Below are 59,495 nucleotides of genomic sequence, written 5' to 3'. Positions count from 1 at the left end.
ATTTGCTGTTTGACAGCCTCCTCTTCCTCCTCCTCCTCCTCCTTCTCCTCTTCCTCTTCCTCCTCCTCTTCCTCCTCCCCCTCCTCCCCCTCCTCCCCCTCCTCCTCCTCCTCCTCCTCCTCCTCCTCCTCCTCTTCCTCCTCTCCTCCTCTTCCTCCTCCTCCTCCTCCTTCTCCTCTTCCTCTTCCTCCTCCTCTTCCTCCTCCTCCTCCTCTTCCTCCTCCTCCTCTTCCGGGGATGTTTCTCTCGTTTGCGTTCCTCTGCGGTCGTTCTGCAGGTCACTCGTCTTTCCTGTAGTTGTTGTGAGTTTGGTGTTTGGATCCTTCGGCTGGTCCCTGAGCTCCGGGACAGCGGTTTCCGTGGCAACGGGTCCGTTGCCGTGGAGACGGAGACACCCGGAAGACGAGGCCGCGTAATGTTTCACTGACGTGAGATCGCAGCAGGAGGCCGGCGGTGAGTCCGGCTCAGCGGCTGATCGATTACCGAAGACCTCCGATCTGAACGGGAGGAGCTGCAGTCCTTCACGAGATTAAAACTAAACATTGATGATCATCCCCAGCAGTTACACACACACACACACACACACACACACACACACAATTTATTCTATTGTCAAATCAATAAATTAACTCCACAGTCTGTCTGGCAGATTCTCACTGTTTTTTTTGTTTTTTGGTTTCACAAACACAAACTTTTTAATGACTTTATTCACGGTTTTCTTCTTATGGACAGTTTACTCCAGTGGTGTTAAAAATAAGGCTTGTGGGCCAAAACTAGTCCACATAAGGCTCCAATGGGGCCAAAACACTCGAGGAAGCTCCACTGAAGAAAACAGTTTTGCTTTCAAACAATCGAGGAGACAACAGAACTGAAATTACCCATAATGCAACAGCTGTACGACAGGTTCTCTGGAGATTTCAGTGTTTTCTGCACCCGAAGGTTTTATTGAATTTGGTTTCATTTTGACAGTGTGTGTGATTTTCATTTTCGGTGGGACTGTTTGTTTTGGAATGAAAATACATGTGTTTTGGTCATGGATACTCCGCACCGCAAGAAGGAAAAACTGTTTCCTGAACAACCAGTCCTCTAAACCGGCGTTTCCTGATCCCGGTCCTCAGTCCAGCACGCCTCATTCAAATGATCTGCCCCTCCATTGAGCTCTGGACCAGACCGGTGGGATTCAAACTACCAGCCCTGCAACATGTTTTCAACTACTGCCAGGCCTTTAACTTTTTAAAACTATTCCTTTAACCTTTTCAGAACTAGCCGTCCTTCAACTTTTAAAACCTGCTAGTTCTTTAACTTTTTAAAACTACCAGTCCATGAACATTACATTTTTTTTTTAAATAAAACATTTAATAAAATGAAAAGTGCTATACAAATAAAGTCTGATTTGATTTGATTCAAAACGACTATTCTTTGACGTTTGTGTCCTCACACTTTATTTTACTGGAGATATTCGCTGTAATAAGGTATTTTGAATGTGTCGATCTGGAATAAATCACCCGTTACTGCTTGATTTCAGAACGTCTTGCTCTAAATACTTTCAGGTATTGTAGGTAAGTGACGTCAGGACGTAAACTCCAGGTGTTTCAGGTGACTGTGACGTCAGGACGTATTTTTCCACCTTCGTCCCAGGACGTCTCCCACTTCTCCCAACGGCTGCGGACGCGGAAGTCCCGCCCCCTCCCGTCCGCTGATTGGCCCGGCCGCCTCCGGCCCGCGGCCTGCTGCGCTCTGATTGGTCCGCCGGGCTGCCGGTCACCGCGCGGGCAGTTTGCGGCGAGGCGTCAGGTGGAACTCGCTCCGTGAGGAAAGAAGAAAAGATAAAAAAAACTTTTTTCACTTCGAGCTTCCTGGAGCGGATAAAACTTTTCCCTCTTCGTCTGAAGACTCTGGGAAGTTTCCGGACCCGCTGTGGAGGAACTCCGCTCCCGGAGGAGAACTTTGAAGATGAAGAGTCTGAAGTATCGCCTGAAGAAGCACGAGCTGACAATCACGGTGAGTCCGGCCGTGCGCGGGTGTGCGCGCGCGCTGTGTGTGTGTGTGTGTGTGTGTGTGTGTGTGTGTGTGTGTGTGTGTGTGTGTGTGTGTGTGTGTGTGTGTGTGTGTCCCCTGTTCCCACGGTGTGAGGAAAACACACCGCCCGCTGCTCCAGGCACCTGCAGCGGGGGCCGAGGGACCCGGACCGGGTTCAGAGCCAGTTCCTCACGTGAAAGATCAGAGCCTCAGATCGTTCTAGGACAGAACCAGGAGCTGATCCAGGTTTAGAACTTCAGATCCAGATTCAGAGTTTCAGGTCCAGGCTCAGAGCCTCATATCCAGGTTTAAGTCTAGCATTCCCCCAGCATTCATGTTTACAGTGTGTGTGTGTGTGTGTGTGGGTGTGTGTGTGTCTGTGTGTGTGTGTGTGTGTGGGGGGGGGGGGGGGGGGGGGGGGGGGTTTAGTACGGAAACAAACCGCAGCGCCAGTTAGTGGACCAACAGCTTCTCTGCTGTTTCTGTGGAAACGAACATAATTTTCAAAATACTTTCCTGAAATGAAAATGTTGAGTTTTCACTGGAAACGTCGTCGTGTGAACAGAGCCTGGATGGAAACCTGGAGAATCAGCGTCACACTGGTAACACGTCAGAGTCACATGACTCCACATGATGGCCTGGAACCTGGTCCAGGAGGTCTGCTGAGCCTGGTCCAGGAGGTCTGCTGAACCTGGTCCAGGAGGTCTGCTGAGCCTGGTCCAGGAGGTCTGCTGAGCCTGGTCCAGGAGGTCTGCTGAACCTGGTCCAGGAGGTCTGCTGAACCTGGTCCAGGAGGTCTGCTGAACCTGGTCCAGGAGTTCTGCTGAGCCGTGGTGACCTCTGGACTGTTTTCTGGACAGACTCCGTGGAAACTCCTGCGTTCGGTCCAGGAATGTGCTTCGGTCCTCTGAATGTCTCTGTGAGCGTCCAGCAGCTCTGAGCACGTAAACAGCCTGAGCTGCTGATCCAGAACCAGTCCCTTCAGGTTCCCCGAGGTTCCCTCGGCGGAGCGCCATCAGGATTCTGCAGAGTTCAGCACCAAGCGGGTGTTTTTTGGCGTGTTTTCAGCTCCCAGCCATTAGCATAAGAAAGGCCGAGAGCCGAGGCGCCGGGCGGGGAACCGTCCTCCCGGTTCCCCCGGAGAGCGGCGGCCTCTCGGAGAGAACACTCCCCTCAAGAACAGAAAACTCTTCCTGCTCGTCGTTTCCTCGTTATCACAGCAGGAGGAGGAAAATGTCAAGTTGACCTGATGGAGGCCGACGAGGTGACATTTAATCTCCAGATAGTCACAATGTTTTTTTTTATTTCTTTCCTCTGAATGTGAGGAAAAACTTCAATACGGTCGACCTGGTAGCTTATTATGGTTTATCTGGACTGATGCTGGCCAGATTGTCAAAGTTTAGTTTGAGTCTAAAAGAGATGGAGGACGTCAGTGAGTGCTCTGACTCCAGACTGTAAATGTGCGCTGGCTGAGAGCTGACCTGTAGGAAGACGGAGCGTTTGGTGAAGCAGGTCGGCGCGGGATTGGTATGACCTGGGGGGCTCTGGTAATATGACCCCCCCATGTGGCTGTGGGTGTGTGTGACGTTGGGGGGGGGGGGGGCTTATGACACCTCATGTTGCTTATTGCACCTTTAAAAGGATCACGTGGTCGTCATGGCAACAACAAACACATCAGAGCAGCCGGGTGACTTGAGAAGAGAGCAGTGGCGTCTGTCTTCATGTTTCTGCAACTGGTCCTCGGGTTCTGGTTCTGGTTAGGGATAGGGATGGGGTTTGGGTTTGGGTTCTGGTTCGGGTCCAGGTTAGGACCTGTTGCGTGTCGCCGTCCTCCTGCATGCTGAGGCCGGAGTCGTCCCGTCCCAATAAGCCTTCCTAACTCCTGCAGACGTCCCAGCACAAGTGAAGGAAGTGATTATTTTTACCTACGAATCCAAAATGACTTTGGGCAGAAGAAGGGCGATGGAGTGAATTAAATACATTTTGGCAGTATGTTCATTTTGACTTTGATTTTTTTCCCACTAATGAGAGCAGGAAAATCAGAGGTCTCTAAAATCCTGCTGGCAGCAGGGATAGAAGCAGTAGAATCAGCAATGAATCATCAGCATATAGCCATCATTTCTATTCTATATCCTTCTGAACCAAAACCCCGAAATAAACAGGGAGTCTCAGAAACTGACAGACTCAGTGGGAAAGAGGATGAAAATCACATTCAAGAGCAAAATATTCAGAATGAGCCCTGGAGAGCAATCCGGGACTGCAGACAGACTGAAACCATTTCAGGACGTTCAGCGGAATATTCTCTAGTAATTAGATTTTTAAATGAAAGAAAGTGTTCCTTGATGAAGCCAGTTTGCTCTTGTGAACCGATACGAGGAAGCACCTCGACGTCGGAAGAAGAGAGAATGACAAAGAAGAAGAACAGAAGAAGAAGATGGATCCTGATCCTCCTGAAGGGCAGTCTGAGGCCCGGCAGGCTGGTATCGAACCAGGCTCCGAAGACTCATCGGACACGGACAAAAGTCGTGTTGCCAGTTGAAGTGGAAGCCGTCTGAGCCCAGAGCTTTATCGGATTACACAGCTTTAATCGAATTTCTTATTTCTTCACGAGCGAGTGGCGAGTCTGGCTGCTGAGCGGCATCAGGATCAATAACGGGAACAGCAAGGCCTCCAAGGAACTGCTGGGTTCCAGTGCAATCTGGGAGAAATCCACCGTGAGGGAGCCGGCATTCACCTCCACGGTCCCGGTGGCGGTTATCTGATGGACACCCTCCGCTGGCAGGACGTCCCGGTGGATGCCGTGGCTGCAGGGCGGAGGACTCCCAGGTGGCGCCCGGGAAGACGGAGATGGTCAGAAGTGGCTTCAGCAGGGTGGCTACAACAAGCAGTGGTTCTAGTTCCTATGAGCCAGGCATCGTAGCGCGGTGTTCTGCGAACCAACAGCCTGTCGACACGCCTTGCCCCATCAGAAGCTCTACATCGCCGCCCTGTTGTCTGTAGGGATGCAGCGGTACGCGGCAAAATATTGAACCGTTGGGTCCGCTCGGCACGGGACAGTACGCCCCGATGGACCGCGGTTTTCCGGTTTTGTGATTCATTTCACACAGCTGCTTTTCAGCCCGTGGTTTGTGTGTATGCGCCTGTCCGGACGGATAAAAAACGCTCTCTCTCCGCGGGCTGATGTCCAGCCGCTGCCATGTTGCTGCTCACGCTGCTGCTGCTGCTGCTGTTGTTCTTCTTCTACTAATTTCCGGCGGACCAGGTGCCTCCCGGCACACTGCTGCCTCTCTCGCTGAAGTCCAATATCAGCAACAAATACGCTGTTCAACTGTAGCCGGGTCGAAGTGCAGCGATAGTTGCCAGGTCCGCTTATTATCAGCTTTTTATTTTGAAAAGTCACCTGTCAATGTTGGTAGTGGTAAGTTGAGGGATTTTTTTTTTTTTTTTTTTTTTTTTTTTGCTTGTTCCAAAGTGCCATTTGGGCTTTTTCTGCTCCCAAACCCAGCTGAGACTTGAAGCATGCCCCTATCGGTGGCTCCACACACATCCACTTTATTGCGTATTTTACTGAAAAAATCTGGCAACACTGAGTGCGCCGACAGACGGCATGTCCAGCAGAGCAGCAGAGTCCCGAGACAGAACTTTGAAGAGGCTCCAGCTTGGTTTGAATCTCCTCTGTGGGTAGACTTCGGTTTATACTGTCAGGCAATAAGAGGATATTTATTATTTAAAAACACTCTGTTCAGTATCTGTTATCATGAGAGAAGCACATGATATTATACAGGACACCAGTGATAATGTTATTTGTTAATGTTTACTATGAAATGCAGTTTCTGCTGACAAGCAAAATAAAGGGATATTTTTGGGAGAAAAAAATTGTTCTCTTTATGTACAAAATGTGTACCGAACCGAAACCGAGGTCCGGACCGCAGGGTGATCTGTACCGCTGCACCCCCGGTTGTCTGTCATTGGCACACAGTCTCGTTGGTCTTTTATGACGATGGCAATAAAGATCCTGATTGTAATTGATGAGTCTCACCTCATGGACTTTGACTTCAGGGCTTTTAACCTTGGACAGAGTTCACCGGAAGCCCGTCGTCGTTTTGAGCCTCTGGAAGTTTCCGACAGAGCCGGGAAATCTTCCCGTGGTGGAGAACCTGAAGCGCCTGCTGGTCTGACTCCTCCCGGCTCTCCAGATGGGCCATCAGGACTCCACCAGACTCCATCCATCTGTTTCCACGCCGCCCGCTGTTGTCGTGGCAGACATGAAAGCTAAATTGCTTTCGTTTCTGGAGTTTTGAGCTCCGGATTCACGCTCGGAGAGTAAATCAATATCAATGCAGAAGACATATTGACCGTCTGTAATCGTCCTGCTGTCCTTTACTCTGAAACGGGGAGTGAAAGAGCTCTGTTTGCTTTATTGTGAAAAGGTTCAAGGAGACTGAAAAGGAGATGAGGCCGGGACCAGAAAGGTGATCATGATCATCATTAGCTCTTATTGGCTGTTGATCACACGTGAGTCAAAACACAAAGGGTCAAATCCAACATGGCGTGTTCATCAGTGTGGACCCACAAAGCGTCTCCTGCCTCTCAGAACCGGGGCTGTCGCAGTTCATCGCATTAATTGTGATTAATCGATGTAGCACTGTCAGAAAATGATTTATTTTTATTTTTTTGTGATTGGTCACTCGGGGTGTAACAGTACATGTATTTGTATTGAACTGTTTCGGTACGGGACGTTCGGTTCGATGCAGGACTGTGCACGGCTGAGTGCACGGCTGGAAGTTTTTTTTTTGCTCACGGCCGGACGTTGCGTGTTTACGAGGGTGGACCCAAAAGTTCCCGGACTGTAGTTATAACTTTTTATTTTTTAATCTTCGCAATTATTTGAAACTGTCACATTCAAAATCCTCTCCTTTGGCTTGAATACAACGCTGCACCCGAGATTTTCACTGTTCAGAAGAGTCGCCATGACCGTGCGTAACTGTGCCGGAAAGATAGAACTTCGATTTTCCCTCCCCCGCCTGTATGCCTGTCTTACCTTTCCGCTGCCGCTCCAGTTTCACCTTTGACAACAAAAAGCAGTCGTCTGGGGCCAGATCAGGTGAATATGGCGGTGGGGAGGCTGGCTGGTCGCGGTTTTAGTCCAAAAATATGCTTTACGCACAACACTTGGTGCTATTTCTGTGCGTAACGGGGCGTCCTGTGGTCTGCTGTCTGCTATGATGCGGCCATTTCCGGGTGCCTTCGTCTCCCTGCTTCTAATAACCGCCTGAGGATCATCTGTCTGGATCTCTACAACACTCCCATCAGATCTGCAATGCCATCAAAAGTCCTGCGTGGATCTACCAGGACGTCTTCTTCAGCTTTTGTGACGTTTTCCTCTGTTCTGGAAGTGGATCGTTGTCCTCTGCGTGCCTGGTCTTCGTGATGTAATCTGATCGCTCTTAAAGGGCCCAAACCACTCAGACACCCTAAGAATCCTTCTTAAAGAATGTCTGCAACATGGTGAGTGTTTCTGCCGCTGTTTTCCCAATAAAAAACAAAATGTTTTGACAGAGCGCAAATCAGTGGATATCCGCCATCTTGAAAAATCGAAGAGCGGGGTGTCACTCTGTCAACATAAACAGTGACTGTCAGCTGACCGCATCACGGGGGAAGACCAAACCTGGCACAGTTATGCATGAGGCTATCCTGTAGCGACATCTAGTGGCCAAAGTCGGAAATTCATTGTATTTTTTTATTAATAGAATCAGTCCGGAAACTTTTGGGTCCCCCCTCGTACGTTCTGCCGCTAACATGCAGCTGCTCCTGCAGCCCGTGCATGACGGCTACTGCTAGCAGCCTCGTCCATGCTTCACATGTCCCTGTGACGTAAAAATCATCATGAATGCCCGGACGTCTGCGCGCAGTGTCGTGAGCGCGTTGTGCGTGCGTGCAGGTCGCGCCGGTAAACGCATGCACCAGAGCGCCACGGCAAACAAAACAGGACGAACGATAACTTCATTCCATTTTAAAAACTGTATTTGGCCGATAGATTGTATGAAGTTGATGTATTTGGCAATTTGTTTTCAAAGAAAATCCAAAAAGGATATTCCTTCTTTGTGTTCCATTGATTACATATCAAGACACTCTGCTCAGAACAGAAGTCAGTCCCTCCAGGAAGCTGCCATTAATTTCCAAATATTCATTGTTGAAACTGCAGCATCGCAGCTTCCTGTTTGGACTGATGGACTCTTCACCTTAAGGACTGAAAACTGCCTCGAAATGTCAAACAGCTGGATTTTTAACTTGCCATTCAAAATGTGAGGAACTGAGATTAACTATAGAAATTCTGTGATTAATTGCGATTAAGAAAATTCATCCTTTTACCAAAACATCTGGGAGAAAATCCTAATATCTGTGATGTTTTCCCACCGCGCTCGCTGCCTCTCAGTGTCTGGGTTGTCCAGGACCCGGCCCTGGCTGGTCCTGGTTGGTCCTGGTTGGCCCTGGTTGGCCCTGGCTGGTCCTGGCTGGTCCTGGCTGGTCCTGGCTGGTCCTGGCTGGTCCTGGTTGGCCCTGGTTGGTCCTGGTTGGCCCTGGCTGGTCCTGGCTGGTCCTGGTTGGTCCTGGTTGGTCCTGGTTGGTCCTGGTTGGCCCTGGCTGGTCCTGGTTGGTCCTGGTTGGTCCTGGTTGGTCCTGGCTGGTCCTGGTTGGCCCTGGCTGGTCCTGGTTGGCCCTGGTTGGTCCTGGCTGGTCCTGGGTTCTGGTGAAGATGGAACCGGTACCTGAACTTTGCTTTGTCTCTTTTGTTCCTGATCACGCCCAAAGTGCCGGAACGTCCCGGGCCCTCGGGGCGCAGCGGTGCGAGCCTGCCTCCACACCCAGGCCGTGTTTTCTGACTAAGCAGAGCGCGTGTGTGTGTGTGTGTGTGTGTGTGTGTGTGTGTGTGTCAGCAGGGAGCAGCCAGCTGGAATGTGTTGTTCTGAAGCTCTGATTTCAAAGTGGTTTCCAACAAAGGGAAGGGTGGCGCTGACGAGGGCCGTGACTCCGGACCCGGGACCGCTGTCTGATCCTTCAGGGCCACTGAAAACACAACTTTTTGAAGAAGAAAAAAAAACCTTTGTTTCAGCCTTAGTGAATCGTTTGCAAGTCGATGTACCAAAAAAAATTATGGTTTACTCCAGAGTGCCATGACTCCCGGTCCAGGTGGTCCTGGTCCCAGCCCATGCTCTCCTGGACCTGGTTCCGCTCCAGATTCTCCTGGACTGTGGGTTGCTGTCCGTCTCTCCGGGTGTTCCACCATGATTTTCCTTTAGATCTCTTCACAGTAACAGATTCTCTATTTTTGTTTTCATAGAATTAGAGCTCAGGAGCTGAGTTTATGTATTTGGACGATTAACTGGTGTTTATTTTGATTTACATTCATGATTCCGTGGACAGTCCCCTTCATAGATTCAGGGGCAGCTTTAGCCTTCATGGCTAATTTCCAGCCGAGGAACCCCAGAGGGAAGCGGAGACGAGTGACGTGAATGATTTAATTCAATGAACTGAGTGGCCAAAGAACCGAGAGACGAATCCGAGTCTTAGAGGATGATGGAGGAGGTGGACTTGCACCAGAACCTGGTTGAAGAGAAGTCCAGATCCACCATTTGGATTAGACACAAGTTGTTATTGAGCAGATGAGAATTAAAAGAAATGTGTTTTTGCCATCCTGCTGCCGGTGCAGAGGACGGCCTCTCACGCCAGAACGCAGAATAAAGCCCCTGATTCTAAACTGTGTGTTGAAACGTCGGTCAGGACGAGGACGGAGCGTGTGGACGGAAAGGAACACGGCGAACGGCGACGTTACGGGCAGCTGATTGGTTTTTGTTCTCGTCTGACTGCAGCCGTCGCTCCTTGACAGGAAGACGGTCGGTGATTAAATGTAGTCTGACAGGAGGCGTTAGCAGGCGGGATCGGCCGTGCGGTCGGATCGAGGACCGACTCAGCGGAGACGGTCAGTCGATACAGCAACGCCGAGTGAGCGCCGGTCGATGGCGGGCTGGGCTCCTGCGTCGATTAGCAGTTAGCAAGCCGTCGCTCTGTTCTCAAAGCCGGCTGTTGACGTCTCAGGATGGTACTTCTCTAATCAAGAGCAAATAGATTCCAGCTCAGCCGGATGTGTCGCCGCTCTGACGGTGTAGCGACGGGGTTCTGCAGCCTTTCTGACCACAAGAACCGTTTCACTGACTTTCCTCTAGTCCAGCATCTCTGGAGCCATGAAGAACTTTGACCCTTTAAAATGAGGCGAATGCGGCTCAGGAAGATTCACAAACAGAAACTATCTTCTGATGCTTTCATGAAGGTTTAACTCCAGTTCAGAACAGAGAACATTTTATTAATTCAAACATTCAGCCTGTTTTTCTACCTGGTTTTAACAGTTCAGTTCTTTTCTTGTTGACAGTTTTGAAATTTTAGCTGTTTTAACCATTTAACCCTTTATAAACAGTTTTCTGTACTTTTTTCCTTCCGTGTTTCATTTTCGTATCTTAGAAATTGCAGACTTTTCTTGTTTTTTAAGCTGTTCTATCATTTTTTTCCTTATTTCTTGTGGTTTTTGCGATTTTCCACAATTTTACTTGAACCTTTTTTGAATACCTTTTGAATCAAGAGTGGCGAATCATATAATAATTTAAAAATAAGTTAAATGTTTATTCACATATCATGTGGTGAAGGCTTCATGGAGCCGCCACAGAGGGACTGAAGAGCCACATGTGGCTCCAGAGCCGCAGTTTGAACACCCCTGGTGTAGAGTGGCCCCCCTCCATTCTCGTTAATGGCTGTTCTTCCACTGGACGCCGTACGGCTGCGTTTTACTCGCAACACAACGCAGTGCAGATCGCACGTAGAGAGTCTTCCGCTGGCGAGGCGCTCAGAAGTGGAGCAAGATGCTAAAAACATCTACTTTTACCGTGAAAACACAACCTGGGGTCCCTGATCCACGCCGTGAACACCCGGACTACGGTCTAGACGTCTTCTACACACCGTGAAGCACAACTGATGAAAAGGCAGACAGAAATATTCAGCTGGTCGCCTTCTGACCCAGGACTGAAGAGCAGAGGTCGCCGAATACCGCAACTACAAATAAAGACTAAACAACGCCTGCAGCGACAGTGAGCTGCTCTCTGACTGTTGACGTCTGTATCCACGGTAACAATGGAATTGTCACCGTGGCGGGGCTCAGGAAGTTTCTGTGGGAAGTTTGCATGTTCTCCCTGTGTGTGTGTGTGTGTGTGTGTGTGTGTGTGTGTGTGTGTGTGTGTGTGTGTGTGTGTGTGTGTGTGTGTGTGGGGGTGTGTGTGGGGGTGTGTGTGGGGGTGTGTGTGGGGGTGTGTGTGGGGGTGTGTGTGGGGGTGTGTGTGGGTGTGTGTGTGTGGGTGTGTGTGTGTGGGTGTGTGTGTGTGGGTGTGTGTGTGTGTGGGTGTGTGTGTGGGTGTGTGTGTGGGTGTGTGTGTGGGTGTGTGTGTGTGTGTGTGTGTGTGGGTGTGGGTGTGGGTGTGTGGGTTTCTTCCGGGTTCAGCTAAATTGCTCCTAGTTGTTTTGCTTATTTCTGTTTTGGAAGAAAAATCAAACTCAATAATTTCATTGTTTATAATGTTACATGTTTGTAATTAAAAGTTAAAGGTGCTGTAGGCAGGATTCCGCATCTTTGCCAGATTTGACCCATCTAAGATGGCGATTTGAAACCCAGCACAGCCAATCCTGTCCTGTTTTCTCTGACATCACGCCCTTACGCAAGTTAAGCCCCTCCCACAAGAACGTGCGACGAACGCCCCTCGACCAATCACGGTTAGAGCCTCAGGGGCTCTTCTGATTGGTCAAAGATACCTGGAGCTGTCGAGATTCCTTTTCAGCTCAGAACAGAGACAGATGGAAACGCTGCGCCCTCGCGGTAGTGCAGTTATGCTACACTCCTAAAGGATTATCAATGGATACTCTGACATTTAATCCAAAGAAAACACTGAAAAATTAGCATTGACTAGCAAAATCCTGCCTACAGCACCTTTAAATTAAGGAAAAATCTTGTTAAAATTACAACTACAAACTGTATTTTACTTATGGAAAGAAACTGTATTTTTATGAGAAAGTAGTTTTCTATTATTTCACGGTATTTTTTTGGCGCCCCATCTGCTGGAAAATGACCGTTTTGTTAAGTTTTTTTTTGTGTACAGTGTAAACCACGGAGCGAACGCTGTGGGAGACTCCGCTCCGTTTCGCCAGGAGGTGATGGTGGCGACAGTCCTCCACCTCACAATGAGAAATATGCTGCTGAACACGGACAGCGACACTGAAGCCACGCGCAGCTCATCACTGCAGAAATTCCACTGCTTTGATCCAGACCCGTACGTTTAAGGCGTGAGCTGGCTGCAACACCTCTTCTTGATTATGTTTTCTTTGGATATGTAATGGTTATTTCATTATTTTTTTATTTTTTTATTTTTTTTACATAACACCAACTTGCAGTGAGGGCAGGGCACATGTGAAGATGGAACTTCTGCTTCATCTGTGGTTGTAGGTGGAGAAGAACGTGAATAGGAACGGTCAGGCAAGTTTGATGATGATGACAGAATCGGCTGCTGATGGAGGAGTAGCTGCAGGTGATGGAGGAGTAGCTGCTGCTGATGGAGGAATAGCTGCAGGTGATGGAGGAGTAGCTGCTGCTGATGGAGGAATAGCTGCAGGTGATGGAGGAGTAGCTGCAGGTGATGGAGGAGCAGCTGCAGGTGATGGAGGAGTAGCTGCAGGTGATGGAGGAGGAATCGGTGCTGAAGCATTCCCTGGTGATGGAGGATGAGTTGGTGCCACTACAACACATTTCTTAAAGCGTCCATTGACATGCGGTGTTAGGCTGTCTTTCCGGACGATGTTTTATCCACAGACAGGACAGCGATGAAGTCCTCTCTCTCCACAGGCCGTGTTGCGCCGGCAGATTGTTTCTTAAACATACGATCAAACACTGTAAACATAAAAGATGTGGTCCATGTTGTTCCTTCATTGAAGAGAATAGCTCATCAGCAGACCTCAAATGAGAGCAACTCGATTCTGGCGCTGCCTAAATTGTACATATCTTATATACTAAAAACACAAATTTGACTGAAAGTTGCTATTACAAATATAATATCAGTAAATTCCTTGTGAGCAACATACTGTTGAAATGAACTCCACATTCCATGTGCTGCTGAGTGCGCCTCTGGATCGCCACCTCGCTTTTAGTTCGAAGTTTGGGACAGAGAGGACATCCGAAACCTCCAGGTAGGAGGACCGAGTGACAGAGGCGGCCGTCTTTGTCAACAGCGGACGGGTGCGTCTGTTAAAGGAGAGGTCAAACACTGGTATGTGAATATTGTTTACATTGGTGGATGGTCTTTAGGTATGCTAATGCTAGCGCTAGGCTAATCGATTATACCTAGGTTTTTTGGTGAAGTTGCATCATATGACATTTAAAATAAAAACCGCTAACAGCCTTATCGTTTCGTTACCGCATCGCCACTCACGTTAGTGCAGGGAGAAACGTTTACTTTGGTTCACTCATGAGAGAAGCCAGCGGGTACGGCTTCCACAGGGCCGATCCGGGGCGGCGGTGAGCATCTCCCGGTATGGTTTGGAAACGGCGGCCACCGTCTCGTCTGCTGCTGGGCGCCTCGCTCCGCTTCGCTCACTTCTCTCTGATATTTGATCCAGGGAACACACAAAACTATCATAAAGGTCACATGTAGGTTATAGGTCACGCAGGTGGCTTCGCACGCCGCGAGTCAGAAACCAAAACAAATCCTGCGCCCCTGAGCTGCCGGTTCTGCCGACGACTGTGGCTGTTCATGGCTCCTGTATTCAGAAGACGCAGAGAACATCCCGTATGGGAGCACTGGCGTCATGATCTGACCCCCTGGCTGGACTTTAACGGACCCCCCACCGTGGACTTCATCTGGTCCCTCTGTACGATGGAATCTTTAAAACCTGCAGCAGACTGAAAAAAAAACAAACCCCAAAAACAGTCCAGCTCGCAGTTATGTCCTGGAGACGATGGAGAAATCACCAGACTGTCCCGAGCCCCGAACTGGAAGGACTTGGTGGACGTGAGTGGAAATCTGCTGACTTGAACAAAATGGTGAACGTCACACTCTGGACCCGTTTCCACGGCAACGACTTCAAGTGAAGATGCAAAGCTTGTGTTTGATTTTGTACGGGCGTCTGTTTACGTGACAGAACAACTCTGAAGGTGAAACTTCCTGGGAGCATCCAGTCTTCACCTGGACTAGATGACTGAATCTCTGGTCCTGGTCCTGGTCCTGGTCCTGGTCCTGGTCCTGCACTCCACAGCTGGAGTAAACAGTTGTTCTGCACACGCTCAGTAGATGGACAATCAGAACATTTTCCTCCAGGGTGTCAGGACTTCTAGTCCTGGTCCATATTCTCCTGGTCCTGGTCCTGGTCTATATTCTCCTGGTCTTGGTAGTTTTGGAGCAGTCACCATGGTAACAGTCCTGGTGGTCTGTCCTTGTTCTCCCTTGTTCCTGAGCGGATGGTTGTTTTCTGAAACACAGTCGTATAAGCGGCTCCTCTGATTCCTCCCGGCTCTGAGTGAATTTTACAGATGGTTTTAAAGAAGCTGGGGGTTTTTGAAGACCGGGTTCAGGTTCTGGGGCAGTCTGACCCTCCATGTTCGGCTTTTTGAACATAAAGAACAGCAGAGACGTCCACCGTTTGTTCAGGTTGTCCTTTCATGTGAGTCCGGTTCCCATGGAGCCACGAGGGCCGGCTGTCCAGCGGGATGAGCTCCAGGCGGCGGTCTGTGTTTTTAGGATTAGCGTCTGGCTCCAGGGGGGGGCGTCCCTGAGGTCAGGCCGGCCCGGTTCCCAGGCTGAGACCGTCCTCATGCTGCGGGTCACCTCAGGACCAAAACACACCTCCACGCCGTGTGTGAACGTTCTGGTAGACCAGCTCCAACACGGACGAGGTCTCTGGAGAGGGAGTTCAGTGACGGGGAAACACCAGACATGTTCAGTTCAGGAAGTGTGTGAGAAATGGCCGTTTTGGTGCTTCGGCTCTCAGAGTGGCACCCGCTTCAAGAAATGCAACATTCTTATCCAGAAGGTTAAAAATGAAGGTATTTCTATGAAAGTGACGTTTAAACTGCCTTCTGAAAGTGGCTGAGACACATTCCATCATTTTGACAGAGTTCACTAAAGCCCCGTTTCCATGGTGACGGCGCCCGCAGCTGCCGAAAACACAACTTTTTACTCCGTCTCCATGGAAACGGGGGAAATGCAACTGTTCTGAAATGCTGCCACCCCCCAGTGTGTAGAGTGTGTGGTTCTCCGTGTTCCCCTTGGTTCATGTTGTGTGTGTGTGTGTGTGTGTGTGTGTGTGTGTGTGTGTGTCTGTGTGTCTGTGTGTCTGTGTGTCTGTGTGTGTGTGTGTGTGTGTCTGTGTGTCTGTGTGTCTGTGTGTCTGTGTGTCTGTGTGTCTGTGTGTCTGTGTGTCTGTGTGTCTGTGTGTGTGTGTGTGTGTGTGTGTGTGTGGTTTCGGTACCTAAACAAGCTGCACCCACACTGTCCTGGAGTCGCGGTGTGAACGTTGCCTTGATGTGATCGACCAGCCGTCCCGTGTGTCACATGCAGTGGTTTTCTGCGTGCAGTTCTGACGTTTTCAAAAAGTTTTCTGAACGAGCCGCTTCATGGCAGCTGGAGCTTCGGACGTTGTTCTACGACTGCTGCCACTGAAACCAGCTATCGGCAGTTGCCTCCTTTCCCACTTTCCCACCGCCTGCTGGCGAGCTGCGTGGCTGCGTTTCCCCGCGCCGATGGTGTCCCACGTTGATGACATCATCAGAGCACAGCGAGGTGAACAATGGAGAGTGGTTGATGAATCTCCTCTTCGCCACGGATCAAGAGAAGCTCTCTGATCTCGCCGTCTTGCCAACGCTGGGTCATCTTGATGAAGGTGAGCTCGCGCTGCGTCCAAAAACAGCTAGCGTGCTAACGTAGCCCCGCTGCGGCGACGCTCTCACCAGTCTGGCTCTCTGCAGAGCCTCACCGTGGGTCATTCATTGCAGCTCTGCGGCCCTTGAGGAAACAGGAACGTCCACCCCTACTTCAGGAGAACCTCTGACCCCCAGAGAAGCTCGTGCACTGCTGCTTCACCGTCGACCTCCACAAGATGGCGACATGGAGGCACCATAGATACGTAGAATATAGACTGGGCAGACGTGTTCGCCCACCATCTGTGTGCCGTATTTCCATGCTCGTCATTGCCATGCTGTTATACAGGTTCCGGGGTAATGTGAAGCACGGTTGGTGTTGAAAACACGTCGTATAGAATTACTAATATCTCTGAAAAGTGCTCCGTAGAGCGAGGGTGCTGAAACATCTGGCTGCCTTGGAAAAGCGTGATGCAGCTCCTTTAAAGATGCGTGCACCAATCAGACACCAGAACGAACATGAGGCGTTTCACTAACGAGAGCAAACACTGCTGGTTTAAAATAAGTAAAATAAAAAATACAAAAATAACTGATCTCAAAAACCATTCACCCTATATTCTGTAATTTATTATCAGCTAATGAGAAAACAAGTCAGGATCAGAAACCTGAAGACGGGTTTAAAGATAAAGTTTGACGTGTGTGTGTGTGTGTGTGTGTGTGTGTGTGTGTGTGGTGTGTGTGTGTGTGTGTGTGTGTGTGTGTGTGTGTGTGTGTGTGTGTGTGTGTGTGTGTGTGTGTGTGTGTGTGTGTGTGTGTGTGTGTGTGTGTGTGTGTGTGTGTGTGTGTGTGTGTGTGTGTGTGTGTGTGTGTGTGTGTGTGTGTGTGTTCTCGTATTTCTATCCTTGTTGGGGCCAAATGTCCCCACAAGGATAGCAAAACGTGGAACGACGTGCCTTGTGGGGACCTTTTTCTGGTCCTAAGTAGGAGAAACAGTGTTTTCTTGACCATGTTGTTGTTACTGAAAAAAGTAAAAGTGCAAAAACATTTCTTTAGGGTTAGGCTTTGTTGTGGTGTGGGTTAGGGTTAGGGTAAGGGTCAGGGTTAGGGGCTAGACATGAATGGGAGTCAATGGAAGGTCCCCACAAGGATAGAAATACGAGACTGTGTGTGTGTGTGTGTGTGTGTGTGTGTGTGTGTGAGAGATGTAGAGATTACAGTGTTGAGGTTAGTGTGAGATCGGCCTCAGTTTATTGACTGACTTTGGGTGGCCTGCAGTGGACATTCCCCCTCCTCTTCCTCCTCTTCCCCCTTCTATTCGCCCTCCTCCTCCTCCTCCTCCATTAAGAACAAAGAGCTGATCTGAGCTCAGACTTTAAGCCTCCTCCACTGCAGCTCTGTGTTTGGGTGTTTCTGTCTCCCTGCAGATTAGACCAGTCCTCTGCTCTGTTGAAGTGGACACACACACACACACACACACACACACACACACACACACACACACACACACACACACACACACACACACACACACACGTGAAGGGAACAAGACGGAGTTCGTTATTTGTTTCGTCTTCATTGCAGAATCCCAAACATTATGAACACCGGGCTAAATCAGCTGTTTCCATGACGACGAGTTCAGTTCCAGTGAAAACCCAGTACCGCTCTCTGGGTCCGATTTCAGTCGCTGAAAAGGCAACTTTTTGAAAACACTTCGACTCGGTTGCCGTGGAGACCAGGACCGGCTCCGTGCATGAGTGTAGCAAGATCTCGTGGTCCCTGGACGGCCGGCTGTGTTTCCACCTGAGGAGGCTGTTGTGGAAATGGGATTTTATTTGACCTCCGGCAGGAACGTACAGCCGCCGCCACAGCCGCCGCCACAGCCGCCGCCACAGCCGCCGCCGCGCTCCACCTCAGAGACATGACGCTGCGTTTCCACCAGAAGCGGCAAACGCGAACAAATGAAATCGCGCCGCGCTAGACTCTCGAGTTTTATCCCTGGTACAAATATGCAAAACACCCTCGCCGCTCGCCGCGGCATCACGTCACTCCAACCCGTGACGTGCGTGAACACCTCCACGCCGATAGGCTGTCGTGGAGCGTCAACAAGCGAATTCGCTCAAAAAGTTCAATTATTTCAACTCGAGCAGCGAGTGAGTTTTCGCTGGAAACGCTCGCCGCTCAAGATTGAGCAACAATTGCGTAAGACTATAAGGTAAAACAAAAACAGCTTTTTATTGTATAATTACTCTAAACTCAAAAACTCATAACAGAGAAAACATTTCACGTGATTTAAGATCCCAAAAATATTACTGCAGTATTTAAGAAAAATGTATTCTCTTTCTCAAAATAAGCGACAAATACGAAGCCTCAAAGCTTCAATAACTGCATTAAAGATGTGAATAACTTTACAACCATCAATTTCAAATTCAATTCAACTTCATGAGCAGTAATAATTCAGTCTAATAGATGTTGGCCGCTTGGCAGTTGTTTGCTGACTCTGCTGTGTTGAACCATCAGTTCAAACTTCGCCTCTGTTGCTCACTCGTCACACGTGACGCTCCATTGGCTTCCTGGTCTCCGGTGCTTTAGCTCCATCTAGCGGCGTGGATGTGTAACGACAATCTAGTCCTCGATTATAGTACGACCCCATTTTTCAGAATACAATCTCTGGAGAAAAACATCGTCCTGTATTCGGGCCAATACGGTACATGGACTTTGTGTGTGATCTCATCGTGCGAAACATTGGCGTGGCGTCCGGTGGAAACGCGGCGGGACGGAGCCGTTCTCCGTCCGATGCAGCGGACCTCTGGGATTCAGAGAACCGGAGCATCGCGTCTGTTCTGTCGGTCGTTCTCAACCGGATCGGACCAGATCCTGCATTCCTTCCAGCTCCCGGCACCCTGAACCCTCTTCTCTGTGGAGCGGTTCTGTCAGCGGTTCCAGGAGAACCTGCTCGGTGAGGATCTGGGTGCTTTCAGAGAACGACAAGTGCCAGCTTGTTGAGCCGCTCGTTCTCCAGAACAGAAGCGTTTCCGCTGAACGCTCGGCAGCCGGCGCGCTCTCCACGCTCCCCGCCATGCCGTGTGTTAAATCTGCCGCTGGACCGGCCGATCGAAGTGTGTTTCCTGTGAAATTAGTAGGATTCAGCAGCATTCCTCTCCCCGCCCACCCGCCAGGGTGTGTGTCTGTGTGTGTGTCTGTGTGTGTCTGTGTGTGTTTCTCCCCAGGCGGGATGGAAACAATGCGCCGCCGCCTCTCGCGCTCCTGAAAACCCCGTCTTTAGTCGTGGCTTTAAAGGTGCTGTAGGCAGGATTTTGCTAGTCATTGCTAATTTTTCTGTGTTTTCTTTGGATTAAAAAAGCGTTTCCATCTGTCTCTGTTCTGAGCTGAAAAGGAATCTCAACAGCTCCAGGTATCTTTGACCAATCAGAAGAGCCCATGAGGCTCTAACCGTGATTGGTCGAGGGGCGTTCGTCGCGCGTTCTTGTGGGAGGGGCTTAACTTGCATAAGAGCGTAATGTCAGAGATAACAGGACAGGATTGGCTGCGCTGGGTTTCAAATCGCCATCTCAGATGGGTCAAATCGCCATCTTGCTTAGGTAAACCTAAGCAAGATGGCGGAGATGCGGAATCCTGCCTACAGCACCTTTAAAGGCTCGTGAAGCAAGTGGTTCCTCTCTCTCGCTCACTCCACTTTATAGTGAACATGTGCTCAAACCGGCCAATCAGACGTTCAGACGTCTTCCCTCCATGATGTCATGAGGGGAAATGGCCCCACCCTCTGGAGGCGGAGCTCTGGCTGACCGCTCTCCTGAATGAATACGGGCCATTGGTCAGGATGTTGATGTTGCTGCATCTCGCAGTTTTTGGAACGCCGCTGCAGTTTTCCTTTGTTAGCAGGAGCTAGCGTTAGCCACTCGGTAGTCGGGATGGGTTCCGAATGCGGTACTATTGTGAGCCGTTTCCCGTCGGTCCCACTGAGTACCAAAATCATGTGAAATCAAACGGTACCAACTTTCGGTTCTTGAACGCATCGTTGTGACTGTGAGGGAGTGGAGGAGGAGCGGATTTTCCAAGCCGGATCCGAACGCAGCATTGCATCATGACGTCAGACGAGCGCCAGTCGGTGTTAGTTTTGACATGAATTTTTCATTTCATTTTCATCTTAGTCACCCACTAAAGACTTGATTTAGTTAAAGTCACGTTTTAGTTCTTTAGTTTTGTTTTAGTTAAAATGTAGTTTGTGGAAATTAGTTTTATTTTTAGTCTTATTTCAGTCTTGATGAAATTTGACAGTTTTGTTGTACTGTAGTATTTTCTGCAAAAGGATATTTGTCATGGTTGTAAAAACTTCATTGTAGGCGTATCTTTAATTATGTTTAGATATTTAAATTTAGAATGCATCATATCACTCTTGAATCATAAATATGAATATCTAAGGCTTGTTAGAAAAAGTGAAATACTTGTACTTCAAGATTCTTGTTTAATTTCCGTAAATTCTTAGAAGAAATGACAACCTGCAAGAAAAAAGCTCCAATCCTCTGAAGACATCAAAAGAACATCATATATAAACAACGACAATCATAATGACCAGCAGGTGGCGATAATGCAACAAAGGGGTGCAAACTGCCGTAAAACATCACAGAAGAACAAGGAGAAGAAGAACAACAACAGTCACGGCACTGAGGATGGTTGTAACCCAGACTGTCAGGCGGCCAGCATCAGCTTTTTCGTCACATTTCTACTCGTCAGTTCATAATGTCCGGAGATTTTGTTTTAGCTGTTGTTGTCATTACTTATTAAATGTACGTTCTCGTCACAGAGTGAAGGGTCATCAGCGAATAGTTGTGGTTTAAGTTTTAGTTGACAAAATTAACACTGGCACCAGTGAACGGAGCAGCATGGCGGAGAGAGATCACTGTTATCCACTTTTCAAAACACGGTGCAGGTCAGTCCCACGAGGCAGGAAAGCCTCTAATGTGAGGAAGATCCTGGTTAAGAACCAGATGTTTCTCAGAGCTGAAAAGAGCAGCGTTTTCAACAACTTCAGGTCTACGACTACTGCATTCGGCACTGTTGGCATGCTAGCATCTGTTAGCGAGTCCTCTGCAGCCAGCGGCAACAAATTAACACGTATTACTGCACAAACACGCAAAACTAACAAAAATTGGTACCGTTGAGAAGCGGTACTGGGAATCGGTACCGTATACGTTGAAATGTGAACAGTAGCCGTTCCTAGCTGGTAGAAACTGTAACGACACCTGCGACCAAACTTCTGGGTCCAATTCCGGTTCAAGCTGGTTGAACGACGGGACAAATCCAGCCGAACCACGAGCACATGGTACCAGTGTTGCGATTGAACTGGTTTTCCTGTTGACGGCGTATTTTATAGTGACATATAGCGACAGTAGCTCAGTTGGTAGAGCAGGTCGTCCGGAAGGTTGGCGGTTCGATCCCCGCTCCCACAGGCGTAAAACTGTTGTTGTGTCCTTGGGCAAGACACTTCACCCACCTTGCCTAGTATGAAAGTTGTGAGAGTGAATGGTTGGTGGTGGTCGGAGGGGCCGATGGCGCAGATTGGCAGCCGTCAGTCTGCCCCAGGGCAGCTGTGGCTACAGCAGTAGCTTACCACCACCCAGTAAGGTGTGAATGAATAATGCAATGTAAAGCGTCTTTGAGTGTCCTGAAAAGCGCTATATAAAACCAATGCATTATTATTATTATTAAGACGAAGACACGGCTTTGTAAATGCTGTTGGACGGCGTTCGCCAGGACACCAGCAGGGGGCGCTGCAGTGAGTCGGCCACCAGTTAACAGGGTGACCATTTAATGTGAAACACCAGAAAGCTCCCGAGGCGTCCTGGACGGACACAGAGACGGAGTGTCCTCAGGCTGAGACTCAGGACCAAGGCTGGATTTGAATTGGTGTTTCTGGACGCCGACGTCAATCTGAGGTGTGACGGTAAAACCTTTGAAGGAACCGAGCAGGAGAACAGAATGCTGCGTCTGCGTCCGACTGACCTCAGTCCTTCTGTGACAGAGGAATAAAAATGATTTCTGAGGCTTCACGTCATTCCTCAGGCTACAATAACAGTCGAAACACCCAAACCCCGGGTGCTGGACCGCTGCCGCCGCCGGAGCACATTGTTCTCTTATAATGGCTGTGAAAAAGACGTGCTGACGTCCTCCAGGAAATGAGCGGCTCGACCTCATTTAAAAAGCTAAAAAATCTCAGGAATGTTTTCTCTCAATTCGTCTGGAATTTGTTTTGAAACGGCTTCAGGGGCTTTTTTTTGTTCAGACTGTTCAGAAAGAGGAAATGAAGCGACGGCCTGCATTCACAGCAGCCGTCTGATGAAGAAAACATTCAGAATTCAGCACCATGCCTCACACCAGGGGTGTCAAACATGAGGCCCGTGGGCCAAAACCGGTCCACAAGAGGCTCTAACCCGGCCCACCAAATTGAAACAATTTTTAAAGAAAACATTCAAGTTTTTTCAGCAAAATTCTTATGAGTGGCAAATCCAACACAACACTAAGAGCCGAGCTGGTTCCCAGCTGTTAGCATCGTAGTTAGCTTAGCTCAATTGCTGGAAGCCAATAGGGAAGAGAGCCGGACTGACGAAAGTGTACAAAATCCTCCTTCCAGTGGTCCAGGGGATGCCGTATTAGCACGTGAAGTAAATCTGAATGGTTATAAAATATTTCAAAAGACGTATTTTCTTTTCAATCCGTTAAAATAAGGTTTTGATACACACAGATCTGCGCATGCGCAGCGCTCCACGGAAAGTTATACCGGAGCACAGCAGTAGAAGCATAGACTCAGCCGCTGTGCTCCGGTATATCCTTCCGCGGAGCTCTGCGCATGCGCAGATCTGTGTGTATAACAAAAAAAGTGGATTGTTATTAGGGTGCCTGTGAAGTCTAAAACTACCAGGACCAGGAAAATCTGGACCAGGACCAGGACCTGGAGAACCTGGTCTGGGAGTCCTGACACTCTGGAGGAACACATTATTCTGATAGTCTATCTGCCGATCTTGTGAACAATTAATAGTTGTTCTGCTACTGGTTGATGCTATGACCGCAGGGGGCGCGATAACGAGCAGAGATTTAGAAAAGGTTCTCTATTTCAGTGGAGACAGAATGTTTTCTAAAAGTTTTGTTTTCCCTGTTTTTATTGAGTTGCAGCATTTGCACAAAGTTGTGTTTTCTCCGTTTCCACAGAATTGGAGCGTTTTCAAAAAGTGACATCTGCCATGTATCCACAGAGAAAAAGCATTTTCAAAAAGTTGCACCCTGGAAGCTGTTTTCAAAAAGTTGCGTTTACAGTGACTCTCGAGTACTGGTGTCATGTCAGTCCAGAGGCATAATTTACGTAGGGTTGGTGGGTTATGAAAACCCACGGACCCTCTTGTGGTGAAATCCACTGCCGAGGATTTTTGTTTGTTTGTTAAAATCCGAGGCGGAATGAGCGCAGCAGCTGCTTTCTCTCCGGCCAGAGGCGCCGCTATAGGGCCCCGAGCTGAAGGGGACCCCGAGGGACGGCTGACATCAGTCAATTTCAATGACAAATTAAAGGCGCTACACTAGACGCTGCAACGACAGCGTGTGGAAAATCCCCCGCATGGGGCCCTTTCCGAGTGCTCACCAGTTAGTTGTTTGTTGGGGTCCCCGACAGACGGCAGATATCAGCAACACAACTTGAAATCCCCCGGATAATTTACACTGACACGTCGGGAACCTACTTAATGGGGCCCCACTACTACCCGGCTTCAATGATGTGAACCGATGCACCGTTTTTTTCAGTAAAAGAGAAGAACTGAATGATCGTTTCCGCACATTTTATTTACTCAGTAGCAGTTAAACTGTACCACAAGTAGTTCCCGTACTCAAAAGACCAAGATTCCTTGCGGATAGAACATGCGCAATGTTATGATTATTTACTGCACTTTTTTGGCTTTTTTTCTGTCCTCTATTATTGTGCGCAATGCGGCATGCCAAACATGCGGGCCCCTTTGACACATATGAAGACCCATGTGGAATACATCCCAGCTACGCCACTGTGTCAGTGTATGTACTCAAAATATCACGAAACCTTCAGGCGAAAACCCATGTAAACGGGGCCTCTTTCAGAATCTCTCTGGTGTCCCTCAGGGCTCCGTCCTTGGTCCCATTTACTTCTTTGTCTTAATAGTAATAATAATAATGCATTGCTTTTATATAGCACTTTTCTGGACACTCAAAGACGCTTTACATTGTATTATTCATTGTCTCCATACTGGGTGGTGGTAAGCTGCTGTAGCCACAGCTGCCCTGGGGCAGACTGATGGAAGCGAGGCTGCCAGTCTGCGCCATCGGCCCCTCCGACCACCACCAACCATTCACTCTCACAACTTTCATACTTAGGCAAGGTGGGTGAAGTGTCTTGCCCAAGGACACAACGACAGTTTTACGCCTGCAGGAGCGGGGATCGAACCGCCAACCTTCAGGTTATAAGACGACCCGCTCTACCATCTTAGCTACTTTCGCCCCTGTCTTGCTTTATTTTCCATAAATATTACCTTGTTCTTATTGTCCGTCAGCTTAACATGCAGAAGAAAGACTTGCTGTGACCGCGATGCACATGACCAGTAGCAGCGTTTCAGAAAAGTTCAGTTTCACCTCCTTTACACGACAACAGAGTCTGATTATGAGGACCGTCTCTCAGGGTTTCCACCACAGTCTTGGATCTGGTGAAGAATGTCCGGGCCGAGCCTTCCCCGGGGCCAGAGGTCCCTGGATCTGGGCAGCTGGGGGGAGACTGATCTCCTGCCCTGGCAGCAGGTCTGGGAAGTGAGCCGGAGTAGTTTGGGGTCAGAGGTCATTCAGAGAGGCGGGAGCCGGCAGCTGGACGGAGTCCAGCAGGAAGACGCCAGAACTCGCCTACATTTTCATTTATTTCCATCTCCAGAATGTTCCCCGCTGATCAGATCCTCTGTCAGACCAGATCAGCTGATCTGTAACCAGGGGGGCGTGTCCGGTTCAAACGGTGCTTGATGACACAACACCAGGGGCTACCTTCACTTTTCCTGAACGGAGTCAGAGGAGGAGAACCTTCAGAACCAGACTCAGAGGAGTCTTCCTCCTGTTCCGGTCTGGGCTGCTCTCTTCAGTCCAGCAGACAGATCCTCATGGTTTGGACTCTATCTGGTTCTTCTGTTCATTCTCTACTCTGTGCTCAGATGTCATTCCTCCAGACACCAGCAGAGGGGGGTCTCTGTCTCTTCCTGGGGACCTGCCGTCCCCCACCCCCTCCCGGGGGGGTGGGGGTTTGAGTTACCCTCCACATGCCCAGACAGTTGCACACTTCACACTGGTCTGTGGCCACTGAGCGGATTGGTGTAAACCTGCGGCCACAAACGCAGGAATTCGTGCTCATCGCCGGCCTGCGGCGGCTGATTGGCGCTCCAGGACTCCGCCCCCTCCAGCCCGAGGAGAGAAGGGGGAGAGTTAGCTTTTACCTACCGGTGAATCAAGTTGTCACTGAGGTATTCGCCGTACAGCGGTCCCCATGTCGCCAACAGGTATCTCTGGCCTCCAAGGCCTGAAAATAGACGCCGGCGGCTCGGCGTTCTGGACGAGGGGTTAGCGTTTGGCACGAGCAGCGAGTGCTCCTCACCGCCGAGGCAGCCGAGGTTTGCCCCGGCTCGTTTTGGTAACTGGTTCATCCAGAATGTGAATGGAAGGGTGAGGAGAAGACGGCACATCATAGTAAATCTGAGATCTGAAAGGATCAGGGACACGGAAGTGTCTCATTTAGGAGAAGAGAAGAGAAGAGCGGGACTGAAACTGTCTCAGGTTGACTCCAAGAAACAATGGTTCACAAGTGATCGTGTTCTTGAGTAGTGATGCTCCGGTGTCGCTTTTTTAAAGGAAAATTTCTCACTTTTATCTGCTTGTGGGACCAAGTTGAATTCACACTCAATACTAAATGATGTGGGAACGCTCTGTGTTTTCGTGAACGACCTGAAAGTCTTTAGCATGTAGCATCTCTGGTGTGAGAGCTCTGAAGTCTTTAGCATGTAGAGTTCGGTGGTTTCCACATTTTCATATTTCGCATTCGTATTTCAAACTCACGTGGCTGCTGGCTGAGCTCTCATCATCAGAGAACGTCTGCTTCAGTGTTTGAGGCTCCAGTGTTTCTACATGTGCAGCACATTTTTGTTTTACGCTCATGAAACTGACCCACTGCTATTTTTAGATCATCTCCGGACCCCGGTGCCACCGCCACCCTCTTCTCCAGTGTTGTGATACAGATTTGATTTGAATGGAAACTCTTGTGGATGATGGTGGCGTCTTGGTGCCAGTGAACAGTGCTCTTTCTCTTGGTCCTCCCTGGTTGTTTTGGCCATTATCTGCACGAAAGACTTCTTGAAGTCAGACATGGAGCAGAACTCCTCCTCTCTCTTTTGTCAGTTTGGGGCTCGGGGGTGAGACGTGCCGGTGTGTTCCGCCTGCTCTCAGCACGGTGTGTTTACGTTGTGTAACAACTCGCCTTGAAGGTCAGCGAACAGCAGCAATAAAACTTCTTTTATTGACGTGAATAAAAATTCCCCAGAGAACAATCATGGGCTCGTCTGTTGTTCCGCCTCCTGAATGAGAGAGAGTCTCTCTCTTTGATTGGTTCCTGGATGCAGTTTTCAGCTTTGGTTCTGAGCGATTGTCTGGACACGAGGTGTTCTCCGAGTCACCGAAAACTCCATCGTCATGGAAACGGCGGAAACGCTGCCACTGCTCATGCTCTCGCCGGCTGTAGTAACTCCTCCTCCCGCGCGTGCGAGACGATGGACGGGAAGTTCGGCGTTGGAAGGTGCAGTTGGCGTGTTCCGACGTGGCGACGGAGTCGGAGCGTTTTCACGCCGTTGTCGTGTGAACGAACCCCCGAAATGAAACGGAATGTCCTGGTTTTCAGTGGAAGCTGTTGCCTAAATGGGACCTGAGACATCTGAAAAAGCAGTTAGTGGCGTTTAAAAACGATTTTTTCTTTCATGATTTTCTCTCTAATCAGGACTATTTTTTAAACGGATTATTTTTAATACTGTATTTTGAGTCATTTTTCAAGTCATTGAATCAGCGCTCTTCCACTGTGTGACAGTGTAGCATGCAGGCGAGATCAGGCTGTCAGGGGTTTAGAAGTGGAACGTTCCACGAAGTCGCGACTCTCCTCGGAGAACTTTCCTCGATACAGAACGCAGACACCGACCGTCGTACTTACTGAACGTCAGCCCGTTGGCGTGGCGACCTGAGCTCCCGGCTCTCTGAGTCACGTCTGTAGCCGGTGAGTTATAATCGTTCCGCCGTGTTTGTGTCGGGATCGTCTCGTAATGACGGTGTTCTCGCAGACACCCGTACAGCCGGTTCTCACCCGAACAGGTGATTCTGAGCAGGTCGCTCAGTTATGAGTAGAGTCGTCGGCCTCGCTTTAATGGTGTTGTGGTTCGACTGTGGTCTCGATCCTGCTCAGACGTGGTTTTTCACTAGAGTCCTCCTCGTTTGTCTGCTCCAACGCGCCTCACTCCTCTGAGTGAGTCTCCATTCACTTCTTTTCCTTTCATCGTTGGTTTGATTGGATTAATTCCCTCAGAACTGAAAATGCAGACAAGATTAGACGCAGAACCTTTGTCTATGTAGGTTCCTGTTACCTGGAGCTAAAGGTTTCAGGGACCTGGAGCTGAAGGTTTTGGGGACCTGGAGCTGAAGGTTTTGGGGTCCTGGAGCTGAAGGTTTTGGGGACCTGGAGCTGAAGGTTTTGGGGACCTGGAGCTGAAGGTTTTGGGTTCTTCCCTCACCCCTTTGAGTGATTCATAAAACCTTTCATGCAGAGAAACTAAAACATGCTGTAAAATCACTACATGTCTGGTTACGTCTCAGCTTTTCCCATGAAATGTCAGAGGTGGACATTTCCTGACTCGCTGCCCGTCCACCCGTCCCTCCGTCCCCCCCATCCCCTCGTCCCCCTCCATCTTGACGATCACCATCAAGTGAAACCACATCGCTAACACAGCTATCAGCTAACACGGCTGGCGTGGAGCTTTATGTTGTGCTCTTTGCTCTGGAATGTTATTGGATGATCGCATGAATATTTCCTGCCGGTGATTTCATCCCTGCCGAGTCTGGGACCCTGCCGAGTCTGGGACCCTGCCGAGTCTGGGACGAGGCGTTGGACCTGGTTCCAGTCTGTGAGGACGGACGGAACAGCTGAGTGAGCAGTGGGACGGGTCGAGGGACCAGGACGAACCCGTCACATCTGGACCAGCAGAACTAAGTGTCCTCTACACCACAGACGACTGTTTTCAACTCTTCATGATGCATTTTTTATTTTGTAAACTCTGGTACAACTTATATTCTTCGAAATATACCCGCTGTTTTTGAGCACCGCCAAAAGAATTTCATTCATTTTACACTTAAATGAAACATTTATTTTTTGAAAACATCCTCAAAGTAACCAAGTTTTTACTTTGTGTTACGAAGCTTTACATCGAAGGGGACTCTTCAAAAACTACTTAAAGTCGTTAAATTGTGTTGTCATTGACCCCGTTAGCTGCGCTGTGCCTGGATCAGCATTGTTCAAACTATAAAGTGTATAAAAAGTTCCTGATTCGATGTAAGTGTTTTTAGTCATCAACTTCAGGTTTCATCACTCGCCGATGTGACATTCAGATTTCCAGTTATTTTAAAACTCCTGCGCTTGTCGTGAACATGGCGACGTCTGTAATCCTAGCTTTAGCTTTAGCATTAGCTGCACGTCACATTTTTTTTTTGTCTTCTGTCAGATTGTTCTGACATTGGTTGAATTTATGTAACCCTCTGAGCGTTAGCATTAGCATTAGCATCCATCTCCCGTCGCTGCAGAAGTGACTTTTTGTTGCTGTGCCGCTGCTCTGTGTCGCATTGTGATGACATCACTCCTGTTTCTTTGTGATACTCTTCACGCTTGCTTTAGCATAAGCTTTAGCTTTAGCATGTTTCTCTGGGTCGGCCTTGCTCTGGCGCACCGCGCACGCCAGGTTATTCTTTGTTTTTTCCACTGATTTTTTGTTCAGAGGGTTCTGATCATCAGGGAGACGACGTTCATCTGGTCACATGATGGGTTCAACAGTCTGAATAAACTGCAGATCGTTCTACCTGCTGCTTTTTTGCCTCTTTGTCAGATTTTTTTTTCTCAGACTTCTGAATGGCTATCGCTCCAGTGGAGGACGGTAAATGAGTGACACGCCGGGACGCCGTCACTTGTGCCGACGTGCCGCCGTGTCTGTCCTGGCGTAACGGATGCTGAGCGATCAGGGTTCAGATCGTCCAAACCCACTGAGTGAAGCGGCTCCTGCATGCTAACAGCCCTATTCTTAACTGGTGCATAAACAGATTCCCCGACAAATACACACACAACACACACGCCGCGGCAGCAGCTCGTGCCCGGGAGATATTTCCGTGACCCGTGGGTTTAATGGCGAGCTGCCATTTTGGCACCTTTGTCTCCATGCTGCGGGAGCAGCTTTGGTAAGTGGACACCCGCTCGTCCGGGTGACGTGACGGACGGGCCGTGAGCAGAAGGTCCTCCTGCGTCTTTCTGGATATCGGTGTTGCTCTGTTAACGCCAGTCTGGCAGCAGGCGGTAACAGGAGCCCCGCAGGAGCCGAGGCGGCGAGGAAGGCTCAGCCGCCGCTTCTGGCTTCTTAACCGGCGGCGTTTCCACTGGTTTCAACTGGTTAACGTGAAAACACAGTTTTTCTCTACAGAAACCTGTCGCGTTTTGGGGTCTGTTTACACAACAAGGCTCAGAGCCACTGACAAGGAAAGTTTTTGATGGTGATTCCAAAAGGGGAACTTTAAGAAAATGCTTTAAGTCTATGCAAACAGAAAAACACAACTAGTGTGTGTGTGTGTGTGTGTGTGTGTGTGTGTGTGTGTGTGTGTGTGTGTGTGTGTGTGTGTGTGTGTGTGTGCGTGTGTGTGTGTGTGTGTCACATTCTTTTTTATTTTGATGAATTCATCAGAATTTTTATTTTTTTTATTTTTTTGGTCAAAATAGTTTTTTCCAAAATTCTTTTAATTTTTTTCATTTATTTTTCAAAATACAGTTGTAAATTTGTAAAAAAAAAAAAAAAACCACACACAAAAAGTCTTGTGTTTATTTTTCTCTAATTTTTTTCAGTCATATCAAGTTAGTTCTTTTTTTAAAAAAAAAAAGTTACGTTGTGAATTTCCAAAGAAAAATTAAAACAAATTGGGAAAAACTGTAGCTGACAAAATTCTACTTTTGACTCCAGTCATGCTTCAGGAGTCTTCTGATGACTTTCACTTTCACTGTTCTTCTTTCTCGGGTCCACATCAGTCCGATCACACTGAGGTGTACTGCACCACCCTCTTCAGAGGGGCGGGTGGTGTTACCCCTGGCCTCAGCGCTGACCTGTGGAGGGGTGGGGGTCAGCGCCAAGACCACCTCAAATGTGCAGACCATAATCCCCCTCTGACATTAATATTATCAGAGGAAGGCAGGCTTGGAGCATGGTGGGGGTGGAGGGTGGGGGTGGGTGGGGGGTCAGGCAATGTAAGCAAGGTCTTTTTGGCTGGCCTTGTTTCACGCTGGCAGCGCTGATAGACATTAAAGCCATGACTCACCGTGCAGGCATGTGCAGAATGTATTCTTAGCCCCCGTCTTCCTATCAGTCACTGCAGAAAGGTTGGAGGGTCAAAAAATAAAGAGGTAACCAGTCTGTGGGGCTGTCTGCACCACCGCTGCTTACCGGGGAGGGGGGGGGGTATTTTAAACCCGGGGGGGAGCTCACATATTTACCCCACTGAGCCTGCCTGACCTTGCCATTTGTTGGGGTGAAGAAGCCGGAGAGCAGGGATAGAGGAGCCGAGCCCAGCTCTGCAGTTTGCACCGGCGGCGAGCCGGCGGAGGGGAGAACACAGCAGACGAGGGGAGGATCGCACCGTCAAGGGCCCGGGCGGAGCAGGCGGCCCGGCGGGACGAGAGGGAGACGCCCCCGGGGGAGGCGGCGGCCGGCCGAGCTGAGCTGACTCGCCCCGGAGGAGGAGTGGCAGTTTGCCGGCCAGGGCAGGTCCCCGAGCCGGCGGGGCTGGCCCGACTGCTCCTCCACCTCCGATCCCCTCTCCTCCTCATCTCCAGACACCACCAGAGCCGGCGGGGCTGGCCCCGCTGCTCCTCCACCTCCTCCTCCCTCCAGACTCCACCCGAGCCGCTGAGGGCCGAGGCTGAGCCTCGCCGACAGGACCTCCCCGGACTCCCGCCCTCCGCCTCTCCTCCTCGTTGATTCCATCTCCCTGCGCTCACTGGCTGGGTGCACCGGGAGGCCGAGGAGCTCCTTTTTTATACCTTTTTCTTTTTCTTTTTGTGTTTTTGTAAAACCGGAACGCTGGCGTCGTTTTCAGTAGCTCGGTGCAAGGACCAGCTGCACTCCCCCAAGATGAGCCGCTGGCTGAAATGCACCTCCATGCACTTTGTAGGTATCCAGTGTGGGTGACTTCATGTTCCCACGCATCCCGGACAGCATCACGCTCGCCGCTCGGCCGCTTCCTCCTCCACTTTCCGAATGTCTCGCTGCGTCCTTTGATTTGGCCCAGTTGTTGCTGTGAGTCGGTAGCTGGCTGGCCGTGCGCGAATGTCAGCCGGAGCTCTGCACACTGACATGTTCCCATCACTCACAGGGGGGGTTTAGTGGAACTGCACTTCAGCACATTCTTGGCAAGTTCAGCATCGACTTCTTTTCTTGTCTATTTTTATCGTGGAGGAGGCAAAACAAGCCCCCCCCCCGTGTGGAGGCCGCTCTGTGTTGTAAACTGAACTGATCCTGAATGCGTTTCTGCTGCTAGTCTGATGTTTGAAGTGGTTTGTGTGAGGCGTAAAGCCACTAGACGGCGGTGTCGAGTCACTTCGGGCTCAGCTTCGTCTGGTTTTCAGTGTTCTGTCTGGTTGGTCGATGCAGAGACTCAGATCGGGAAGTCCTGCAAGCTTTTGCCGACGCCGGGAGTCGAACCTGTGTCCGCAGAGGGACACTAGTGTGTTGGTTTAAAGATGTGTGTCCCACCTTGAGCAGATCATTGGTTCGAACCCTGCTGTTGCATAAATGAGCTGCTAGCGTCTTGCCGTCATCCCGTTAGCCGTTCTGAGCGACTCGGTACACCGCCGAGTGGTGTATGCTGGTACTGCAGGGCGAGACAGAGCGCCGGGCGTGAGGACTCCACCTCTGGGTTCGGGTTAGAGCGCCGTGTGCGGTGCGAGTCTGACCGCTCTCTCTCTCTCCTACCGTTCAGAACACGGACTGGAACAAGTATGACGACCGGCTGATGAAGGCGGTGGAGCGCGGCGAGGTGGACAAGGTGGCCGCCGTTCTCGGCAAGAAAGGAATCATCCCCACCAAGCTGGACGTGGAGGGACGCTCTGCGTGAGTACACACACACACACACACACACACACACACACACACACACACACACACACACACACACACACACACACGCTCAGTCTCGTATTTCTATCCTCGTGGGGACCGTCCATTGACTCCCATTCATGTCTAGCCCCTAACCCTGACCCTTACCCTAACCCTAACCCACACCACAACAAAGCCTAACCCTAAAGAAATGTTTTTGCACTTTTACTTTTTTCAGTAACAACAACATGGTCAAGAAAACACTGTTTCTCCTACTTAGGACCGGAAAAAGGTCCCCACAAGGCACGTCGTTCCATGTTTTGCTATCCTTGTGGGGACATTTGGCCCCGACAAGGATAGAAATACGAGAACGCGCACACACACGCGCACACGCCAAGCATTGTTTTTCTGTTTCATTTCAGAAAAGTCACACATTTAGGTGGTAACTTTTTAAAAACGATGCCAGAGGTGCTGTACTCGGTCACCGGCCCTGACTCGGGATTTCCCGGTGGTTCCCTGAGCGCCGAAGGGCCACACATGGTCCCCGGACCTCATGATTCCCAGCTTTCTTCCAGACGTTGGCGTAGTGCATCTGAGACAGCACACACCGAGTCCCTCTCACACTCCGGCTGTCTCCCTCGTCTCCATAGCGACAGACTCCTGGCGTTTTCAGGAAGTTGTGTTTTCAGTTGCTCTGAGCGTCGTCGTCGTGGAGACGGACCCCCAAAACGCAAAAGGCAGAATTTGAACCGTTGCCTCCCGTCAGAATCGCCCAGAAGACTCCGGTTCAGAGGAGACCTCCTCCATCGTCGCCCGCCTCTTCTAGAACCGCAGAACCCTGACCCGGCTCATCCGGTCTGTTTGGGAGTGCGGGTCAGCGTGGGGGTCGGGATGAAGAATGTCCGAGGATCCGGCGCAGAGTCCGGAGGCTGTTTTCGTAGCCCCGGCAGGAAACGACTCCCTGAAAGCTGCGGCGCGTCGGCAGCTCGGCGCCGAGAGGCGTCCAGCGGGTCGCTGACAAACGGAGATCCGACGGCGGTGGATGCTTCACTCGCCTCGCGCAGGTCTCCGCCCAACCGCCGCTTGAGCCCCGCTCCGGCTTCATTTCCACAAAGCCTTTGTTAAACCGTGAAGCTGTGGTGCGAGGGATCCCAGGAGATCAGGTGCAGAGCGTTCTCACTGGAACGGGGAAGAGCGTCGGGCCGGACAAATCAGGCTTTTAATGTGAAATATAGAAACACGTCCAGAGGGAAAGAAAACCTGAGATGTCAAACCTTCCACCGCTTTTCAGGTTAAACTCCTGTCAGCTGTCATGCTAATGCCGTCATGAGTTCAGTGAGATGCATCAGCAGCAGCATCCACTGCCCCCCCATATTCTGTAATCCAAAAAGCTATGTATTGTAGGTAATTTTGCACAGAAAATAACAATAACAATCATAACATGAATTAGTAACAAATGAAAGTATCTTAAATGTAGGTTTTGTTTACATCTAATTTTGGAAACAGTCATTGAGGAAGCTGGAAACATCTTTCAAAGAGAAAAAAATGCAATTTATTTATTTTTTAATTTTACACATTGAAAAGTCTGATTGAAGCCTCTTGGGGCTAACTTTAGCTGTTAGCCATTAGCTTTCAGCTGTCAACCATTAGCTTTCAGCCGTTAGCCATGAACTTTCTGCCATTAGCCTTTAGCTTTGGGCCAATAGCCATTAGCTTTCAAGCCATTGGCCCTTAGCTTTCTGCCGTTAGTTTTTAACTGTCTTCCATTAACCTTTAACTTTCAAATGTTAGCCTTTAGCTTTCCGCTATTAGCCTTTAACTTTCAGCCATTAGTCTTTAGCTTTCAGCTATTAACTATTAACTTTCAGCTTTTAGCTCTAAGCTTTCAGTCGTTAGCCTTTAACTTTCAGCTGTTAGCCTTTAGCTTCAGCTGTTAGTGTTTAGCTTTTGGCTGTTAGCCTTTAGCTTTCAGCTGTTAGCCTTTAGCTTTCAACTGTTAGTGTTTAGCTTTTGGCTGTTAGCCTTTAGCTTTCAGCTGTTAGCCTTTAGCTTCAGCTGTTAGTGTTTAGCTTTTGGCTGTTGGCCTTTAGCTTTCGGCTGTTAGTTTTTAACTTTCAACTGTTACCCTTTAGCTTTCTGCCATTAGCCTTTACCTTTCCACTGTTAGCCTTTAGCTTTCAGCTGTTAGCTTTATGTTTTACTACTTAAATGAAAGGTATCATGGACGATGTTTTAGCCAATGAACGGCATGATGCGAGCGTCAACTATTGGTCCTCCGACATGTCAAACACGCTGGAGAAATGCTTGCGTCACGCCGTCAGCGCGCTCGCAGGAGCAGCAGAGCAGGTAGGACGGTCTGGCACATGCGCGTTTTTCAAAAAGCGAGTAACAGACGTTTAGCTTCAACTTTTTCAAGAAAATCGTCCATTATACCTTTATGTCCTGGTCTGGACTCTGTCACGGCAACTGAAAGTCTCGGTCTTGGTCTTGGTTAGGGTGGCCATTTCTTCATATGTTCTTAGGATTTTTTCCTAATATTTGCATTTATTCAAAACATTTCAAAATGCAGTGCAAAAAATATATAGAACTTTATGTAAACAACAAATGTGAAAACTTGTAAACTCATAAACACCTGTATTTGAACTGATTTTAGGCCTGCATGATAGACTTCACAAAGTTCTGCAGCAGATATCTTGCCATCTTCAGGTGACGTTGCTTCCCGAAAAAATAACCGGAGGGAGGAGGCACCTGCAGCCCGTCTGTTGCATTGGTGCTTCTCTGTGCCGCCTGCCTTTCAGTGGCCGCCTTTCCTCGGGTGCTAATGTCAACATCACATCGACAAAGTGTGCAGTCAGCATGTAAATCACCTTTGCTGCTCTTACTAATATATGCGTGCTCTTTTGACCACTCTGACTTGAATGAAATCCGTCTTTTCGGCATGTTGATATTCAAGGAAACGCAGCTAGCACATGGGAACAGGGGCGGCTTGTTTACATTTTTTCAACCAATGAGAAACGAGAGAATTGAGTGACACTGCTATTAGCCAATCCTTTTTAACCCCGTTTCTTTTTTTTAACCAAAAGTCTTACACCATTGGACGATATGCAGTGTTGCCTTCAGGTGCAACTTTAAAAAGGAGGACAAATGAGCGTCCGGCTTGAGGCTGTGCTGGACGCCGGACAAGGCGTTTAAAATCCGGACTGTCCGGCCTAAATCCAGACGTATGGCCACCCTAGTTTTGGGATTCTCCGATCTTGGTCTTGAGTTACGTGGTCTTGACTTCAGCACTACGTCAGCCTAGCTTCTGGCCTTTAGCGTTTAGCTTTTAGCTTGCAGAATGCATGTGATTAAAAGCCCTGAGACAAAGCGGCGTCCTGCTGCCGATCGCCGTAAACAACCCAGAAACAGCCATGAAGTCAGCAGGTCCCCTTATAGCGCTGCAGCCGCGCACGGCCCTCGTGGCTCCGGGGTATTCTGGCCTCACAGGAATGTCCAGTGGTGACTTCATGTAATCTCGGACAACTGCGGGGAAACTCATTACAAACTGTGACCCCCGCCCCCCCCCCCTTGATAAATCATTTGTTGCGGCCTGGATTAGCCCGACTGTGTTCTGCTAATGAATTCAGCTTCAACTGTCCGATGGCGGCTTCCAGCTGAGTAAACAGATTATGGGGTGAGCCGGTATCAATGAAGAGGGGCCGGGGGAGGGGGGGGGGGGGGGGGGGGTTCATACTGCTCAGTGTCAGGTCCAGCTTCACTGCAAGCTCCTGCAGGTAGGCTGTCATATTGCTCGACAACAGCAAAGTGGGTGGAGGAATATTTGATGTTGTGAGTTCAGTCCTGACACTCAAAGACTTCGACAGCGCTAAAGAAGAAATAAGTCAAATGTCCTCATAACAGGCTCCATTTGCTTGTTCAGACACACTGAAGACAACTTTTAGAAATGGCTCCGTCTCCATGGAAACGAGGGGAAACGGCACTTTTCTAAAACGCTGCACGATCGTAGTAAGCGGCTGTTCTGCACACGCTCAGTGGATGGCAACGGACGGCGTTTTCAAGACCTCGCCGCGTTAAACGCAGAAACTCTTCTGAAACAAAGACGATGCATTTTCACCCGACACGTGGTCGTGTAAACGGAGCCTTCGGGCTTCACCACTCTGGAAGTCCGTCCAGGAAATGAGGCTCATGTTAGACCAGTTTCGGATGAGTTCAGTACTCTAAAGTAGTTTCGGACGGCTTTCAGGCACTTTTGAGAATAGTGTGATTCTACTTTGGGTCTTGAGGTTTAGGGCCAGCTTCAGGTCTGGTTTAGACTCATTCATAACCGATTCCTCTCTCACTGCAGATCAGCTCCAGTCTAGTTTCAGACTAGTTTCAGAAGTGATCTGGACCCGTTCCACTACTGTTGAAGACCCTTTTGATCCACTTTTTACTGGCTTTGCGCTGCATTCACACATGATCTGTTGTGAAATGAAAATGCTTTTTTGCTTGATTCGTTGTCATGGAAACGGGGGGAAAGCACGATCACTAACGTCAGCGCTGCTTTTTCAGACATGAGCTGGGATCTTAAAGCCGTCATTAAAGCGGTGCGGTTGATTAATTCTCTCAAAAACAGCAGCTCCTTGGCGTTATCGCGCTGCGGTCCAGAGCGGACCCCCTGCTGGGAAACGTGTCTCCACGACCGGCGCTGTGGTACGCTTCCAGAACTCGATGACAGACATGATAGTGAAGCACGTCCCCAGCGACCCGCTGAGTTCACTGCGCTGAGGACGGGCTCGCTCACTGGGAGCACGGCTGCCGAGTGGGTGATAAGCCACCGGGGCTTCATCGAGTGCGCCCGCTTTCATAGCACACATACCCGTGATTTCACGTCCGTTTATTGTGAATCAAACAGCTGTGGACGTGCGCCTGTCCGTGAGAGAAGCCTGAAAACCAGCGGAGTTTCTGCTGCACGGCCTCGTCCACCCTTTGAAAATAGCGGCGGCGCTCTGTAAACTGTCGACCTGGATGCCGCCGGGAAGCAGGTGTGAAGACAGACAGGCAGAGCTCGATGTGTCGGTTTAATCTGTGAAATCGTCCAGCTGTCATCGCATGTGAGGATGTCTTTTCCATTTTCTCAGGCCGAAAGAAGGCCAGCTTCATGCTCAGGCTCCAACTCGCTGTCAGTTTAAACTACAGCATTTTACTGACATCAGATCCTCCATATAGACCTCCCGTATACCAGAGTCAACAGACAGAAGCTACCATCATGACCGGTCGTCATGGAAACATGGTGCTCCCCCATCGGCATGGAAACGTTTAGTTCTCGTCCTCGTACACAGTCGTCATGGAAACACGTTGCTTCACACGTCGTCTTGTTGGGTAGTCACGGAAACGTGAAGCTTTGCATGTTGTCTTGGAAACGTGGCACCTCCTATTTGGTGGCCCTCAGTAGTCATGGAAACATGTCCTCTCGTCTTCATGCATGGTAGTCATGGAAACGTGACTCTTGTCTCGTGGTAGCCATTGAAATGCTGCTCATGTCATCATGAACACGTTGTTTCTCAGCTTCATGCACCGAAACAACAAGACGCTCAGCATGTTGTCAAAAAGTACCTCCTCCCGCATGTTTTCAGCTCTGAGCATGAAGCGTTCAATGTCGTCATGTTCCGTAGTCATGGAAACCCATGTGGTCATTTACTGCAGCCATGGAAACGTGACGCCTCCAGTGTTGTCGTGGAAACATGAGGCTGTAGTTGTTGGTTTAGTGCAGGGGTGCTCAAACTGCGGCTCTGGAGCCACATGTGGCTCTTCTGTCCCTCTGTCGCGGCTCCATGAAGCCTTCACCACAGGATCCATGAATAAACATTTAACTTATTTTTAAATTATGATTCGTCACTCTTGGTTCAAAACTGTCAACAAAAAAAGCTTGAAAAGAACAAAACTGTTAAAATCTGGTAGAAAAACAGGTTAATGTAATAAAAAGTTCTCTGTTCTGAACTGGAGGTAAACTTCATGAAAGCATCAGAAGATCTGGTTTCTGTTTGTGAAACTTCCTGAGCTGCTTTCACCTCATTTCAAAGGTTCAAAGTTCTTCATGGCTCCAGAACTGCTGGACTAGAGGAAAGTCACTGAAACGGTTCTTCTGGTCGTAAAGGTTGTTGAACCCTGGTGTCGTGTTTGGATCCGACCTGTGACCCCTCTCCGCCTCCTTGACTCGAACCCTTCCTTGGATTGCTCAGGCCTGCTTCCTGCTTCCTGCTTCACCCCCCAGAGGTCGCGACCCCCCAGTGCCCCTCCCCCGACCAGAACCTCCCAGCCATCAACACGGCTTTTAATACCCAGGGCGGTGTTGAGGCGACAGCCTCGCTGTCTCCTTGGCAGATACTTGGGGTTGGTGTATAAACAGGTCCGCCGCGCTGGGATTAGTTTACACACAAAGCGCCTCGCAGACTTCCCCGGCTACCGGCCGCCGCGCCGCGTCCAACCAGAGAGCAGCGGCGGGAATGTCTCCAGTCACAGGTGTTGATTAATGACATGTTGGCGAACACATGCAGCCAGAAACTGCTTAACCAGAAGCCGACGGAGCGGAACCTCATCCTCCATTCAGAGAGAGAGAGAGAAACCCAGTTTCTCCTCATCCAGCGTCTGCTGGGATTCAGTCACATGACACACTGGCCCCGTTTACACAGGGGTTTTTTTAAATCCGATCGAAAACAATTGTGTTAAACGCATGTGTGTACATGAACAGCAAACAAAGCGATCCACTTTGAATCCTGGTTCTCCAGGGTTCTGGTGAAGCGGATTATAAAGCGTTCTGTGACGTGAGGACAGAGTCTCTCACGGAACTTTCAGGTCTTTAGCTCTGCAGCAGCAGTTTTTATCTTCCTGATATCTGCTCAAATAATGTTCCAACATCTCCATGAGGCGCTGCTCAAGAACTGAGCGCTCGGCTCATCTCCGCCTGCCGATGTTTCGAATGAACTGGTGTCCGTGTTAACTTGTGACCCACAGACGTTGAAACGCCGACTGAAACTTGTAGTTGCTCTAGTGAATGTCGTTTTTCTACGTTTAGAGTCTTTTGTGAGTCTTATTTTAATATCTGCTGTTACCAGCATGTGTTTACTGAAATCCGTCACTCGTTAACATGGGAACCAGTTAATCCATAACACCGGCTGTTCATCCGCTAGTAGTCTGCTACGAAGCTCTTTGAACAACTCGCTGTTGTGCGATTTGCCTCCATCTCTCCTCCCCAGTGTTTTGTTCTCTCTGGGTTTTTATTCAAAAAGTCTTTCTCAACCACCGCCAAGTTCTTCTGCTTGTTTTTGGACATCATGCTAACAGTGGGAGGCAGAAACATGACCGTCTCAGGTTTAATCAGAGTCCCTGAAAACACAGCTTCTCCGAAAACGCTCGGGCCCCGTCTCCCGGTTCGTAGCCTGACACGCTAACGGCATCGTGTTCAGTATTTCAGCTGTTTCTGTGGAACCAGACAATGTGCAGAAACGGTGTTTGTTGTGATGTGAGCGAGGACGTCAGAGGACCCAGCAGCAGAACGTCGGGGTTCTGCGGTCGCTCCCTGCCGGCCGCTGAGCTTCTGGCTGTCAGTGTGAGAACAGCTGGCGCCGCTGACGGCGAGGAGCCGGCGCCGAGTTTCACCGTCTGCCGGCCTCTTCACACCACGTCACCTTTCACTCTCCCGTCTCCGCTGCACACTGCCGCTTACCCCGTCTCACGCCCAGCTCCTCTTCCCGTCTCGTCTCTCAGGTTCCACTTGGCGGCGACTCGAGGACACCTGGACTGTCTCAACCTCATCCTGGGACACAATGTGGACATCACGGCCAGCGATGCCACCGGTGAGCTTCCTTCATGTTTCAGTAAAAGCTGCTAACGCAGCCAAATAGATTGATAAAACAGCTAAAGCTAAAGCTAGCTGTTAGAGCTAACAAAAACCATGAAGCTTTGATGACTAACAGTGGATTTTAGTTTCCTTCATAAATGCTACGTAGTCTACAGTTTATGAAATTATACATTGTAAACTTATTTTCATGTCGAGGTTTAAATGTGTATTTTTGGCTCATTCTGGGAGAATAGTTGGCGTCAGACGGTGTCTTGGCGGTGAAAATCTCTGAGGCTTGTTCATTTTAATCAAAGTCATCATGTTAGAACCTGAACCTGGGAGTTAGACAGTTAACTTTGGAGTTGGATGGTTAACCTTAGGGTTGGAGGCTTAACCTGAGGGTCATACGGTTAACCTGGGAGTTAGACAGATAACCTGACGGTCAGACGGTTAGACTGACGTTAGACTGTTAGTCTGATGTTAGATGGTTAGCTGGGGGTGAAACGGTTAAATATGATGGTTACCTAAGTCTTAGATGTTTAGGTGGTTGACCAGGTGTTAGATGTTGAACCAGGTCTTAGATGGTTGGATGGTTGACTGGACGTAAGCCGGTTAGCCGGGGTTAAACAGTGTCGGTGGATGTCCCTGCAGGATGGAAGCTGTTTCTGAGCTGCTGGTTTCACTGAATATTTGATTATGACTTTAATGAGGAGTTCTGGACTTTGAAGCTTAAAAAATCTGCCGCGGTTCAGAACTCAGGACGGTGAGAGACTCCTCACCAGTTAGTCCTCCTCATGCTGCCAGTCCGATCTGTGGCCATCCGGTCTCCTGGACTCCTCCGTCCCGGTTATCGTCTGCACCTGAAGCCGACCTCAGCAGGAGAAGCAGGAAGTCACGTCCAGGCCTGCTTTAAGCAGAAGCTTTTCAAAGTTTGGATCTGCTCATTTTACATCCAGCTTTAATTCTCCGAGCGGCCAGATGTTTTATTTAAAGCTGTGGGAAGACGGCGGCGCGTCAGCCTGGCCGGACCTTTAAGGTTCCAGTTCCCGACGGACTTTAATGGGTTTTATTGTTTGGCCCCTTGAGAGAGGAGTTCCCCGAGACTGAAGCAAGGCAGCAAGGCGTCCGGTCCTCACTGCTGCTGTCTCCCCAGTGGGGGGTCTGTGCGGTGAAGCTGGAGCTGGACCTGAGTCCTGAGTCCTGACCGCAGGCTGAGAGCCGGACCCCGGCCCGGATGTTGTTGGATTTACTGTTGGTTTGTTTTCTTCTCAGGTAAAAGCGCTCTCCACCTGGCGTCCAGGAACGGACACTCTCTGTGTGTGCAGAAGCTCCTGCAGGTAGGCAGTCACAGACCCCCCCCCCCCCCTCCCCCGGTGCCGCCTGGCTGTGATCTCCTGTGGGCGGGGCTGTGGGCGGCGGCCCGGCCGTCCATTCTCAGTGCCGTCGTTGCTCCAGACATAGCCGGCGGCGCCTCGGCCGCCTCTCCGTCGGCCCCTCCAGGTGTAGAATATCCCCCTCCCCCCCCGGTCATTTGAGCGTGCTGCTCATTTTTGGCCGCTGTTGCTGGAGAGAGCGGGGTGTTTATAGAGGAGGGCTCGGTGGCGGCGGCGGAGCCTGCCCGGCAACACGCCGCCCCGTTAGCATTGAGTCCTCATGGCTCTCATCCAGCTGACTCCGTTTGTAGAGATGTCAGCACCGTGTCGCCTAACGTGACCCCACACACACACACACACACACACACACACACACACACACACACACACACACACACACACACACACACACACCCTGGCGCCCAGTGACAACATGGAGAAACGAGTCATATTTATGACGGCGTTCTCCTCCTCCAGTTACGGCACAGGAACATCATAATGAAGATCACAGAACTGAACACACACACACACACACACACACACACACACACACACACACACACACACACACACACACACACTGACAGAAGTTTAGAAGAACGGCTTTCTTCCTGTCGTTGGGTTGTTCCAGTTTCTATGTTGCTCTTGTTGTTGTTGTTGTTCTTTGTGCCTGCCCTTGGCAAGGCGCAAAGATTACTATCCTAGGCGGACCTCATCAAGTGTCGACATTTTATAATAATTATTCATCTGACAAAAACTTTGCCGGGAAACTCGTCCCGCACCGTTTGGAGCAACACCACAAAAGTCACATCAAAACTTGTGTAAATTCCGGGAATCGTGTGCTATGTCTTTTCTTGGCGTTCCGGTGAAAAATGGCCGAGAGAATTCCAAAAAAACAGCATTTTCGTCCCATTCCTTTCCCATAGACTTTTTCCAAAAATCACAAAAAAATCTTCCCCGAACAACTACACGGGGATTTGCCATACTTTCACGTACAGATGTCATTTTTTCACCAAAACGTAGACATTTTTGTCCTCTACACAGACGCGGAAACCTCATTTCAATATGTTTTACCAAATGTAAACTGTGAGCCTTCAAGTACGGAGAGAATTTCAGCCGTTTCTAGAGTTTATAATGGGTGTGTATTGGAGAGGCTAGAGTGGGAGAAAGGAATTTAGAGTGTGAGAGGCTCTGGATTTAAACCAATAAAAAAATTCTATTCTCGTAGTCCTGGCCACATTTCTGGCTCAATCTTCACAAATTATAGCTCAAAACGTAGGAATTTTCCTTGTGACACATACAATTGAGTCACTTTGTCTCTATCTCAAACGGTTCTCTCTCCAGCTGCATTTGTTTGAGGAGAGTGCAGAATTTTCTCCCATTCGCTCCAATGCATTTTGGAGACGCCTGAATCCAAAACTTCACTCATGTTCGTGCAATCAGTATGGCTGAATGGAAGATCCTACAGACATGAGATTTTCAGGACAAATCCATGAAACGCTTGTGAGTCACACTGTAAAAAAAAAAATTTCAATTTGGCCTCTCGGTCCCTGAGAAACGCCATTTCTTCAACCCTGCACACTGCATTAAAAACTGCTGATTCACTGTAATGGCTGGTGACTGCAGCTCGTTTCCATAGCAACTACAGCGCAGCTGGAGACTCTGTCATGGCTGCTCTCAGCTCAGAGCTCACAGCAAGAGTATGCAGGAGTTACACACACACGCAGACTCGGCAGCAGGTTGCAGGCACAAAGCCACAATTTCCATGGGAATTGTCTAGTTGTTGTTGTCATCTGTTCTCGCGGTGTTTTCATTTCCTGTCGCTCGCCCTTCTCTCTCTCTTCTGTCTTGTTCTTTGCACATTTACACACATTTACATAATTGATGGATTCCACTTCCTGTTTCCGTCTTTACAGAATCTGATCTGATGAGACGCTCGGTTCATCATGTGTATACACATACACACACACACACACACACACACACACACACACACACACACACACACAGCCAGCTGTTTTGCCGCCGTGTGTGTCTGATCTTTTGTCCTCATTCAACAGTTCAACTGTCCAGTGGGAAACGTGGACCTGCAGGGACGGACGGCGCTACACGACGCCGGTAAGACTGAAATATGATCCCCGAGGACGTCCCTTCACACCCAGAAAGACGTTTTCACACCAGTCTGTCCACAGTCAAAGAAAACAGAAGTCGCTGTAAGGACATCCTGTCCTCTCAGTGGTCTGGGTGCTGACTGTCCCCTGTCTGTCCCTCAGTCATGGCCGGCTGTCCCTCCAGTGTGAAGCTGCTGTGTGACAGTGGAGCTTCGGTCAACGCCTCGGACTTCGTGAGTTTTCTTTACATTTCATCTGATGAAGTCGAGAAAATTATGTTTTCACTGATGGCTGTCCCTCTGTCTGTTCGTCTGTCTGTCCCTCTGTCTGTCCCTCTGTCTGTCCCTCTGTCTGTCCCTCTGTCTGTCCCTCTGTCCCCTCCAGGAGGGCAAGACGCCCCTCGTCCTGGCCACCCAGATGTGTCACCCTCGGATCTGCCAGTTGCTGCTGGAGCGCGGGGCGGACATCAGCGTCCGGGACAAACAGAGCAAGTGAGAGCTGACCTCTGACCTCTGACCTGGATCTGAGCTGTCGAAGTTTCACAAAACGACGCAACACAGAGAGCCGAGCTGAGATAACGCCGATGCCAGCTGGAGAGCTAGCTAACTAGCATGAGCCTCACAGTCATGCTGTCGGGGAGTTTGGAGAAACAAATTACAAATTATTTACAGAAAATGAGGCACATACATTGTCAGTCTGTTATCATTTAGTATCAAAGTTTATTAGACTTGTTTTTCTGTTTCTGAATCGCGGGGTGGCACCCGAGCGATTAGTTACTTTCACTTCTGTCGGCAGACCTTCTCATCCTCCAGACGGAGTCTACTGTCTCCGTCCACCAGTTTTTCACTCTTTGTAGACGGAGTTTCAGCCTGATGGCTTCACACAGTCACTTTTCAAAGTAGCGTTCGACGTGTTTTGTTTGCTGCGGCGCTCTGGCACATGTGTATACCAACGGCTTGCATGCCGAATATTCGGATAATAGTTATTACTTGGGCCCGAATATTCGGAGGGCAAAAACAGCCATTCAGACCAGCCCTAGTTGTTGGTTGGTTGGTTGATTGGTTGGTTGATTGACTGACTGATTGGTTGGTTGGTTGGTTGGTTGGTTGGTTGGTTGGTTGGTTGGTTGGTTGGTTGGTTGGTTGGTTGGATGAATGATGGATGGTTGGTTGGTTGGATGATGGATGGTTGGCTGGTTGGATGATGGATGGTTGGTTGGATGGATGGTTGGTTGGTTGAATGATGGATGGTTGGTTGGATGGTTGGTTGGATGGATGGATGGATGGATGGTTTGTTGGATGGTTGGTTGGATGGATGGATGGATGGATGGTTTGTTGGATGGTTGGTTGGATGGATGGATGGATGGTTGGTTGGTTGGTTGGTTGGTTGGTTGGATGGTTGGTTGGATGGATGATGGATGGTTGGTTGGTTGGCTGGTTGGTTGGTTGGATGAATGGATGGATGTATGGTTGGATGGTTGGCTGGCTGGTTAGTTGTTTGGTTATTCGGTTGGTTGACTGGTTGGTTGATTTCTCACAGGATGATAAAATATTTCAGCAAAGTAAAAACGAAAAAGAAGAGAAACGGAGGGAAAAGAGGAGAATCGTCTCTGAGCGCTTCTGAAAGGTTTCTCTTTGTTTGCTCCAATGTAATTTATCGAATGTTATGGTTCTGAAAACTTCCCAACGTTCACACACACACACACACACACACACACACACACACACACACACACACACACACACACACACACACACAAATAAACAGAACCACACACAGTTCAAACAGAAAACACACACTCTAACACACATAAAAATACAAACACAGTGAGGGATCACTGAGGTTTATGAAGACGTCTAATCCACATACTTCCTGTCTGTTCTCCGTTCCCCTCTGTTCCGTTCCTTTCTGTCCTCTTCCGTTCCGTTGGGTTCTGTCCCTCTCAGGACGGCCCTGATCCTGGGCTGTGAGTTCGGCTGTAAGGACGCCGTGGAGGTTCTGCTGCGCGGCGGCGCCGACGTGAAGGCGGTGGACGGCCTGGGACACGACGCCTACCACTACGCCCGCCTCAGCAAGAACCCGGAGCTCGTCTCATTGGTCAAGAGTTCCCTGGACAAGGCCAGCAGAGGTCAGACGGAACCCACACTCCGAGCTCTTCTGTTCAAAACTCAGAATCCCAGCGGTTCAACCCAGAGTCTGAAACCCAGGGTTCTCCTCTGTTTGGAGGAATCTAGAACCTTCCACCCAGTTTAACAACTGATTGTTAGCTTGAACAAATGAGAGTGCAGAGCGATTTAAAAAGTTCCACAGCAGAGAACAAGAACAGGCTGGAAACTGATCAAACTCAGCCAGAAAGATGAACTGGAAACTTTACTGAACGAGCAGAACGGCCTGAAGCATCGAGAGAAAAACAAGATCCGGAACCTGCCAGAACCCTGAGAGAAAACCAGGATGAAACGATTTCATGGGAACAAAACCTGGCAGAACAGGCACCATCCAGGACAAGAAGCAGCTGAAACAGGATCAGACAGACTGAGTCCAGAGACAGAACAGCCAGAAACCTGAAGAAACCACTAAACTAAACTCAGACTGGAACCTGAGATAAAACCAGGATGAGACTCGGTCAGAACCAGGCCACAATCACCTCAGAGAGCATTAAGAGCATTAAGAGCAGGCCTGATGAATAATGTCATGTCTTTTGACCAGCTTAGAGAGAAGTATAAACCCCAACAGAATCAGTTTCTTAGATATTTGCAGGTGCGTAGCTTTGTCTCCTCTGTTGTGAAATCACACACTAATGGATTCTCTCCCTCAACAATGGAGGTTATACTTCAAAACTCCAACCCCAAGAACCTCACCACTAGGTGTTAGAGGGTCCTGGTAGTCCATTGTGTTTTTGACTGCGCCCTTGTGTCTGAATTCTGGCATTATTCCTCTAAGAAAATGGTGTCATTTTTAAGAAGAGGTTGTCTCTTAAAGCCATTTTGTTTTGGGTGTTCGACCCGATGCAGTGAACCTCAACCCCCCCTCACTGAAACGACTTCAGGTGTTGCTGTTCAGTGCCAGGCGGTGTTCTCCTGCACCGGTCCGAGTGCCTGACTCTGGATCAGGAGCACGGTGGAACTCATGCCTCTTGAAGCAATGCACTTTTGGATGAAAGACAATTCATTTAAGTTCTTCTGGGTCTGGAATCTTTTCTTGGACTATATTGGTGAGGACGGGTCCCAGGCTCTACGAAAGGGTTTAGCATGGGCTGAAATATGTGGACACATTCAGTCTTAGTTTGCCGCTGCCTGCCTGATAGCTCTGTCACTGGGTACATCCTTCTGCATTTGTTTTTTGATGTTTATGGGGGCAATGTTCTAGGTTCTGATGTTCGTTGTGTGTCTTTGTAATCTAAAAATGCAAATGAAAAGATTTATTAAATAAAACAGAACACAACAGGCCTAATGCAGAACCAGGACCAGAACCAGCAGAGACAGACTGGAGCCTGTTCAGACACGGCAGGATGAATTTAAAGCGTCTCTGGAACCAGAGAGAACCGATCAGTAGACCTGATGATCAGAATCAGTCTGGATGAAAAGTTTTCTTCTGTTTTCTCTGATATTAAAACTTCTGATCAAACCACGAGTTACCGATGACTTTAACTGGTTTTCTCTTGTTTCCAGACAAAGAGGCTGCGAGGATCGAGCAGTGGAAACGACAGGTAATCCTCCGCACTGCCTCCGGGGCCAGTCCGGTCCGGTCTGGTCTAGTCCGGTCCGGTCAGTGAGCAGTGAAACTCCAGCTTTATGCAGTTTCCTTTGTTTGTTTGTTTATTTGTTTGTTGGTGTTCCAGTCTGTCGTCCTCTGACCGAGGAGAATTTCTTTGTGTGTAAATAAACTAATTCAAGTTTCCTTGTCAGCATGGGAACAATGAGTGAAGTCAGATCTGGAAGCTTTTTCTGTTCTGCTTTTTTCTTCAGTTACGTATAAAATATGTCTTCTGTTAACTAAAAAAAAAAATGTATATATGTATATATCACAGGAAGTGTTGTCAGTGAAGGACTGGGCTCAGCCTGAAAGCTTCAGTGTTCACATGAAGCCAAAGAGACGAAGCATGCTGAAGACATTGATCAGCTGTCTGAGAAAGAGATGTAGTTTTGACGTCTGAGTGAAGCGTTTGGCGGAGAGATGATCTTTGGCAGAGGAACCTTGGAGCCGAGCCGAGCTGAGACTGTTCTCACAGAAACTTCTTATGGTTCTGAAAGTCATTTCTGTTTGTAGAAATGAGTCAAACCAGTGTAGAACCTTTCTGTGTCTGTGAGGCGTGACTGCCCCCTGCTGCCCGGACGGGGTTTTAATGGGGACCCTCTTCCTCCTCCTCCTCTTCCTCAGTATTCAGTGGAACGTTCTGAAGCAGCAGAGTCCAGCAGACGAGACCAGGTGGTCCAGGTGAGCAGAGCTTCTCCGTGTTCTCCAGGATGGACCGTCCCGTCTCCAGAACTCACAAGCATTCCTCTGCGTTCTGCAGGATCTGGAACGGCAGAACGAGAACCTCCAGGAGAGTCTGAGGAAGTTCCACCAGGAGCAGAAGACTCTGCTGGACACGGTCAACAAGCTGCAGCAGCAGCTCACACAGGTCAGAGCGGGTTCTACCCAGAACCACAGCAGGTTCTAAAACGAACCACAACAGGTTCTAGCCAGAACCTCACACAGGCCAGAACTAGAACTGCAGCCGTCACACGTTCTTGCGTTTGCCTGTTCTGAATGTTCTGAGGTGTAAACGAATCATTCTGTGACTCTGGATTGGGACCGTTCCAGAGTTCTCCTCATTGAGCCCTTTCAAAATAAAAGTCATGTGGATGTTTCTCTGCAGGAGAAGAAGGCTGCAGAGGACACTCAGAAAGAGGTGATCAGGACTCTGCACTGTGGGCCCAGAAGGGAACCCCTCCCGGAGGCCTCCCTGTCTGACCGCTCTGCTCTCTGTTCGGGACAGAAGGAGCAGCTGAAGGTTCTCCTGAGCTCCAGAGAACGAGACGAAGCGGCTCGAGGCCCCGAAACCGTCAAGGTGCAGCTCCGCAGCACGCTGGTCAGTCTGGCTTCACTGTGTTTCCGCTTCGGTCTGTAAAGCCCGACGGTCCCAATGAGATTCTGTCCTGAACGAAGCGTGTTCTCCGTCCTCACAGGGGGAGTACTCCGGACAGTCCGTCATCAAAGGTCAGTGGGTTCGTGGTGGACGGTTTCACGGGTTCCGGTCAGCAGGATGTGGTCTAATGTAGTGTTTTCTGCAGGAAAGGAGAGTCTGGTGAAACAAGCTCACAGTCTGGATTCTGAACACGTGAGTAGCTCCAGCAGACCGTCATCATTCCTGTAGAGCTCCCTCTAGTGGTGCCTTCAGGGAGTCGCGTGTCTTTAGGATTTCCTGACGTGGACTGGTTTGTGTCTGGAACGCTGCAGAGTCCGTCAAGGTCCCGCTCGCTGTCCAGACCGGAGAAGAGTCCCCCGGCGGTGGGCTGGGACAGCCCCTCCGAGCTGGACGCCCTCCGCCGGGAGCTGGACGCCCTCCGCCGGGAGCTGGACGCCGCCAGGAGGAGACAGCAGGCCGCCGAGGAGGAGGCGACCCGGCTCCAGTCCACCCTGAACCGGAAGAACCGGGAGTGCCAGGACCTGGCCCAGAGCCGGGACACGGTCCAGAAGCAGGCGGACCGGCAGGTCCAGGAGCTGGAGGACGCCCTGGGGGACGTCCAGAAGAGGATGCTGGACTCGGAGTGCAAGGTGAAGCAGCTGCAGGCGCACGTGGTGGCGGTGAAGGAGCACCTGGGCGGCCAGGCCAGCGAGGAGCTGCGCGTCCAGCTGCAGGACGTCAAGGCCAAGTACGAGGGGGCGTCGGCCGAGGTGGGCCGGGTCCGCAACCGGCTGAAGCAGAGCGAGAAGGCGCTGGAGGAGTACAAGAGCAGCGAGGGCCAGCTGGCGGCGGAGACGGACCGGCTCCACCACGAGCTGGAGGCGCTGGCGGCGGAGCGGGACGGCCTGGCCGACGCCCTCTCCCGGGCGGAGACCCAGCTGAAGGAGGCGCAGACCAGACCCGGCGCCGGCACCGTGCCCGCCGAGAAGTTCGACAACATGAAGAACCTGCTGAGCAACGCCGTGGACGAGAAGGAGCGGCAGCTGGCCGAGCTCCGGGACGACTACGACCGCGTCCTGGAGGAGGTGGCGGAGCTCCACCGGAGGCTGGACGGCCCGTCCGGCCAGGGCGGAGCGGGCGGTGGCGGCGGCGGCGGCGGCGAGGAGCAGCAGAAGATCCAGGCCGCTCTGGAGGAGCAGAACGCCTCCCTGAAGAGGAAGCTGGTGGAGGTGACGGCCAAGAGCCAGGCTCTGATCCAGGAGGTGGAGGAGGGCGAGGAGGAGCGGGACCTGCTCCGCGAGCAGCTGGAGGAGCTGGGCAGCAGGGTGGAGGCCGACTTCATCCCCCTCAGCCACCACGAGGACGTCCGCAGGAGCATGGCGGCCGCCCTGGAGGACCTGGAGGACAAACTGGTGGAGGCCAGCGAGCGGTACGGCAAGGCGGAGGCCCAGGTCCAGCAGCTCCAGGCGGAGAGCTCCACCCTGCAGGAGACGGTCGGCAGGCTGGGCGGCGACAGCCAGAAGCAGCAGAGCCGGGCGGAGGCGGCGCAGCAGCAGAACGCCGAGCTCACGAAGACCCTGCAGCTGCTGCAGGACAGGTGCGAAGACCGGGACAAGGAGTGTGAGGCGCTGCGGCAGAGTCTGGACGGACAGTACGTCCCCCGACAGCAGCACGAGCAGGTCAGGGCGGAGCTGAGCTCCACCTTAGAGAGGGCGAGGGAGGACATGTTGAAGATGGAGGCCAGGGAGAGAGAGAGAGAAGAAGAGTTGAAGCAGGTGAAAGAAGGAAACGAGAAGTTGAAACAGAGGCTGGATCAGGTCTTGTTGGAGATGAAGAACGACTACGTCAGTGTGGCGGAGCACCGAGGAGCCACCGACCGGCTGAACGCCGCCGCCGTCCAGGCTCAGAACCGAGCCAACGAGGCTTCGGCGCTGCACACGGCGGCTCAGGACGAAGTCCTGAAGCTCACCCAGGAGCTGGAGGCCCAGAAGAAAGAGCTGGACACCATCCAGGAGGTCATCCAGTCCAAGTTCGTCCCGCTGACTGCAGCAGAGGAGAAGGAGAGCCGCTACAGCAGCCAGCTGACGGAGCTGAGCGCCAGGCTGCGGGAGGCGGAGGAGAAGTACAGCCAGGAGAAATCGACCTCCGAAAGCATCCAGCGGGAGAACGAGAAGCTGAGGGAGGAGAAGGCGGCGGTGCAGCAGGAGCTGGACTCCGCCCTGCAGAGCGCCGAGAAGCACCGGGAGCTGCTGGAGAAACACCAGGAGACGAGCCGGAAGCTGAGCGCCTCGGAGCAGCAGCTGCAGGAGGAGAAGCTTCACAGCTCCAAGCTCCAGGAACTCAACGCCGCCAACGCCTCCCAGATCCAGAACCTGCAGGAGCGCCTCAAGTCCGAACTCGCCCGCATCTCCACCTACGACTCCGAGCTGCAGAGCCTGCAGGACGCCCTGCAGCAAGCCCAGGCCGACTGCAAGAAGGCCCGGGAGGCCCAGCAGGAGGAGGCGCTCAGGGCCTGCTCCCTCCAGAAGGAGCTGCAGGAGCACCGTGGGGACCAGGACAAGGCCAAGGGGGCCCTGCAGGCCCTGGAGGCCCAGGTGCAGGAGCTGCGCCGGGCGCTCCAAGAGGAGGAGGAGAACAGCGCCCAGAGGGCCGAGGATGTGTCTGCCCTGCAGGCCGAGCTCCTCCAGGCCACCCAGGCTCTGGAGGAGGTCAGCGACAAGGAGGACCAGGTGAACCACATGAAGCAGGAGAAGCGGCAGCTGGAGGAGGAGGTGGCCGGCCTCGGCAACAAGCTGCTCAGCTTAGCGCAGGAGTGCGAGGAGGCCCATCAGGAGGCAGCACGGGCCAGAGGAGGCGAGAGCCGAGCGAGAACCGAGACGGAGGAGGTCCAGGAGAAGGGACGAGCCATCGAGAGGGAGGTCCGAGACCTGAAGGAGCGGTACGACCAGTCCCTGAGCACCATCTGTGACCTGCAGAGGAGGATCCAGACGTCGGCTCAGCAGACCGAGGCCAAAGACAAGAAGGTAGGAACCCTTCACAATGTGGTAGGAACCCTTCACAATGAGGTAGGAACCCTTCGCAAGAAGGTAGGAACCCTTCACAATGAGGTAGGAACCCTTCGCAAGAAGGTAGGAACCCTTCGCAAGAAGGTAGGAACCCTTCGCAAGAAGGTAGGAACCCTTCGCAAGAAGGTAGGAACATTTCGCAAATAGGAACACTCCACAGTGAGGTAGCAACACTCCTGAATGAGGTAGGAACACTTCACAATGAGGTTGGAACCCTTCGCAAGAAGGTAGGAACATTTCACGAGTTAGGAACCCTCTACAGTGAGGTAGGAACCCTTCACAGTGAGGTAGGAACACTTTACAATCAACATTTTGCAGTAAGGTGGGAACCCTTCGCTCCAGGACTCAGTGTCCTGCTTGTCTTCCAGCACTGGTTGTTTCTACTGTCGTCTTTTGGTAAATTTGGTCTCAGTGTTTGTTGGAGACGTTCTGCAGTGTGGTTCCATTTCTTTGTCCCTCTTTTCAGATCACAGAGCTGCTGGTGGACGTGGAACGACTGAAACAGGCCCTGAACGGACTGTCTCAGCTGGCCTACAACCAGAGGCAGATCAAGCAGATCGAGACACTCCAGGCCCAGATCAAGAGCCTGCAGCAGCAGCTGGCTGTAAGACACACACACACACACACACACACACACACACACACACACACACACACACACACACTCACACTCACACTCACACTCACACTCACACACAGGCTTTGATTGATTGAAGTGTGTTTTCCTCTTTGCCCTGGTGAAGGATGCTGAGAGGCAGCACAGAGAGGTGGTTTCTATCTACCGGACACACCTGCTCAGTGCAGCACAGGTGAGCTGCTCCACTCAATAAGACATCCGTCCATCCCTCTGTCCATCCCTCCGTCCATCCCTCCGTCCATCCCTCTGCCCATCCCTCTGTCCATCCTTCCGTCCATCCCTCTGTCCATCCCTCTGTCCATCCCTCTGTCCATCCCTCCGTCCCTCTGTCTGTCCATCCCTGATCAGGAGAAATAAAGCATCACAGTTTGTTTTTTGAGCTCGATCTTTGACTCAGACTTCATATAGAGTAGTGAAGAATGTAGTGGAACATAAGGGCCATTTTATACTGGCTGCAGAACGATCTGGAACTGATCCTTAGCGGAAACATTACGCCACAGCAGGAGCTCCAAGCGTAGATGTATGGCTACTCGCATTAGCCCCCATTAGTTTTCACTTGAAGCGTGACGCTTTGCGGCTGCAGCGGAGTCTCCAGACATCCGACAGCAGCTCTGTGCTCTCTGCACACGGCGGCCAACACGCCAGGCACCGGAGGAAAGATGGCCGACTCGTAAAGCCACGGACGACTGGATGTCGGTCCTCCAAAATAAAATGCCCCCCTTACAGTCTGCAGTGCATCTGGTGGGGATGGGAAACCTCCGGAGCAGAGCTCCAGATCCGCTGGAAATCCAGCCGTTACGATGAGGGCTGATTCTCGTAGCCACAGGTTCTACGCTTCTCGCTGCTGCTCCTTCCGTTCTGGATCCAGTGTGAAATGGGCCGAGGCGAGGAATGTGTTGAGGAACGCCGTTTGCTGACCGGGTTGTTGTCCTCTCAGGGTCACATGGACGAGGACGTCCAGGCTGCTCTGCTGCAGATCATCCGGATGAGGCAGGAGTTCGTCTGCTGAAGCCTCCTGCTGAGTCCAGTCCACCAGGACCCCCGTGACCCCCCGTGACCCCTGGAGGGTTCCTGTGGGGAGCTGCTCTCTGAACAGCCCTCTGTCCCAGCGTCTCTGCTGTGGACGCTTCAAGACGGAAATCGATCAACACTTGGAGGATTAACCTGATCACCACTGAGGAAACACCGTCGACAAATTCATCTACGTTTAATCCACAGAAAAATTAAAGGAATGAACTGTTAAGAGGTGCGATCGGTTCAAACCTGGAGCTGGAACCGGACGTCCACCGCGCTCTGAAAGAAATTAATATGAAATTAAACTGATCAATAAAAGAGAAGAAAAGACATTTAGTACAAAGGATTTAACACATTGCTAATATTTACTACTGATCTGAATGTGTGATTAACACAACTTCTACACACACACACACACACACACACACACACACACACACACACACACACCAGTCTCCACTCACAGTTTGTTCTCGTGTTTCAGATCCTCTAAATTAATTTAAAGACTCTAAAGTTGCATAAAAACACTAATGTAGATACAGAAATGAGTTGAAATCCACACGATGGGGTTCAGGAGGATCTGGGTTCACGTTCAGGATCAAGATCTGGGTTCAGGGATCAGGTTGAGGATCTGGGTTCAGGGATCAGGGTTCAGGATCAGGATCTGGGTTCAGGGATCTGGATCAGGACCAGGATCAAGTGTGTGTGAGTCCTTCAGTCCTGCTGGACCGGGCTCTGGGGTTCTGCTGTGTCTCTCTTGCTGTGGACAGTTTGCAGTGACTCCTCGTCTTGTTGTTGAGTGTCCTCTAGTGGTCAGACTTGGCAGGCCAAGTTGGTAGAAGTGTAGCAGTGTGTGTGGGACTGTGGGGATGGGGGGAGGGGGGTCTAGATAGGGTCCCGCGGGGGTCTGGAAGGGGTTCCAGATAGGGTCCCACGGGGGTCTGGAAGGGGGGTCCAGATAGGGTACTACGGGGGTCTGGAAGGGGGGTCCAGATAGGGTACTACGGGGGTCTGGAAGGGGGGTCCAGATAGGGTCCCACGGGGGTCTGGAGGGGGGGGCAGCCTCTGGAGGCTGAAACATCTGCTGAACAGGGAGGAAGTGGATCATTCTACACTGGGTGGATTTATGAAGAGGGAAAATGGACTCTTCACAGACTTTGACTCACACTCACTCTCAAACACACACACACACACACACACACACACACACACACACACACACACACACACACACACACACACACCGTTCACTCACAGCTTCCTCGTCTTGTTTGGCTGCAACTTTGATCACTTTATTGATCTATAAATAAACTTTAGTTTGTGCCTGTTTCCTCCAGCAGAGGCTGAGTCCTCCAAAACCTCTGATCCCACCTTAAAGTCCCCTGACCCCCGCCCCCCCCGACCCCCCTTCTGACCCCCTCTGACCCCCCCGCCCCCGCGGGTGTAGTGTAGTGGTGTAGTGGTTGTGGAGCGAGTCTCCAGCTCGTGTTGTAGCGCTGTTCTCTGGGGTGACTGCAGTGTGAAGTGGTGACGTTCAGCAGGTCTGGAATTCACTGTAGGACCACGTCTCATGACTGTTCGCACTCCTCTTTCATCACTCCACATTTCTCACTCCGTTTTTGTACCGAAGCCGCGGTTCTGTCAGCCGGACCCCGTCGATCCGCGTCCGAGCCGCGGAGCCGACCCGCTTCCTTCTGGAAACCAGCCGTTTGTTAACCAGAGCAAATCCATTAAAGTGGCTCACAGAGAAACACTGCTGCTGCCTCCGTCTGTCTGTCCCGCTCAGCACTGTTCAGCACTTCATCCGTCCATCACTTCATCCATCCATCAGTTCATCCATCCATCACTTCATCCGTCCATCACTTCATCCATCCATCAGTTCATCCGTCCAGCACTTCATCCGTACAACAGTTCATCCATCCATCATTCCATCCGTCCATCCATCATATCATCCATCCATCCATCACTTCATCCATCCACCCATCCATTCATACACTTCATCCAACCATCCATCACTTCATCCATCCTATGAACAACGTATTTTAAAGTTGTCAGAGATGGTTTCAAACATCTTCCTTCGATCATATTGTAACTTCAGTCATTAGAATCCATCCAATCAGATCAGATCAGATCAGATCAGATGTTTACACGACTCCAACTTATTCAGACTGATCGATCAGACGAACCACAACTACTAAAAGTTGATGTAAATGCATGTGAGCTGTGTATCAGCCGTGTGTTAGCCATTAGCCAGTGTTAGCCATTAGCTAGTATTAGCCATTAGCTAGTGTTAGCCATTGGCCATCGCTAGCCCTTGGGCAGTGTTAGCCACTGGGGGCTGACTGAGGTCAAAGGAGGCCGAACGGGGCCGACGGGGGGCGAACGGGGCTGAAGGAGGTAGAAGGAGGCGGAAGATGGCCGACGGGGGCCGAAGGAGGCCGAACGGGGCTGAAGGAGGCTGAAGAAGGCTGATGGTGGCCGAAGTCGGCCAACGGGGGCAGAAGGAGGCAGAAGGAGGCTGATGGGGGCCGGAGGAGGCCGAAGCGGGCTGAAGGAGGCTGGAGGGGGCTGAAGGGAGCCGAAGGGGGCCGAACGGGGCCGAACGGGGCCGAAGGGGGCCAAAGGAGGCCGAACGGGGCCGACGGGGGGCGAACGGGGCTGAAGGAGGTAGAAGGAGGCTGATGGAGGCGGAAGGTGGCCGACGGAGGCCGAACGGGGCCGAAGGAGGCCGAAGGAGGCCAAAGGAGGCCGAACAGGGCTGAAGGAGGCTGAAGAAGGCTGATGGTGGCCGAAGTCGGCCAACGGGGGCAGAAGGAGGCTGATGGGGGCTGGAGGAGGCCGAAGGGGGCCGAAGGAGACACAGGAAGCTCTGGGGATTCCCCCTCACGGCCTCAGCTCAGAGAGCGCTCGTCTCACAGCTCAGAGGCCAAAAAGAAATATTTACCCATCATCCACTGGACAAATATTGAAGCTGACCTGCAGGGCAAAGCCATACAACACACACACGTGCACGCGCACACACTTGTGCTCTGATTTTGCTGCTTCTGTAACCTTTCATTTTTGAATAAACACACTTTAATGTGCTGCTAAATGAATTTAAACCGTCATGAGTCTGTTGTGCAGCTGAATCGAGGCTCTCTGTTTATTCGTTTCTCCACTGACAAAATGAGTTCAATACAAGAAAGGAGGATTTGGTGGAGGCAGCATCAGGCTTCAGCACCGCCTGGACCAGGGTTCTGCAGCCTTTCCGACCAAAAGAACCTTTTTTGTGACTTTCCATCAAGTCCAGCAGTTCTGGAGCCATAAAGAAGATTTAACCTTTAAAATGAGGCGACTGCAGCTCAGGAAGTTTTGATGCACAAACAAAAATACATCTTTTGATGCTTTGATGAAATTCTGGTTCAAAATCGTGAACATTTATGAAATTGAACCTATTTTTGTACCCGATTTTAACAGTTTTACTCCTATTTTCAAGTATTTTTTGTTAATAATTTTGAAATTTTAGCTGTTTTACCTCTTTTTAAACAGTCTTCTATGCTTTTTTTCTGCCATGTTTCATTTTCTTCTGATAGAAATTGGAAACATTTCTCTTTTTTTTTAGCGTTCTATCACTTTTCTCCCAATTTCTTGAGGTTTTAGCTATTTTTCCCAATTTTACTTGGACATTTATTTGAATCCCTTCTGAACCGAGAGTGACGAATCGTTCTGAACAATACTGCGGTGGAACAGTAATGAAAATAATAATTCATAGTGTGAAGGCTTCATGGAGCCGCTGCAGAGGGACTGAAGAGCCACATGTGGCTCCAGAGCCGCAGGTTGAACACCCCTGGTCTTGACGCCGGTCAGGATGGAGGTGAAGTTGAGGGTTCGGATCCGTCTGGGACCGAAACCTCGGACTGAGGTTCTTCTTCCAGCAGGACGACCGGAGAAGCAGCCAGGACGTCTGAGGAGGGTTGATCCGGTCTGAGGGTCTCCAGGGTCCCAGGAGGTCCCAGGAGGTCCCAGGAGGTTCCAGGAGGTTCCAGGAGGTTCCAGGAGGTCCCAGAAGGTCCCAGGAGGTTCCAGGAGGTCCCAGGAGGTCCCAGGAGGCTCCAGGAGGTCCCAGGAGGTCCCAGACCTGCAGTCTCTCTGGACTCACGCTGCTCCTACAAGTGTTTGAGAGCGCAGGCGGCGGTGAGCGCCGTCCTCAGGACAGAGAAGCCGCAGGATGCGTCTCAGACGGTTTTATTAGTGGTTTTCTGTGAGGAGAAGTGGGGGAAACGCGGCAGTATAGCAAGTTAAATCCTGACTCATAAACGCGCCACAGAGGTCGTAAAGCGCAGAGAAACAGTGTTTTAAAGCCGCGTTTCCATCAAATCCTGGCAATAAATCCGAAGAGCGGTAGAATCCTGAACACATCCGTCTGAATTATGACGGAAAACGTCGAGTTTCTGTGGCTGAAACAGCAGAAAGAGAAGAAAAGTTCCATGAAACATCACTGATCAGGGCAGAAAAACACTTTTAAGCTTTTATTGGTGAAGTTATTGAACCGTCAATAAACTGGAAAATTGTTTCAAACATGAGAGTCAAAATGAGGTCAGAGGTTCAATTCTGAGGTCAGTTTTTCCAACATTGACAACAACAGAGGAGCGACTGCAACACGGACAAGTTAATAATAAAACTATAGCTTCTGACTTCTGCTCCAAACAAAAAATGACGTTTTAAAATCTAACTGCAGGCTCACGTGTTGCATGTGGCTGAAGAACAGAAGCTACTTTAACACTGACTACTTCAATACAAGAGGTTTTTCTTCTACGTTTAATTACACATTTTATATGAAAAAACATGTTTAAGCTAATTATTCATCTTGTAAAATACTGACCGCATAAATATTCACGTATTAAAAATATCTTCAGATAATTACATTTCTTCAGATAGAAATGTTTCCTGGAGAAGTTTAAATCTGCTTCAGTGAATCTGTTCATATGGGTTTATGTGCAAATCAAAGGAAACTGCAGCCTCACGTTTCTCCAGCAGAGGGCAGCAAAACCACATCACAAACTCAGAGCAGCACTGAAAACACTGTGTGTGTGTGTGTGTGTGTGTGTGTGTCTGTGTGTGTGTGTGTGTGTGTGTGTGTGTGTGTGTGTGTGTGTGTGTGTGTGTGCGTTCTCGTATTTCTATCCTTCTTGGGGCCAAATGTCCCCACAAGGATAGCAAAACGTGAAACGACGTGCCTTGTGGGGACCTTTTTCCGGTCCTAAGTAGGAGAAACAGTGTTTTCTTGACCATGTTGTTGTTACTGAAAAAAGTAAAAGTGCAAAAACATTTCTTTAGGGTTAGGCTTTGTTGTGGTGTGGGTTAGGGTTAGGGTAAGGGTCAGGGTTAGGGGCTAGACATGAATGGGAGTCAATGGACGGTCCCCACAAGGATAGAAATACAAGACTGAGCGTGTGTGTGTGTGTGTGTGTGTGTGTGTGTGTGTGTGTGCAGTAATAATAATGACAAAAGCATTTAAAACAACTAGAGGGACACAGAAGTAAAAAAAATAAGACAAATAATAAATAGTTAAAAATAATTACTTTTCATTATTTAATTATTATGATTAATTATTGGAATTAATTAATCATTTAATAATAAATAATAATAAAAGACAAATAAAACAGATATATTAAAGATAAAAAAAGTCCAAATAATATTGTGTATTGATCAATATTTTGATTTATTCAGGAACTTTAACATGCTGTCCTTCTAAAGTAGCAAATTTATGTGTGTGTGTGTGTGTGTGTGTGTGTGTGTGTGTGTGTGTGTGTGTGTGATCAAATGCTCTAACAAAGTACAACGTTTCCATTCAGACTCATTTTTCATTATTTTCAGGTATTTAATAAATAACTAAATAAAATAAACAAGGATGTTTTTTTTTTGTTTAAATCGACATTTATGTAATGAGAATTTGTCTGTTAATATTAAATTATTAACAGCAAAGTCTCATTTTT

General features: G+C 50.1%; 1 protein-coding gene across 1 annotated transcript; it reads left to right on the top strand.

Annotated features, from left to right (window-relative positions):
• The first annotated feature begins 1,777 nt into the window (after positions 1-1,777).
• Positions 1,778-54,066, top strand: uacab (uveal autoantigen with coiled-coil domains and ankyrin repeats b). The gene is made up of 19 exons (XM_030107055.1): positions 1,778-2,001; positions 32,279-32,409; positions 40,141-40,229; positions 41,486-41,550; positions 43,647-43,704; positions 43,860-43,930; positions 44,082-44,188; positions 45,644-45,825; positions 47,366-47,403; positions 48,075-48,131; positions 48,211-48,318; positions 48,556-48,588; positions 48,676-48,768; positions 48,866-48,896; positions 48,971-49,017; positions 49,137-51,827; positions 52,336-52,473; positions 52,613-52,678; positions 53,444-54,066. Exons 1-19 carry the CDS (start codon positions 1,954-1,956, stop codon positions 53,513-53,515), a joined length of 4,125 nt encoding a protein of 1,374 aa, XP_029962915.1. The 5' UTR covers positions 1,778-1,953; the 3' UTR covers positions 53,516-54,066.
• The last annotated feature ends 5,429 nt before the right edge of the window (positions 54,067-59,495 follow it).

This window comes from Salarias fasciatus, chromosome 1 (assembly GCF_902148845.1).
Source record: "Salarias fasciatus chromosome 1, fSalaFa1.1, whole genome shotgun sequence".
Classification (NCBI taxonomy): Eukaryota; Metazoa; Chordata; class Actinopteri; order Blenniiformes; family Blenniidae; genus Salarias; species Salarias fasciatus.
Note: the sequence above shows the minus strand (reverse complement) of the source record. Positions and strands in the feature narration are given on the sequence as shown.

Excerpts from the sequence above, each read along its gene's own strand:
- uacab (XM_030107055.1), top strand. The coding sequence starts at position 1,954 with ATGAAGAGTCTGAAGTATCGCCTGAAGAAGCACGAGCTGACAATCACG. Across the intron at positions 43,705-43,859 it reads GACGGCGCTACACGACGCCG|TCATGGCCGGCTGTCCCTCC; the intron begins GTAAGACTGAAA and ends TCTGTCCCTCAG. Across the intron at positions 48,132-48,210 it reads GACGAGACCAGGTGGTCCAG|GATCTGGAACGGCAGAACGA; the intron begins GTGAGCAGAGCT and ends TGCGTTCTGCAG.